At 41.0% G+C, this 63,088-nt stretch overlaps 3 protein-coding genes across 3 annotated transcripts; all 3 read right to left on the reverse strand.

The window, feature by feature from the left end:
• Positions 1 to 898: 898 nt before the first annotated feature.
• LOC119736267 (neurotrimin-like) lies at positions 899 to 25,973 on the reverse strand. Its single transcript, XM_038210310.1, has 11 exons — positions 25,214 to 25,973; positions 19,618 to 19,776; positions 17,923 to 18,057; positions 14,446 to 14,622; positions 13,474 to 13,788; positions 10,466 to 10,640; positions 8,696 to 8,796; positions 5,641 to 5,798; positions 3,981 to 4,179; positions 1,809 to 1,871; positions 899 to 1,138 (listed from the first exon to the last, which is right to left on the reverse strand). Exons 1-11 carry the CDS (start codon positions 25,272 to 25,274, stop codon positions 1,035 to 1,037), a joined length of 1,647 nt encoding a protein of 548 aa, XP_038066238.1. The 5' UTR covers positions 25,275 to 25,973; the 3' UTR covers positions 899 to 1,034.
• Positions 25,974 to 28,757: 2,784 nt separating this feature from the next.
• Positions 28,758 to 31,144, reverse strand: LOC119736268. Its single transcript, XM_038210312.1, has 2 exons — positions 30,864 to 31,144; positions 28,758 to 30,277 (listed from the first exon to the last, which is right to left on the reverse strand). The coding sequence occupies exons 1-2, from the start codon at positions 31,071 to 31,073 to the stop codon at positions 30,092 to 30,094; spliced, it is 396 nt and encodes a 131-aa protein (XP_038066240.1). The 5' UTR covers positions 31,074 to 31,144; the 3' UTR covers positions 28,758 to 30,091.
• A 12,470-nt stretch (positions 31,145 to 43,614) lies between these two features.
• On the reverse strand, positions 43,615 to 58,160 carry LOC119735391 (fibroblast growth factor receptor 3-like). The gene is made up of 14 exons (XM_038209088.1): positions 57,837 to 58,160; positions 56,276 to 56,575; positions 54,876 to 55,103; positions 53,321 to 53,422; positions 52,202 to 52,337; positions 51,274 to 51,362; positions 49,575 to 49,811; positions 48,535 to 48,645; positions 47,883 to 48,070; positions 46,801 to 46,923; positions 45,611 to 45,722; positions 45,326 to 45,425; positions 44,911 to 45,010; positions 43,615 to 43,739 (listed from the first exon to the last, which is right to left on the reverse strand). Exons 1-14 carry the CDS (start codon positions 57,946 to 57,948, stop codon positions 43,662 to 43,664), a joined length of 2,016 nt encoding a protein of 671 aa, XP_038065016.1. The 5' UTR covers positions 57,949 to 58,160; the 3' UTR covers positions 43,615 to 43,661.
• Positions 58,161 to 63,088: the final 4,928 nt, after the last annotated feature.

Below are 63,088 nucleotides of genomic sequence, written 5' to 3' on the forward strand. Positions count from 1 at the left end.
AGCATTTGTTAATACATTATGATACATGTATACACATTATATTGAATTGGTGATAAAAAAACCTACAAGCTATGTTAGGGTAACTTTTTTTTACAGTTCCGGATAACGAAATTGATTTTATTATGTAGAAGAACAAATCAATGGGAAATAGGAAAAGACGTCATCATCGTGATCAGATGTAACTTGAATGCGACAATCGACATTATAGGCTATGCCATTAAACAAGTGATTAGGAAGGACAATCAAGGGCGGATCCAGGAATTAGGGCATGGGGGGGGTTATCGGCAAATAATTACTGAAATGCAGACTGTTTTTTTGTCCTTAACTGTGGCCTCCGTAAACTCACAAGGTGTGTGGTGGGGGGTGGGGGGGGGGGGGGCTCGAGCCATACTTTCAATGGGGGCGCTGTTCAAATCCGAACATTTTAAACACTATATTACAGAATAGTGTACAAATGCCCCATAATCAAACTGGCTCCGTTCGTATTTTGTGCACAGGTGGACATTATTACCAGTTTCCTTTTTGTTGCAGGTGTTAGAGCAGGGGGGAGGTTTGCATTATTTTTAATAAAGTTCTATGAAAAAAAAATGTCGAAGATGTTTCTTGAACCCCCTCCCCCACACCCTTGATCCACGCCTGATAATTCCCCCAATGTCCTAATTAATGAGTGCTTTCGAAATCCTTTTTCCCCAACTCTTCTCTGTGGCTCATGGTCTCTTAAAGCAGTCCGTCATTCATTAAAAAAAACTAAATCTATACTCCATTAAACTCACTGCCACACACCGTCAAGACACTTTCGTCCACTTCACCACCCGACTATTCATGTTGAATTAAATAAATTATAAATTTGTGTTTTGTTTATACCCCAAGTAGTTTTAGGCGGCATCTTCTGGTCTCCTGATGAAACCACAGCAGATTTCAAGCATGCCTCACTATTCAAACTCAACATCAGTTTCATGGACGAACACATAGTGCCCACTTCTTCGGTCTCCTTATGCCTCCTTACGTAGTTTCATAAAGCGAAGACCTTAACCTCACGTGCAAGATTGTACAGCAAGGAATGCGAGGACGGCAAAGGCTGGGATGCTTGACGCCCGGACACCCGTGGCACCAGACAACACCGCTTTAGGAGTTACCCCTGCAAATATGTAATGGCAACAGAATATGTTGCGTGTTAAGTTCATTGTTTAAGATGCTCAAAGAGGGGAAGCTGGCACTCCTGACGTGTTTCAAGCCCCCTTCCCTCCCAGGGCCATTGTGCTCAAGCAGTCGCTAAACCAACAAATCTACCCAAACTCTCAAATGATGTCACTTTCTAAAAGTCGGGGGGAAAGCAGACATGTTTTTTTCAGTAAGGTAAGTGGGACGATAATGTCATTTCAGTCGACTCTCGCTAACACAAACTCAGCCAGACCTAGCCAAAATTTGGTTAAATCAAACAGTATTCAGTGCAAGTGGCAGTCTCATTAACTGTGCACATTAATGCAAAGTCGGGACCAAGGCGTAATGTTTGCTATAACCAGATTGCTTTTTTTATTAACAGTGCATTGACAAGGGTAGACCTTTTTTTAAAGCAGAGTTTCAGAACCATAGAGAAACAACTTTCTCCCTGATTTTCCCGTAAATACGTGTAAATGCAAATGTTTGGCCAACTGTTTTTCCTAGTCTAAACAATGTGATCCGTGGACTGTTTCTATAATGCAGCAGTAAACCTAGCGTCACTATTTATAAAAACAAAAACAAACGTTTTATGCGTCAGATTCCGTAGCAAAACCTGTACATTTAAAACAACCACCTGTTTGGCTTACTTTGTGCAGCTGTAACCTTGGCAACCGTCGTTGTTGTCAATAGTGGCATAGATGGAGCATTTTCTAATAATAAGAATGAAAAGTCCAAAAAGGTTATCTTCAGTGATCGCAGCTGCACGTTTAGCTTGGCAACACACACTCAATATGTGACTTGTTGAGAGTTATTTATTCAGTATCATTCAACCCCCAAAAAAGAGCTTTCTAGATTTTGTTCGAGGCTTCACCAGCTTACTTGAAAGAGTAAAGTGTTTAGACTGTCAAAAATGGATCAGAATTACGATACCCAGGCCAGTGGCTAGGACATGAACATACAAATAAGCTGGACTATGATTATAGAGTACACTTATAACCCTTTCATGCCCACATTGTTTATTGACTAGGCTATCCCCAGGACCAAATTGTTTGCTCAGTCATGCGGAAATCACTAGAGCGTGAACAAAATGAGCACGAGTCAAAAACTAACTTTTTTTTCAACCCAGATTTTCATTACCAAGGAGTGATTAAAATCATCAACGTTGTGTGTAAAGTTTGTTCCTTGAACCTTACTCTTTTATGTGATGTAAACATGAAGTCCATACGTGCAAATATAAGGAAGTTATGCCTTTTTGTTCATCTGGTCTCAATTATCAAACTGCAAGCCATTTCACCACATGACCAAATGGCACTCCATACCCCCAATTGTGCGTGGATACTTCTGAAGCACTTTTCTCGTTTTTTTTTTATATGGTAACACTTTAAATAAACCACACCAATAGAAAGATCCGAAAACACTCTTTTAGCTGGTATATAGTTGATGTATGGGCAGCCAAACATATCAACATGCCGCCTTTCTGAAAAGTAGTGAATATATCTGTGTTGAGGGTGTTTTGTGTGTGGTTTCCTGGTCGACTAAAGTCGCCCATGGGAACCAGCAGGGGGCTACTTCTTGTCGACAAAAGTCGCCCATTACTACTTAACTCTGTCATCAAAATGCCTATTAATTAAGGAACAATTGCGGCAATGTGTCTTGCCCAAGGGCAGACACTCTCGCAGTGCTCAGCAATCAGAGACCTTTCCCAGCGTTTCACTTGGCGAAATCACACCTACTTGACCGCGAGGCTTTATGCATAATTAATGCTCAAATAACGGTTAATGGATTACGTATATCAATATAAACCTCAGGTGATGTATTACTGGTTCCCATGGTATTTTTTTCATGGTCATAATATTTTAACACGTCTCACTTCTTAAGTCCCTGTGAAATCCATTCTTGTTTTTAGCAGATATAAAACGCGACGGTTATAGAGGCCAAACATTTCGTTGGTCTACCCTTATATTGGACGTACGTCATGCATTAAGACATTTTGATACATTGTCCTCGACTATAATTGTATTCTAAGACACAGTGATCGCGGAGTTTGAAAGCTAAATTGGGGAAGGGGAAGTTGATCCATAATATATACTTGGCTACAGCTGGTAATTCTATGGTTCTATGAGAAGTTCCTTCCATCACAGCCGTAGCGGGATGATGCGGCCCCTTACTGTGTCGGTGACTGCTCTATGTTCCGACACCCCTATGTTCCAAAAACACCTATGTTCCGACACTCCTATATTGCGACTGCTCAACCTATGTTCCACAAAACTAATATTCCGACACACCTATGTTCCGATATCCCTATATTCCCACACCTCAGGTGCGTTGGGCCCAGAGAACAGCATGGTTACGCTTGCAGGTGTCAACCATAGATGTGTCATAACATTGGGGTTTTGGGACATAGGTTGAGCAGTCTGAATAAAGGGGTGTAGGAACATAGGATAGGGCGCTGGAACATACCACTTGGTCACTAGAGGACACGCTAAAAAAAAAAACGTTCGGTCAATTTCCAATTTGGAATTGTTAAAATTTAGATTTGTTAAAATGTTTTTTTTTTTATTCCATTGAACACAACAGATTGAGAAGCACTGTTTTCTGTTAGACATTATTTTCATTCATACACAGAGGGAGTGTATTGATTGAGGAATCACATATTGTACATTGTACACTACAAAAACTGTAGTGTTAATAATTTAACACCATTCGGTATCTATATAGGACAACACCAGTCAAGTTTAACACCAGATGGTCCTATTAAAGATACCAATGGTGTAAATTTAACACTGCAGTTTTTGCAGTGATGCCTGTCTTACTCTTACCGCTTGCCGTGTAAAACGCGAATGCCGTCAGGTCTCCGTTCCCGTACTGGTTTCGCCCATAGATCGTCATCTCGTAGGTCGTGTTGGGCCGGAGATCCCGGATGACGTAATCGTACGTTTGTTGACCCTCAACGGCCGGGACCACTTCCCTCAAAGGGTTGTCGTGCGTGTACACAACTCTTCGCAACGCACCGATTTTCTGCAAAAGAAAGCCATAATCGATAGGAGTTAGAGGGCAATGGTTCTGTATCACTGGGATAAGAATGATTGAACCTTTTGTTTGTTCATTTTAACTAAGTTAAAATAATGTTACCATGCAGCCCTTCATTCATTGATTGTGTGATTAATGTATTTCTTTATGCCTGTGGCCTTGCAAGAAGATAGAGGGTGCTGTTCTGGTGACCTCATTGACATATCAATTACAGTCAATGTGTGTTTAGAGAATAAGACAAAGGTCCCTAAAAAGTCTTCCCTTTTCATCTCACAGGAATGTAATTTCCTTGATCTGTTATAAAATAAGTATTCTTGATATTCTTCAGTTTATTTATTGGTTATTATTCAGTTTGTAGATGATTTGTATTTTAAGGATTACAATGGATTATTTGGGGAGTGAAAGATCATTTATCAGACCATGTGACACGGCAGCAGACTGTATGTTTTGCATACAGACAATGCATTTTTTTAGTGAAGGCACAATATGAATGAGTTGTTATATCTAGATGCACAGGGATATTCCAGGAGATTAAGTGTTACATGTATTTAGAAATTGTAGAAATTACAGAGATTTTGGGACTTATGAATGATTAATTAGCTAGCTTCTAATGATTTAATGTTTTAATGTAAATGTGCATTGTTAAAGACGTTGAGACAGTTTAGAGACCTTCGAGGAAAAGAGACAGAACACCATACATTCTATGTAGTATTTTGCAGATGGAGTGTACTGTTTTCCCACATGAGAATATTGACTTTAGGGAAACTGAGAACTGGATCTAATTCTAGAAGCTTTTCATATGGTAAAAGATCATTCATCTGTCTATAAAGACTGCATGCTTAATAACATTTTAGAATACATGAGGTGGATGTTTATAAAGTAATTGACTAGTGTATTGCAGTTTACTAAGAGTTGACACAAATGCAGTGTAGAAATCCTTTATTTCAATTTACAGTCATGACCAAGTGAGTAATTGTGCATTATAAGAACAGACATTAAGAATGTATGTATGTAGAACACTTATAGGCTATTGTAGGTCTAAAGTAATAATGTCTGTTGGGTCACGGAGAATAATCACTGCACATGTAAATATTCTTGTATTTCGTATTCATGCTATTTTATATTAGTTTCAGGCTATTTAGTTTATTGACACATCAATTACAATCAATATGTGTTTAGAGAATAAAACAAAGGTCCTTAAAAGTCTTCCTTTTTCATCTCACAGCTCCTTACCTGGTATCAATAACAAAGAACACGTAACCTTCAAGACACCTGCAATGTATGCCAATTGTTATAACGAGTGAGGGCGCTCCTACAAACTTTAGAAACGTCACGTTAATTCTACTGAAACTATATTTCGAAACTTTACTTCGATTTCAGACTGAATGAAACTTTGGAAAGAAGTACATGGCTTGTTTTTCATTTTCAAGTGTAGCATATATCACTTACTTGTATCCACCAGCCGCGAAACTGTATAACGTAGCTGCTGACAGCAATCTCTGGAGGGCGCCTTTCGTTCACAGGTTTCCCAGGTTCCCACGTCAAGGGGTATGCACGGCGCCTTCTCGACCGAGGTGCACTAGTCACTCTTGGCGGTAATGGACGCCCTATACAAATAAATATATAACTTGTTTTGAGGAATGGAAATTATTCTTGGACGAATGAGGGCGCTGTAACGACACGTGGCACTGTAACACTGCGACGTCGTACACTAACACACGTGCCAAAGTGGTGACACCAGATGGAGAAACGGAGGAATTTGAAATCATGGCAGGAGTTCTGCAAGGTGACACCCTTGCACCCTTCCTCTTCATTATTGTACTTGACTACGCCCTGCGTCAAGCCACGAGTGGACTAGAGAATGAACTTGGCTTCACAAACACACCAAGGAGGTCAAGGTAAATACCGGCTGTGACCCTGACAGACCTGGACTTTGCAGATAATAATGTACGCTAAGCGACAAGATCGAACAGGCACAGGTGCTGCTCACACTGGTGGAAAGAGAGTGCCGCAAAGTCGGGATATTCTGTAATGCCAAAAAGACAATTCCACAGGGCATGCCCCCTTACCGCAGAGGGAAGGGCTCTCGAGGAATGAACAGACTTGAAATATCTAGGCTCTTGGGTGAACTCCATTGAGGGTTATATCAAGACCAGGAAGGCCCTAGCCTGGACAACCCTCAACAAAATGAAAAGAATGTGGAACGCCAACATAACAAGACAGGTAAAGCTGAGCTTTTTCCTAGCCACAGTTTAATTGCTGCTGCTCTATGGGTGCGAAACATGGACTTTAACATCTTTCCTGAAGAAGTCACTCAACGGCACCCATACTCGTATGCTGAGAGCTGTACGCAACATCAACTGGAGAGAACATATTAATAACACTGATCTGTATGGGGAGCTCCCTATTAGGTTGAGAACAAAATTGCCTTCGGAAGGATGGAATTAGCAGGACATTGCCACCGTCATCCTGAGCTACCCACGAGCCAGTTAATACTCTGTGAGCCGACCCATAGGAAAAAAAGACACAGAGGCAGACAAAAGGCATCGTACATCAATGTACTGAAGAGGGACAGAGGTGTGGAAAAGACAAAATGAGCTAGATGCATGCATGAGGAATCGTGACGAATGGAGGATCCGTGCAAGGGCTCGGGTGTGGCCGATCGACTTAGTGAGTGAGTGAGTGTGTGTGTACTGTTGTCGAAATGGATGTGTCAGTCAGGAGAGTGAAAACAAAATGGTGTTTTTCGAGTTTTGGTAATAATATCTTCACGTGTATTTACGATTATTGATGCACGTAAGCCGAAACTTACATGTTAATTACTACCATTTTCAAATAGTTTTTTACGATCTTTAATTTGGATTGAAGTAAAGGTACTAACTGCTTTAATGAATGTGATTTTTCTAGCATTCTACGCAGAAGTAGCGTATTAATGAGGTTATGTGTCGCTTTGTGTGGAGGAGAGCCAGAAGGAACGATACAGAATGTTTATAGTGTCAATCGTTTGGTAAATAACATGGTTAATAGCCCAAGCGATTAATCATCGATCAGCGAATTTTTGAAATATGGCAGCAACTTTGTGATAAAGGTAACTTAGCACAGTCTTCCTTTGCTGTAAAAGGTAGTTTTGGTGAAGACTAGCCACCCTACCAAATGAACCCATTTATGTAATGGGTAAACCGTTGGTAGAGCGCAGGCATATGGTCACGGAAATCGCCAGACCAAGTTAAATTTGGGTGGGGATAGGGTGACAGCTAAATCATCAACTGACCACCCCCTGCCTGACAGTAGCTAGCAATAATAACCCGGTAACGCACGGGCCGAGGCAAACAGTCGGTTCCTTTCCTGATAATTTGACGGCTAAAACAAATAAGACAATGTCACAGTAATTACGAATTGCCCTAGATAATTATGCGGTGAATACTAACAGCCATGTAACCTGTTACTTTATTCACCTGGTTAAACTGACCACCTGCCAATGTCTGACGCTCTGTTTGGTTCGACGACAACACCGCATAATCGTAACTACACTAGAAGACTTTTGGTCACCTATGCTTTCATTTGAAATGTCATCTTTATCCATTTTGTCATAGACCCCTCTTTTTGGGGATAATTTAGATGGTCACCGTTTGAATATTTGCAATCATGTTTACTGCATGAAAAAAGTGGACACGTGCTTAAAATTCGGGCGGCTAAGGAAATATCGATATTATTACAAGGTGACTGCAAAACAAAATATTTTGAATCTTAAACTTTCGCTTTGTTCATCTGCTCGCTCAAAATTATTAATGGACATAGAGATTCGCATAAATTATTCATGAAAATATTACAGCAGAAGCTTTCTAATACAATTAATTCAATTTATTTCATTAGAAGTTGAACAGAGAAATTGAATGGAGTGAGTTTGAAAATGCGACCACCGGATTGTCCTATTTTGGGGGTTCTTCCCCCAATGCACATATACTCAGTTTCCCTTTGGGGTTTATTTGAAAGAAATTCAAGGTATACGGCTTAGATGAAACTTTTCTAAAATAATTTATATTTAAAGCAGTGAAAGTTTGCTTGATCATTTTACTGGTATAAACGTAATTAAGAAGCATACATTTTGCGGTTCCTCGGCTCATGAAACCATGGCCCATTTCTGTGAAGCTAATCATGAACAAATGTCGCGAGTTTAATATACTCAAATAATTATGAAAATAATTTTAAAAAAATATAAATAGCCCATTGACTGTTAGTAGTGAAATCTCGGTCCGCCACATAACCACTCCCATAACAATGGAATTGTAAACATATCTATCACAATTTAATGCAATCTTTACCTATTTATTAAATGTATTCATGTTTTAAATTATAAAAAGTATTTTGTGACTGAACACTTTTTATATTTAATTCTGTTGAGATAAAAAATTGTCTAATATGCTTTAATTGTTTTGCATATTTTTTTTGTTTAATCCAAAATGTACGATGCGAGTGGTTACACTGGTTCCCCTACTAATCTTACCGTGCAACTCTATGGACACTAGCGATGACCCCATCATGTTGTCCGCCAGACATTTATAGGTACCGTAATCCTCGTCAGGGGTCACACTTACGATGATATATCTGATACATTCAAAAGTAAACATTTGTTTTGCAAGAAATTGAACAGAACACCTATCGAGGTAAACATTAAGTATCTTATTACCATTCATACATACTAAGACAGTTTACCTATTTCTATTGGTCGACAGTCCGTCACGTGGGAGCCTCAAACCGCCGGTAAAACAACACAGTGTTCTGCGCAGGCGCAGTTCCACTTGGGGGGGGGGGGCTATAAGGAGAGTTTTAGCACTTCACGCGCGAGGCACATACCAGACATGGCCAGACAGGTGTTTTACAAAACAAGAAGTAACAATTTTTGAACAAAACGGCGAGGGACGTACACCACTGACTAGTCTGCTCGCATAATTAACACAGACTAGCCGCTAGCCGGTTTTACTAACGTACTAGTTTGAAACAAGTGATGGGCTTGGAACGATTGCATGATGTATCAATGCAACGCCATGCATGAATCAAGTCTAATGAGTTCATAATACACCCCTCCCCCGCCCCAAAAAGTTAATTAGGTCTACATCATGACTTTGTTAGTTTATTTTTTAATTACACCGTCATTTATCTAAATTCAAAACGGACGCCGTTTTCATGTTTGTGGAGGGGGTGTCCTTAAGGCCAAAAAAGTCTCCGGTTTCTGTTATGCGCGTCGGCAAAATGATTTTTTTTTTCCAATGAAAGATGATGTCTTAAAACCGCCAAACTCACTGGTTCGACTGGAATCCTGCTGCTGCACAATTTTAACGTGTTTTTGGATGGGGTTATGATCGAGAATAAGCTTTATGTGGCCTCTCTGGACTCCCATATATTTGCACTAAGTTTAGTCGGGCACCATTTGCAGTCATCAGCCGACATTTGAGGCAAAAACATCAGGAAAAAAAATCCGCGTCGCCGCACCCATTTTTGGGCAAGCTCCATACCAGAAACCGGAAACCTTTTTGGCCTAATGAACGCAGATGAACATCTGAGACATGATTCATGCATGGCGTTGCATATGATACATCATGTAATCATTCCTAGACCCATTTACTTGTCAACGATGATAATTTAGTGTCTTTCATTTGAAGGATTGTATTACCATTTGACACCCACGAGGCTTGGTGACATAGAACATGAACGGGCAAAGGCATCATATTGATTCAATAATATATGAATGCATGCTGAAGTAGATCTTACGAGTCAAGGCGGATTTATGTTCGTATCGCTGAGACAGAGAGCAAACCCTTGGGACATTTATTAAATAAGGGAATAAATGTGTGCTTGGCCAGTTTTAAGCGCTATGTTCAATACCAGTTGGAGTTTGGATGCTGATAATACCCGAACCGAAATAGGCACCGAATTTCATGAGACACTGGGAAAAGTGTCTTCATTAACCTTGATTTCCTCTCAATGGCTGCAAGCCAGATGGAATAATTTCACGGGGGTGTTTGTTAGTGCAACAATCCTTAAAAACTTAAAATACCCTAACAAGTGAACGAACAGTGTAACAATACAATGAAAGGCGAAAATGGTACTGATGAACAATTAGAATGAAATGAGACAAGTCTATTTTCGAAACCGATGGTTTTAGCTTTACTGATTAATGGGGTTTGAATGGAAAACTAGATATACATGAATACCGATCACACGGACAAACGGAACCCACAAGAAACAGACGGACGGACGCGCATGCGTGACTCACGAGGTGTACTGTTTTCCGTTCCTGTATGACCCTTGACCCGCTGTCTGTATGGTGACCTGGTTCCGTTGCCAGACTATTTCAGCTTTAGGCACGGCGCTGACCTCACATTCCATGGTCACGTACTTGGCGCGACCGGCCCGGATGCTCGGAGCTGGTGAGCTCACGATCGGTTTATCTGCGGGGGAAAACCGGTTTCACTAAATTAGTTTTCCCATTCAGAAAACAAAACACAAATGTATTCTCAATTTTCAATTTGCCATTTTGAAGTGTATTTTGGTACCCTTTTTTTATACTGCAAATGTCCATATTCATAATAATAATAAAAATAATAATAATGAGTAAAAAGTGTAAAATTCATCAGTAAAAGTGTGATGTCATTTAGGCAGAAATATCAGTGTTACAGCTGTTTCAGCACCAACAATTGTCATAATGTTTGATATTTTGTAATAAAGCTTCTGCTTTTGGATATTTGATGTTTCGATACGTGACAGTAAGTCAAGGGGCAATATTCTTTCTCGCAGTGTTTTCAATGAGCACATTTTCGAGTTCAAATTCGAACAGAAAACCCCAAAACTGAAAAGTGTGTTCCTAAAAATGGCATCACGGCAAGAGCGCTTTAGTTTCCTAAAAAAGTATGAAACATTTTAAAAGTTTAAGAAGTGCACTCTCAAAAAGGTATTCAAAAAGTGTTCATACCTTTAAAAGGAATGGACAGTTGCACAAAATATGTTCACAAGTACAATTCATTACATAATCACTTTAAATTCATCTTTATAGGGGTCAAAATCAGTCCTTGGCGAACCGTAATAATAATTATCATCTAGCCTAAAATTCGGTTCGTTAGTAAATACGTCATTTACGCGTGCCCATTATTGATTACTTGTGCCTATGCTGCAAACACTCGAGCTGCGTTAACTTCCGGTGCCAACCGTGCAGAAAGTGCTGGAAGTGACGTCACACTAACAAACCGGATAGCAATTAGGACCAACAGTCATGATCTCTCAAAAGTTCATTCATAAGGGGTTATATTTCCTTATCTGTTAATGTTAACATACTACCATATAGTTCACTACTTTGAAGACTTGAGTAGATGATGCATTGTATTAAGGTTACGCACAGGACCAACTACTGCTTTAACCTCAAAGGGCTGGGGGCGAAATCCGCCCCCACGACTTTTTCCGCGATGGCCTTTAAAAAAAATTTCGCGACCCGAGCTGTTATGACTTTTTAGCCTCAAGCCTTGCGCATCTTTTGACACCAGAAATATAAAAATCGGACAAGGGTTTGTTGCGCAGCAATTTTTTTCCGGCGCTACGCGCCGTGAAGACTGAATTTTCCCATATGCGTGGTGTACACAATCCAGAATTACCATTCGTACATATGAATAATTAATTAGCCATAATTCCAAACCCCTTTGACCTATAGTCATGAAATTTCTCGGATATGTTCATGAAGAGTTGCTCTATGCATGTACAGAGTTTCAAAAAAATGTGTCCCTCGATGGCCGAGATCTTATGGGAGGGGGGGGGGGCGGAATCCATCCCGCCCCCCTCCGCCCCCCGGCTGAGAGATGGTCAAAATAAGCCGGTACTTTTAGGGTTAACAATGGGAGACTTTTGAGACGTTGGTGGCAGCAAACACACCGGTCCTTTTTTCAGTTGTTTACGTCATGTTTAAGTTGAAACGCGCAAACAATAGGAAAAACGTTCGTGCCCCCCCCCCCCCGCCACTAACGTCTCAAAAGTTTCCCATCAACATTACGTGTGACTACTCTAGTATTTAAAAACCTAATTAGAAAGGAAGTATAGAATTGTTGCTTGTGTACTAAGTGGCCTTCAATGCTTTTTGCAATCGCCAGAGGGCGCCCACACGGAAAAGAACCGTTGTGCATTTTAACCACAGTCGGATGAGGCATACTTATGTCATGTGTATTCTCTGCGTCCAGCCATCGCGATTTGCAATTCACGCCCCCGGTGTGGAGGTGTAAACTCGTCCGGGTCTATAGGCGTTGCTGGCCGGCGGTCGTTACTTGTTTCGCTATCACATCACACGGCGAGGGAAGCGATGGGGAAAACATAAGTCATCATTTGTGTTTACTGGGTCAACCGTTTCGACGTGGCTAGACTAGCCGTTCATAATGATCTTTGTGTTTTTTGATCGATTTGATACGCTTAAATTGTCACAATTGGCACGGTGCAATTGACCACCGTACACTTGCACATTTATTACAATCGTTGCATCCGCTCCACTTTCTTCTACTTCCGGACCTAAACGCTAGGAACTGTACCTATCTACACTCGTATTGTTTATACCTGAGCGCTTCAAAGGTTGCATATATTCAACACCATGTTCGTCTGTTTATACCTAAACGCTTCGAAAGTTTCATATACGTGACACACTTAACACTTGCTTTGTGTTTATAGCCTACGTGAACGATAAGCACGTCGCATACTCTCAACCATAATACAAACACGTACACTGCATACTGAACACCGTCTCCGTCTGTTAACACCTAAACGCTACTAACGTCTTCGTGTCTATGCTGAAAAGTGTTTATAGTTTAAATTAAACGATAAAAACATCGTGTTCTCACTCCATTCTTCACTACCGCAAAGACCACAAGGGAAATCAAATACAACCACAAATGCCATTTACAGATATTAGAAATCCACTCGTCTTGTAACATTTCCATTTTTCCAAACGTTACGGTTCCTTCAAAGCAAATTTGAGTTGCGGCATATTTCTTTACGGCTCAATCATACAACTTGTATGCAATTAACCGGAATAACATATACATAAACGTAATAGTTAACATATGAGACATTAAGACATAAGATACTTGAAGTTCAGTATGTCAAAGGTCATGCTCAGGCTACATTAATAAAAATGAATAAAACTTGGTTCGTATTAAGTCAAAGACAAGTCTCTGTCCTTTCTTAATGCTACAAAGGAGCATAACAGTCGGTGGTTTTTTTTTAGGAATTGAATTTCTAATGCCAATGACTCACACTGAACCACCACCTCGACGGATCGCTCGATACTTCCTACCCCGTTTGAGGCGGTGCAGTTATATACCCCGGCGTCCCGTTGGCTGATATTCTTGAGCAACGCGGTGTTCCCCCACGACGTTACCCCGGTCAGGGGATCTACCCCGCTCGGGGCATTTATCCCGACTCGTTCCCACGTCACGGTGGGTTCGGGGGAGCCGCTGGCGTTACAGTACAAAGTGACGTCCGTGGTGCGGTTGAAATACCGCCGATCGGGGTCGGATTGGTCGTAAAATGGGGAAGCGGTGGGCTCCAACGATATGATGTTTGGTAAACCTGTCCACAAAAGAAGATAAAGATCAGTCAGTTAAATATGGCAAAGACTAGCCAATTTTGAAAAAGATATATATTTGAAACATTCTTTTATATCGAAAACTAATTAAGGAGAGTTTGATGAAAGGCCAATTCATTTAGCCCAAGTGTATTTTTTTACCACTCACAGCCGTGGTAGGCAATTCAAATGCTTGACACGTGTTCTCTTACGTTTGTCGCGCGCGGTTTAGTGCGGCATTGGAGATTAGCCCAATTTTTGACCAATTATCCGGTTCGTAAGTGTGACGTCGTGTCAACTTAAACCACGCCCACTGCACACGGAGTACTAATGGACCATAGGAACCGAAAGTAGTACAGAGTTGTTTAGCCACTGGGTGCTAGTAATCAGTGGTACTTTGCGCATGTACGACGCAGTGACTTACGAACTGGATACAGCCATGACGGCATGCTTGCACAAAGGTCTGACATGCGTACACGCGCGTATGACGCGCAGGGCTGGAACATTAAGATCAAAACGGCATGTATGTAATAAAAGGTAAATCATCATATGAACACAGCAAACACCCCGTGGCAAGACAAGATTAAGAACAAAGTGTAATAAAATAAAGTTTCTGAATATTTTGGAGTGTTGACAAATAGATGGCCTGAAATTAACCTTACTTGGTACCTCCAACTCCACGATCCGCTCCGTCTGAAATCTCCTAGCGCGGATCTCGCACTTGTACTTCCCCGCATCTGACTTCTTGACCCGCTGGATGCGAAGGTTGAAGGTCGAGTTGAACACGTCCAGCTTGATTCGCCGATCGTCTGCGTACAGAGTGCTCATAAAACTCAACCCTGTCAAAGGAGAGAGAGAGAAACGGATTGGAAGATTAGGGATAATTTTATAGAGCAGAAAAAATGATGGGATGGTCGATGCCTCCTCCGCTTAAAATCTACAAAACAAATACACACATGGCGGCCAAAATGTCGTACTAGTCATTCATAATACTTAAGACATAGTTTACCCATTCCTATTGGTCGAGAGCTGTAAAGTGGGTGGTTTTAAACGATTGATAAAACATGGCTGGCTGGTCTTAAACACTTTTCCAGTGTCACTTAAAATTTGACTCATATAGAGCCAGCCCCGTTTCATTGGATTAACGTTCACAATCCTCACGTAAGCATGGGTAATACTACCTGTGAGTCAGTATTCCATAGCCCTAAATTCACACTTCAACGGCACATCTGCGTTGTGCACCTCAGCTCATCACGCAGTACGCCTGACGCGCGCGTCGATCTCATTATAAGAAGTTGATTACTGTAGAGCCTTACCGTTGTATAGTCAGAGGGGTGTTTTGTTGATCGAACTCGTTGGGAATTTTTGACTTTTGTTGACTTTTGGACGAAAACGTTTTTATTTGTTTTGACCGAAGGGTAATTATCGGCATCCAGATTCCAACCGGTCTTAAACGCAGTGTTTAAAACCTCCGAGGCACACATTTTTCCCCTTATTAATAAGGCAAAGTGACACTGAACGAGAACGCCCGTTTAATCCTTTCTCATGTTTTGTCCAAAGTACTACAATCGGAAGGACACTTCCCGGGGCACATAATGCACGTTTAATGATCGACATTTATTAGCCGTCACTTGCCAATTCATTCGTCGCCGCATAATAACCGCACACGGCCTTGTTGCAGACACTCGTTTCAGTAGAGTGAGTCAGAATGCATTACGGATAGCTCACTCCTAACACTCCTCGACGGAGGGACATGAGTAGATTCCATCTGAAACTGTCTCCAAATGCTTGAAATGGATTGCAGTCTCCTGTCGTTTTGGTGAGATGTGTCCGCCATCTGCCCCATTCGTTTTGTTGTATAGCCTAGAATGCTGCAGCGGGCAGGCGTGAAATTTGACGGCTTTTCCTGGAATACAATCAGTCGGCTTGGCAAAGGTTCATCGTATATGCGGCATGTTGGCAACCCTTGAAGAAACTTAGCAGGCGGATATCAGTTATTCGATACAACTAAGGCACACTCAGGAAGACTAAAAACACATGCGTGTGTTATGACTAAACACAACAAACAATTAAAGGATCCAAACAATGAACAGGCGCGGATTTTGCTAGCAGGGGTGGATCAAAAAAAAATTTGCAGCGAGGCGCGCCTTTTTTTCTCCCGACACTTATCAACTTAGGCCCCATAAACTCAATATGTGTGTGTGTGTGTGTGGGGGGGGGGGGGGGGGGGGGGGGGGTTGGGGGGGGGGAGGGGGGGGGCTCGTACCATTTTTTCTACGGGGGACGCTGATAAAATCCTACAATCAAGCACACTATAATAGTTTACAAACCCTTCTCAAGACTATTTTGAAAGGGGCGGAGACTGTTCGCACGTGACGTCACCCTCTAACAGTTCCTACTGCCATTTTGTATGGGTTTTATTTTTGAGGGGCTAGACAAGAAAATTGGTAGGGCATAAGCCTCCTCCACCCCCCCCCCCCCCCTCGCAGATCGCGCTTACATCTTGGAGAGTAGAATACAGTTCACCTGATTTCAGCATAATATAAAAAAAAAATATTTTTTCCTGGAGTATCGTTATCTTATGTAAATTACTTTCGCCCCACTAATGACAGACAGATGTGGGAATCTCAGTATAAAGTTTCTTGTCAACGAGTGCTTGCTTAACTATGAGCAAGTTCGATCAAGGATAGTTTGGGGTGAATGTAGATTTGGCTCGAGACGTACCTTGCGCCTGCGCACATATATAGAATGTGCACGACCCTATAAGCGAACTATACGGTTGGACATCATCAGGAAACCTGACTGCCCCAGCATGGAACGCCAAAGCAGCCTGCCGTAGTTCATGCCATTCAAAACAGTCTCATTCCATTCAAACAATTCATCATTCCGTTTATTATTATTTTATTTGGCAAAATTATCATTCTATTTCGCAAATGTATCATTCCATTCGGCAAATTCGTCATTCCGTTCGGCAAGTTCATCTTTCCGTTCGGACAGTTCATCATCTCACTAAGCAAAACCACCATTTGGCAAACGCTGACCGTCAGCTGCATTTACTTGGCAAATCTGCAGAATGGAATGTGTATTCGCCAAATGCGAATGCGAATGTGTATTCGCCGTTTATTATTATTTTATTTGGCAAAATTATCATTCTATTTCGCAAATGTATCATTCCATTCCGCACATTCGTCATTCCGTTCGGCAAGTTAATCCTTCCGTTCGGACAGTTCATCATCTCATTAAGCAAAACAACCATTTGGCAAACGCTGACCGTCAGCTGCATTTACTTGGCAAATCTGCAGAATGGAATGTGTATTCGCCGAATGCAATTATGGAATGGTGACTCTATGCTCTGACGAAAAAGTAATATGAATTATTGAAGGCGGGACTGTTTAGGTGTTGCATATTACCCTGGCTCCCTGAGCCTGCTGAGCATTGAGCTAGATTGGGGTGGCTGTTGTTAACCAGCGGAACAAGTCAGGTGGGGTACTCCAACCAGTACTGCCTAGCATGCGTTCAACACAGATTGGTCGAACTATGGGCATTTGGAAACCTCGGCATCGTCCTGGGTTCGGTTTCAATCCGGCTTCTGAATAATTCAGAATCCTTCATCCCAACCAATAAAGTACATGTACCCGAACAACGGCCTCGTATTACAGTAATTGATCTTTTCATTAAGAAGAACCGAGCTGATGTTTCTTAACGGCAAGAGACTGACACGAAACCGTGGTTTCGAATTCGGGCGATTCACAATGAAGAGCGCCACCAATAGTTTGACACGGAGAGTTCATTTTTCCCAGTGCAGTGTGGGAGATGGTCGACAAATTCGCAGTGCGGGACATTTGAAACTGTTCGGTTTTTTTTTCCGGTCAGTAGTTTCGTAAGCGTACGATTCGAGTATGTGTTTGCCCTTTTCTTCTTTGTATCAATATGGTGATTTTTGGTAAGGCCGCAGAACGCTATGCCCCAATCTATAACAAATTAGCTCAAGTGTCTACTGACACTCATTCAAATGGGCCATATTTTGTCGACCGTAAACTTGAAAAGTTGACTCTCCATGGCAAACTCTTGGTGGCGCACTGCATTGTGAATCGCCCGAATTGTGCAGTTATTTTGATTTACTCCACACGTATACTCACTAGTATCACGACCCCGCACCCAGGACACGTGTTTATTTCCCAGGTTGATGATGTCACAGCGTAGTAGGGCTGTGCTTCCTTCCTCAGCAACCAATAACTCGCTTTCCTGGTTGGCGAAATATGTCTCATTGGGAGCTGGTCATTAAAACAAACAGTGAGAAATTAATTGGTCATACTTTAAACAACCAGTGTACTGTGTGTAATGACGCTATTTTTTTTAGATGTAAACAATTCAAATATCACTTCCATGTGATTGGAAAGCTTTACTTTCAAAACATCATCAACTGCTCAGATACAATGTGTGAATTATTTTCACATGTAAACTGATGGCAATAACATTGGATGCATATCTGTTACTAAATATGACGTAGTTACAGCGCCCTCATTCGCTCGAAAATGTAGACCACGAGTGTACAAAACTGGTTGTTATAGACACGTATTAGTGATGTCAACTTCCAACAATGGTTCTCTTCTGCACTGCATGTTTATCTCTTGAAATACGAATGTTTAAAAGTGTTGACCTAAAAGTGTTTTAATGTGGGCCAACTACTATGCAAAACAATGCTTAACTGTTTGGGTTGCCCAGGCGGGTTCCTGTCGGCATGACGTCACGCGGCACGTGGTCTACACTCGCCAGATTCGGTTCTACATGTCCTAGGTCAGATTCGACCATGTATAATGGTCAAAATTGACCTGACTCTTTTCATGGTCAAATTTACACTTTCCGGGGCAAATTGGCACTTCGCTGGGTCAGCTTCTGGGTCATTTCTGTACCTTTTCAAAAGTGGTTCAATCTAGAAGGGGATAAGATCAGATTTGACTTGGAATCCGGGTCAAATGTGACCCGGGAGAACTACAGAAGGAGTTATCAAATCTGGTTTGCCTATCTTTAGGAGCATCTCACTTCACGAAATGTATGTCCACAATCTGCCACGGTGTACTCTTTGATATACAAAGTCGCCAAAACGCACGGATTATATGTTAGAAGTTGAACATAAAGTTGTTGTAGACACCATCACAAGTCCATCACAGTTTCGGTCACTAGTAACAGTGGATGAACAGCAACACTGGAATGCCCTTTGTCACATCTCAAATGAGTAGCTTGTGACACGATTAGAAGACTTGTGATGGATATGTGAGGACTTCAGATGGACATGTGATAACTTGTGATGGACATGTAATAACTTGTTATGGACATGTGAGGATTTGTGATATGACACGATTTGATGACTTGTGATGGACATGTGAGGACTTGTGATAGACATGTGAGGATTTGTGATATGACACGATTTGATGACTTGTGATGGACATGTGAGGACTTGTGATAGACATGTGAGGATTTGTGATGTGACACGATTTGATGACTTGTGATGGACATGTGATGACTTGATATGGACATGTGATAACTTGTGATGGACATGTAATAACTTGTTATGGACATGTGAGGATTTGTGATGTGACACGATTTGTGACTTGTGATGGACATGTGAGGACTTGTGATAGACATGTGAGGATTTGTGATGTGACACGATTGGATGACCTGTGATGGACATGTGAGGACTTGATATGGACATGTAATAACTTGTAATGGACACGTGAGGACTAGTGATGTCACTGATGTAACAGGATTGGATGAACTGTTGTGCAGGACATGTGAGGACTTGTGTCGGACTCGACTTTAACACTGGTTCTTACCGCGTGTCGTGGTCCTCATTTGCCGCAGACACTTCCTCATATCACCGCCTGGGTTGGTGCTGTTGCTGTTCCCGAGCCCCAACGACTCCATGCATTTCTGAACTTTGTCTGTCAGTGTGAAAGTTGTCGAGCCAATCACGATGTTAGGAGGACCGGCTTCTGTTGAAAGAGTTAGGAGAGTAACAATGAAAAGCTTCTATTTTCAATACAGTTCTTAACGTTATAGAGACATTGAGGCATAATGGACACAGTAGCGGGGTGCTTTTTGAAGCAGAATAGTTTACCAATTCGAAATAGTGTCCACCACTTCGTCTTCTTCTTATTGTCTCCACACATAGGCTAAACATAGTTCTGCTGAAGCTGAACGCATTGCTTAGCACTATCATTACATAATTGCAAAGTATTCAGCTGTGCACGGTTGCTCCAGTTGAGGACTGCTAGGCAATTTTCCATAGTCTGTGGCTTAGTGCCAAATTCACATGTTACATCTCCGCTGATATCCCCACCTGCAAAGGGTTACCTTAGAACGTCCAGTACTAGTACTCAACCTGTTCATGTATTTCATTCAGTCAAACTCGTGTCAGCTCCAGCTCAAAAAGACTGATTAAAATGTCTTACTGTAAAACAAAATTCTTCAAAATTTACACTCGGCAGACTGAGAGAGGCGCCTTGACCTGATTCTTAGATTCATGCAGCTTTTAACAAATACCCTTGAACCACAGAAAACATAATACCGCAATATGGGTTATGTTTTTCTTGGGGCGGGGAAGGGGGTTAAGGGGTTAAATCTGCCGGTCAGGGTCTGCTTCTTCACCCCTCCGTCCCCGCCCCTCTCATACCCACCTAAACCCACTGAGAACCGTGAACCTGGCCAGAACACGATTACCCCAAGTACCCCAAGTGCCCCGTATTTGACACCAGTTACCTCACTGATCCGGATCCGGAACAACCTAGTGCCGAGTATAAGCATTGAGCACGGACAGTTTTAACAACCTTGCCCCGCCGATGGGAGCGGGTCCCACCTTTCTGAACCCCCGTCTTCTCCCCCTCCACAAACCTGTCCAAAAGACGCTGATGTATTCCCACCGCGCTCCCCGACACCGATCACCTCTTGCTACGTGGTGACGCGCCGTAGCTACCCGGCCGTGTCATTGGCCAGGGGCATGCTACAGCCCCGGTGCACCCATGCGGACCGTGATTTAAGGGGTGTGAAAATCTATTTGATTTATCTAGATCGCTCGATTTCACCTGCTTATATTTTTCTTGGCCACGGCGTGTTAAGGACACCCCAGAAGATTAAAGATGCATACAGGCCGTTATGCATTATTCACGAACTCGTTCACAGTCCGGGAAGAGCACTGTACACAGCGATGCAGTTTCACAGGTGATGTGGATGTTCTTAAAAAATTCTCATGAAAAATTTATCTTGGAGCTTTTGAGTGTAACATTAAAAATGAACGCATGGTAGTTACTTTGTATTATTTACACATGCCTATTCACAACGCATATAATATGGATCTTATTACGTATGTACAGTTTGTTAAATAATTATTTTTAGGTCCTGGTGCTCAGTGGATTTTAAAAAGAGCAAGTGTCTGACAGCTATTAACATTATCAATTCCTCATTATAGCAAATCATTCATTACTAGGTCAGCTCTCAGCATCCAAGTCTTTAGACTGCTTTCCAGTTGTAAATTACAGCAACTTAGTCAAGAGATGCAGTACCAACGAATACTAAAATCAAACTTACGTTCAAGGGCATAAAACATGTTCATTTATTTATTTATTTATTTATTGATTTATTGATTTATTATCGGGCAACAACATACAAATTTTAAAAACAAACAGGCCCGAGGATTTCCCAAAAGCGAAACAAAGCACTATTTAAAGGGATCTCCAGACAACAGATAAAATACAAACAGTAAACAAATATACTCACATATACATAAATAGACCAAACAAAACATTGACATAGGACAATTTTAAAACAGCATCCAGTCATTAGACGCATAAAAAAAAATAATGAAAAACAAATATATGTATAAAAATTCATGTATTACTGCTTGGAATGTATATATATAAAAGTTCTAAATTTCACGAGAGGAGGGCGCCCCACAATTAAAAAAAAATAGATACATGTATTTAAAAATACAGGATAAAATTTCATGGATAAAAAACACACAAAAAAACAGAGCCCCAAAGACCAAAATCATGCGGCCACCCTGTCTTCATCCAACCCAATTCAACACAAGCAAAAATGAGGCAGGAAGGAAAAACAGACCGGTTCTCCTTTGCACAAAAAACATGAACTCAGCACCGTCACCAGACACAGAGAACACGACTGAAATGGTGGCAGCATGACAAAGGTCAATATTACAGTCGTGGACAAACCTTATTACTTACATGTATTAAAAACAAAAATTTAAAATTGGTCAAATTGCTTGGAGGGCATATTTTGTCACTGTTAAAATTTTCCCAGACTGTTTCCCGGCCCCCTAAAAACACGGGGACTGGTGGCTGGCTCCCATTTAAAGCCACTCATTGGATCACCTCTGTGCACGCATCATGATTGTTAACTTTTGAATCACTGCTTAGCTTTTTTGCATGGACTGTGATTGAACACGATTATCAAAAACAAAAACTCACTCTAGTCTTACCACAGAAACTACGCAAATTGGCTAGTGTCTCTGAGGGCAACTTTAAAGTATTTCAACCGCATAGGTTTTATATACTGAGCACTAATTTCTCTCTCTTTATTGCTATTTGCCAGCGACACTTTCGAATTCAGCAAAACTCAAAACTCATCACCTCTGAAACTGCACATTTGTGGCGTGGCCATTTGCCATTTTAAAGATATAGTCCATCATTTGTAATTTGTGCATTTTGTTCGTTTGAAGCAACAAAAGTGTTGAACAACTAACCTGATGAAGTTTCAGCTCAGCTTCAGCTGTATATTCCGAGAAAAACAGCATTATAGGATCTCAATTTCAAATCAAAATTTGCTAAATCAGGTTTTGAATTGGGCCTGAATTCAGCGTCCGAGACGCGTTCTCACTGAGCCGATCGCAGCTATACGCGATGTCGCGCACTGATCCGACGAATTATAGCAACCGCGTGCGCGTGTGCGTCGTGACAATGCTTGCGTGCGCTTCGCCAAATAACAAAACGAACTACTAATTTAAATTTTCCTACGGTGCATCTTAAGACGCACCGTTGGAAAGGCCTTCTTTCGTTGATAACTTCAAAATAACAGCTTGCCAGAAAGAACAATTTCACAGGGAGTTTAGTCCTCTTCCTATCTTTCAACCAAGTATGTTTTTCAACAATAGCTGCAAATGATGGACTATAGCTTTAACATAGGCTGGTTGCGCGCAACCACTACCGTTGTGATTTTGAATTCACGAGGCGAGATTCAGACCTTTACACGTCATGCATATAATTTGCATTCATCAGGAGGAATGAATCACTGCTAGCTATCTTTCCCCATATTTGAAGTCCAATGGACAATGGTGACAGGGAACCAGACTAACAATGTCCAAACTATTTCACAACAATTGAGGGTGCTATAACTGTGAGGTCACTTCAGACACGTCTTTGGACAGCAGACCAGTAAATCGGTCCCTTAAAGCTCAGTGATAATTACGCGCACTCCAAAAAACGTATATTTACTAATCTCCAAGGTATTTGAAAAATCCATCATTTTAAAGGTTCTCTCATCATCTTTTCTTTTCTTTTCAATTTTGTGGAGCTAATTCCATGGCTTTGTGGAGAAAATTTCATTCAAAGATAACTGATCACCACTTAAGGTAGTCATGTGGCCAATCGCCATTTCGAAAAAAAAGCGATGCTTGCGCTTGTTGCAAAATAGAGGCCCAAATTTCAAACGGATTTCACAGAAATACGAGCTCGAAGTCATAGGCACGGTTTCCACTTCTATATTTTGCAAACCTTCAAGTTCATTGCCAACAAAATGCTCTCAATAGTAAAAAATAACAGTAAGGCATACAATTAAATCTTGATTTGGCCACCGTAGGTAATTTTGAGCCTATTCAAGCTGGTCTGCATCCTTTGGGGTGTACCGTGAACGAATAAATGTTCCTCATTTTGTTGGATGCAAATTAGTTTCATCAATAGGGTGACACCAAGGGCGGATTCAGGGGGGGGGGCCAAACCCCCCTCCCCCAAAATAAACGTAACCAATTTTTTTTTTTTAATGTGACATCGCAATAAAGGCAGGCAATGAGTACACCACCATCTTTTCCTCAAAAAACATTGGTTAAAGTGGTCAGAAATTGCCTCAGATCGCCCCACAGAGCATCTAGAATCCCAAAAAAAATGGGGGGGGGGGACTAAAAAATTTTTGGCCCCCCAAAAAAATTGTGTTCTGGATCCACCCTTGGCTGACACGATGTACTGTATTCACTGGAGAAACACTAATGAAAAGTGGATGACCCCCGCTCACAAAAGGGCCTACTGAAATACTGAGGTTTCTGTCTTAGGTGGCACATTCACGAGAAAACAAGACACTGCTGCACCCTTTCAAATGGCAAAACGAAGAATGAAAGTCAAAAAGTACATTCAAGGATACTTTGTGAATAAACATCAACTAGGCGTAAACTCTATAGAGGAGCCGTACAACAAATGAAGTCTATTCAGATTGACCGCCACTTGTAATGTCTAGGGACAAGATCGATAACGAACACAATTTTTAGCAGACCAAAATATTGCTAGCAACCAAGCTGTGGGAGGGGTCCAAAGGTTCTTAACCGTCAACTACATGTTGCATTTGCCCACACGTTGCAGAAGGTTTTTTTTCGAACAAATAAATTCAACAAATCTAACAACTTGCTTGAGTCGAAATAGATACAGATATTAGCTACAGTTATTTAAACATTACTAAAACAGGGGGAGTCAAAAAAGCGGAACCCAAAACCCCAAAATGATATTCCATATTTTAAAAAAAATGTCAAATGTAGAACAACAAATAATATTGACTGGAAAGCCAGTCATTATTATTATTTTTTTTGTGCTGCATATTTTTTTTAAATATGAAAAATAATCTTTTGGGTTTGGATTGCGCCTTTTTTTGACTCACCCTGTACCTCGTCACATTATATAAAGAGCTTATTTGCAAAGGACTAATGCGCCATATGACAAATTCAGAGAAATTAGAACAAAAACACTGTCCCGTATAAATGTATGTACTCTTTTGCGCGGTACTTCCACTTTTCAATTGGCTTTTATATTCGGGATGTTATCATTTTTGATAACTAAAATACCAATATTTTACCTGATAGCTTTAGTCAAACACTAAACATTGCCGGTTCAAACTCATTTTTGATAAAAATGGATATGACCCCTTTTGCAACACAGCTCTTCATAATGTCAGAATTATTTGCCTCGTAAACAGAGTGAAAACAGTAGACATAAATTCCCAATGAAACACGTACATAAATATAGTTGCCTCAAACATCTTTCCTTTCAACACGGTAAAATATCGCTTACACAACGGCCCACTGGACCAATCGACAACAGATGGACTCCATACCGCTCAAAAGAGATTAAAACGTGTGACATTCAGTATTACGACACTCACCAATGGCTAGGCATGTAAGCATAGCCACAGCCGCAGCTGCAAGCACCGACCGGCCGTCCATGCAGAAACAGAGAAATGTCTACGGTGCTGCAGGAGGCGAAGAGCTGTTACGAGACTGGTTAACTCGACAATGTGCGCTGACATCAAAGTAGCAGGTGAAAGGTAAATTCAGACGGCGTTTCACAGCGCGGTCGACCTGGCAGAGATAATGATAGGCCTGACCAGACAGGTTATAGCTACTGATCACAGTGCTAACGTAATGCAAACCGGGGGCGAGTTCCTACCGCGGCTTCCTAACTCGTGATAATCACCGGAGGAAGACGGTGTTCCGTCTTAGATGTCCGTGTTTAGCGAGTCATGGGAGCGGGCCCCTTTCGGCTGATGTGACGGTTGATGTCGAGGGTGTTAACCGGCCTTGTAACGCACTCCATCATGTCAACCGATTCAAGCCGAACTGCCCCCGGGGCCGGTATTTAATTCATAAGACATTGCTGCAGACAATCTATCACAACACGTACTGACAAGAGAAGTACGGAATCTCTATATTTTTCCCCCGCACTTTGAAGGCATGGCTAGATGAAAACACGCAGGGAAATATGGAGGAATATCATACGCTGCATGTGCCTCGTCTTTCGGTCCTGAGTACGGAAGACAAGATTAGTACACATCAACTCTAACAACATCACAACTTTGAAGATCCATCTAATTGAATGGAATCAAAACCACACAAGGTCTAGTACTGCGAACTGAGAACATGTGTTTTAAGACGAGTGGATATCTTATACTTAATATCACCCAGTGCCCTGGGCACTAGTAAAGGCCAATTATAGAGCGCCCTCAATGAACTTTTGGAGTGCAAAGACATCCAGGCAAATAAGAACAAGTCAGTCTAAAATTCTAACTGCACATTGAACACATCACTAATTTCATATTGTCACATCGAGCTTAACACAGCTGGTAAATGTTTGTATTTTTTAGGGGGGGGGGCAATATATGTGATGCGATCAAGCTACATGAGTCGTGTGTCAACCCTGGTAATTTTTTTGTTTTACAGATTTGAAAAGAGCACGATCTTAGCAATATCAGGCGCGGTTCTAGAACCAATATTTTGGGGGGCTAGCACGGTGGATCCAGAATTTTTTTTCAGGGAGGCGTGCTGAAATGTTGACCGGTTATTTTTTTTCCAGACACTTAGGCCTCCGAAAATCAATAGGTGGGGGGTGGGGGGGGGGGGGGGGGCTCATGCCATATTTTTCATGGGGAGCGCCAATAAAATCCTAAAATCATTCACACTATAGCAAGGGCGAATCCAGAACAGAATTTGTTTTTGGGGGGCCAAAAAAAAATTTGGTCCCCAAAAAAGTGGGTCCAAAACATTACGGCGTGGGGTTCGGGGCACGCTTAAGGGCCCCGAACAATTTTGGGATTCTAGATGATCTGTGGTGCGATCTGAGGCAATTTCTGACCACTTTAACCAATTGTTTTTGAGGAAAAGATGGTGGTGTACTCATTGCCTGCCTTTATTGCGATGTCACATAAAACAAAAAAAATGGTTTCGTTTTGGGGGCCATGGTCCCCTTTGCCCCCCCCCCCCTCCTAGATCCGCCCTTGCACTATATTAACTAATGCACCCTTGTCACGGCTATTTCTTCTTTAGGGGGAGACCGTTCGCATGAACATCACAATCCTCCTTTTTGTTAATGCAATTTTTTTTGTTTACGAAATTTATTTTGGGGGGGGGCTAGACAATTTTTTGGGGGGGGTTACAGCCCCCCCCCCAGCCCCCCCCCCCCCCCCCCCGTAGAGCCGCGCCTGCTTAGCATTACTGCTGTGAAAACCGTATGCTGGTACCATCTTTACTTCAAACATTATGAAAGTCGGAACACCAAGAAATGCGATGAAGTGACAGTGATGAAGTGGCCCCATTTTGGCCTGAATCTCCAAATGAAAATTCCCGACAAACGACTGATTTAGCCTGATTGCTTCACATATCATTCACAAAATGTATTAACAATTCCAAAATGCTTGAATCTGTATAAGACACTGTACAACACGGTTGTCCTAACTTATAAGCAATTAATAAAATTAACCACTCATGCTATATTCTCGCCGTTGGTTCCCTGTATTTGCAACTAGCTGGTACCCCAAACCTTCCTTTTTTCTGGCCTCTATAAAGGCATAATGTTATTCATAGACAACTGGTATTCATACAACCGTCGCTGTGTTTCTAAATTTTACATCGTCACCGTTTGCATAATTAACCATGCACGCGCAGTGTTACAACGTGCGAGCGAATACAACTTTCATTATACATTCTTTTTAGAGCTGTCAGAACGCGTGTTCGTGGTTTCGCGCCAACACTTTTCGCGCTTTTTCTTGTCCAGACCCCGGCCATCAATTACGTCAACCCGACGGGAAGACGACGTCATCAATCACGTGATAGTCATCGTGATGATCTCAGACGGTTTGGAAGGTGAGCGACCGCAGATTGCGACACCTTTGAGATAATGAGGCCCGTTGGTAAGGAGGTCATGCCATTATCAATCACAGATGCAAATGATTATGGAATGTTTTGTGTAATGGCATGCCTGATACAAGCTACGCTTTTAAGGTTTTGCCACCTCTAGTGGCCTTTATATTTTTTTCAATACCTGTACTTACATTATGTGTTCATTTCTGTCATGAAGAGGAAATAAATGTGATTTGAATTGAATTGAATAACATATTATCATAGGATATAGGCAATTATAGGATTAACCTCTTCATTAACCAGGGGCGGATCCAGGATTTTTTTGCAGGGGGGGGGGGGTGTTTCAACAGCACAAAAGTCTGAAATGTAGATTTGTTTCTCTGGACACTTTGCCTCCGGGTGGGATAGGGCACTTGTACCGTACTTCAAATTGGGACTCTGTTCAAATCCGACTATTATTAACACTATATTTTACAACAGTGTACAAATGCCCGTTAACTTAGCTGACTCTTTCCGTATTTGGTGCGCTGACGGATGTTATTACCAGAATAATTTTTCAGGTGTCACAGCGCAGGGGGGGGGGGGGGGGGGGAGGAGGAAATTAGCATTATTTTTAATGAATTTCTACGACAATAAAGAAAAGTGTTTAACAGGCGCAGATCCGTGGGGAGAGGGGGGGGGTCATTGTTTAATATGGACAGAAAAGAACAAGTGCTACTAAACGATAGGGTCAACATTAAACAACTGTAATATGTTTTATTTCAACGCTGAAATCGTTTTACACAATGAAGGTATTTAATCGTTAACTCCTCAGTCAATGTTATTGTGACTATCGTTCTTCATGTATTCTCAAGTAAGCAAGCAGTGCCAAGTAAATCATAAACATGTAAGAAGCAAAATAATTAATTTATTGGCCAAAATGACGTTTAGTGAGCAGAGAATTGTTGGCGAATTTAATTATGCATAAACAAAACCTCACGTGATGCTGACAGTTAGCCGTCTATAAACCATTTCCACGAGGAAGCCATTTCGATCGTGTTCCATGAATCTTTTTTTTATTGATTTGATGGTGTCAAGCTTTTTTTTTTAGTGATGTGGTTTAAAACATTAATAGGGTGTTTATCACACACGTTTTAATTATTCATTAGAGCAGACTGGTGTTAATTTGTGATTTACTTTTATTTCGTTGCTTTCATTTCTACTCACAAGTTCAAAAAATAACGAGTTCGCGTCACTTTCGATTTAATATGGCCGAGTTGGCACATGCGTGACTCAGCGTAAACGATACATGTAAGGCGCTTTCAAAATAGAACAAGTAATACACTATACTACGCTGGCAAAACAAATAAATGGAGAAAATCAGACAACTGTTATATTGTCAAGAACTATTATGTTTTACCAGTTTCTGGCATGGCACAATTATTATATATGCAGGCCTATATTCTTGTCTACAGTTCGTAACACTATTATATCGAGTTTTCCAACATCCATGGATTTACAATTGAAACAAAATGCCAAACTCTGAAAACATATTATCATGAACTACATGTTACTTTTGTACCATAGGCATCCTGGTCCTAACAAAAACATCTTGAGTTTTGAAGGCCTCACTTTTTTTTTGGGGGGGGGGAGGACTCAAAATCAATTATTTTGTTTATGTTCTTCTAATTTTGTAATATGAGATGTCAGAGTTCGGAGAATGTCCGTTTACTTTGGCAATAAACACTGAAACGTTTGTTGAGCAGCAACAAGAAACAAGGCGAAGCCATGACGAAGTGCAGTTATATGCAAAGCAAGATCATGAAATAAAGTTATCAAGACATATGTCAAAAGGTCCATTTCAATTAGCATCATCTTGAAATTAAAGTAAGCATTAGAAATCATATTAGTCTTTCCTACTTAATGATTATTGATTTTAATACATGTAATAAAAAGGGTCCATACAGGAAAGCTTCAAAGGCCATGAAATTTCTTCCAAATCATGAAAAAAAATCTGTGAGTTTTTTAAAGGTCGTTAAATTGGAGCATGCAATTATCACTTGAAATCTTTTATTGGCTATCGTCAATATAGTAAACATTTTTTTAATGTTTTTGTGAATTATTTAAACTTTGTTCTATGCTCTGCAATTTTCCACTCTGATTATGCATAAGGGATCTATGTTTAGCGATATAACAGACTTAAAAAAAACCACAAGATTTCTATCTCCAAACTCAAGGTCCAAGACGTTTGAGATCGATAATGGACTATCGCTGCATGCACGAATGATTATCATATTAGTGCGCCCTCCTGTGACGATTTTGACGATTCTATTTTCAAATATGTCGATTGCAGGCGGACCCCGGCGAGAGGTGATCCACTATCGATTACATCGTCTGAAACCATGGTAACTGAAATGGTTGTCGTATTTTTAGACCATGGTCGCGTACGCGCTGAACTGAAAATGACCAATGAACGTTCCGGTTTTCGGGTCCATAGGTCCACCCCAGCAGACGATGTCGGCGTACATCTGTTCCCAAAGACCCCCTTTAGTCACCACTGTGTTGCTTGGTAGTTCTCTCCCGTTGCCAATAACAATGTTTTCACGATGACTCAGCTATGAATATAAAAAAAAATAGGCGAAGTAATAACCCGTATTCTACAAAAGGGTACTTTGTCACAAGATTTTCTGCTATGCTTGTTTCATTATTATACTTCTTTTTGTAGAAATTACACAGATAAAAACATGCCTCTGTTGCTATTGTCAGTATACACTTAAGGAATGTTTGTGACTGCCATTGTTAAAATACATGCACAAGGTGACATTCCATCTGTCACAATTGAAGGCCTTCGGGCCACAGTTTTTAGGTAAATTCTTTTAATTCCGGGTATATGCCCCTGGCTTTCGTCATGTTCGTTTTTGTTTTCTTGGTTTTTGGTTTTCTCTATATGTGAATGTTTGTTGTTTGTGTTTTTAATGCCGAATAAATAATAATAATAATAATAATAAATTAAACAACCTTGTCCCCAGTGCTAACGATATTTCCATCCTCGTTTGAAAAAGTAAGAGCATGTAGTTGTGGCGCGTACTGCTCAGCACCCTGGAGACGAGGTTGGAAATTATTAAGCTAGTGCGTGGAAACCTCCAGGTGGCGCGCTGTATCATCATGTCATATATCTGAAAGAAGTAATTGCAAGCTTACATCACACGGTAATTTGTTGCAGAGATACTGAGCCCATGCACTTTCGCCGTCCGTCCCGAACACGGTGCCGGTGATAGTGTATTGTGAACAGGTGTCCGGTTTCTTGCAGAAGTTGAAGCTGAGATGAGCCTCCTGGAGCCGCGGTAAGGCGTGAGAGGCCGTCAGTGTGATGAACTCAGTCAGGATGATGTTGTTATCAGTGTCATGCATGGGTTTCTGACCGGGGAGTCGACGGGGAAGAGGCTCGACAGCCGACTGCTTCACTGAGAGTTTTCGTGAACCTCCCTGCCGTAAAAGAACACCACAACATTGTCATGATCTCCTAATATTGCAATTACATAAATAAAACGAACAACAACGGAAACAATGGGTTTTTTTTTTATTTGTCAGCAGTGCGTTGTTGCATGTGCCGTTTTGAGCCGTCCGTTAGTACGATGAGGTATGGTGAACACCACTGGATCATGGAGGGAGCTTTTTTGGTTTTGAAATCTCCTTTGTATAATCCGAACTTACCCACTAAAAATAGCGTCGTCCTACTTTGTCCGGCAGCAATCATTTTTCCTCACCGAGCAAAGGTTAGTTACCGCGGTTCAATCAAAGACTGGACAAACTGTTTACTCTCCGACTCACGACGACTGCTTTCCTCCAAACTGCTGGTTCTCTTCGCGCCTGGTTTATTTATACGCTTTAAAGGCTGTCACGAGACATATCCCACCCCAAACTTTGGTCGATTGAAGTGTTTTGTTTTCAAGACGGATCGTTGTCCCCACCTATTTTGTAAATACGAGATAACTTAAGTGGGTCTGTCATCATAAACTAAAACTAGACAATGAAGCTAAACCATGAAGTTCATTCATTTCGCAATCCAAGCCTGGGGATTTACCGTACATGCCACATTTAGGCAATTACAAATCATCACGAGTTTCCACCTCGCCCCTCCCTCCCCCCCTCCCCCGTTGGTCCTGACGCCGCTCAATATTAACTGCGGGAGAGAATTAATTGGTAACCAGATTCTTCACAATGAGTTCAAGACTTAGTTTCACCCTTCTTGACATCAAAAAGAGCACGAAGCTGTTATAACTCAGTTTGATATCGTGATATAAATGCCCAAATATGTAGGCGAAAACGACGATGGAACCCTCGGATTTGCGAGATTTGTCCTATTATGGAAATAAGGAACATCTTGAAAAATAGAGGTTTTGGCTTAGCCCCGCCCTATTGTGTCTCTCTAGTGAACCCGCCTATAACCTGCACCCTATGATGAATGCTCTCTTCATTTTCATAGAAGGGATTGCATTATTATGGATTACATGCACCCCTATGCTGTGTCACGCTGCTTCTTCACTTGTTTACTCCGTCCCTTGAAGTGTTTGTTGACATACGATTTTATAATTAGCTGAATGGGTTGAGTGGTATCAGTGCGCATGGCTGTTGTACTATTTTAAAGTGGATTCCAGGAAACCTCTTGTGACTTTGCAAATAGGTTCGAAGTTTACTGTAGCCAAAGGGTAGTGGGTTTCTTCGCTATTCATCACAGACTCTTGCCTACTACCTACTGTGCGTTGCGCTGTACCATCTTTGCCTACTACAGTTGGGACACTGACTTTATTATACCCAGATGTAGGCCGAGTAACGTGGGTCATTTTTTTTCCAACTTTTTTTTCTTCAAATGTTTGCTAATGCTGCCGGTGACGATTCGTTTCCCTTAAAACCTTTACAAATATCCATCAGAGTTGAGCTTGAGGTGACCTCAGTAAGGCCAGATGGCTTGAGAATTCTGCACCCACTTACGATCTCGTCGACACGAAACGATTCTTTGGGAATTGTGGATATTCAAGAGAAAAATCAGAGAAAAAGGTACCGTCAAACCATACGGCGACATCGACATCGTGCATAATTATGCTGCCAGGCCGGTCATTTCTTTACACATTACAGGTTCCAGATACAAGACCGTCCCTCCCTCAGTCTGGCTTCCAGACGCACAATTACAAAATTTGTAAATACGAGATAGCTTAAGTTGGTCTGTCATCATAAACTAAAACTAGACAATGAAGCTAAACCATAAAGTTCATTCATTTCGCAATCCAAGCCTGTGGATTTACCGTATATGCCACATTTAGGCAATTACAAATCATCACGAGTTTCCACTTAATTTGTAAAGAAAATCGCACTGTACACCAATGACAAGTTAGTTATTTTAAAAAAGTTAGGCGCATACTGAAGTTTGGGAGATCATAAAAAAGCGGGCTGGGGCGGACATAAGTTGATGGTTGGAGCCAGGGGGAGCAAAATCGGTATTTTTTTTCAATTTGGGGGACATTGGTGTACTCGCCTTCCCCCCCCCCCCTCCCCCGTTGGTCCTGACGCCGCTCAATATGAACTGCGGGAGAGAATTAATTGGTAACCAGATTCTTCACAATGAGTTCAAGACTTAGTTTCACCCTTCTTGACATCAAAAAGAGCACGAAGCTGTTATAACTCAGTTTGATATCGTGATATAAATGCCCAAATATGTAGGCGAAAACGACGATGGAACCCTCGGATTTGCAAGATTTGTCCTATTATGGAAATAAGGAACATCTTGAAAAATAGAGGTTTTGGCTTAGCCCCGCCCTATTGTGTCTCTCTAGTGAACCCGCCTATAACCTGCACCCTATGATGAATGCTCTCTTCATTTTCATAGAACGGATTGCATTATTATGGATAACCTGCACCCCTATGCTGTGTCACACTGCCTCTTCACTTGTTTACAGGTGGTGTAGAGCTCGCAGTACATCCATTATGCTTTAGTTCGTTGGGGTTGTACTCTGCCATGCATACCAGTTTTGTACACACACACAGTTATGCACGTGATTTGCAACAGAGCCTGAAAGTTGAACTTTACTGGCACGCTTCCGGAACCCTCGAATAAAAATATATAGCCTGTAAAAGTCGAAGTGTTTAACATTGTATTGATTTCTTGAAAAAATCCGTCGGTAAAGGCCTCTATAAATGTTTTACTAGCACCTAAGTTAATTGAAAGTGACACATCGCATGACGTTAGCTCGGAAGCGTATTTAGGACATGACCCCAAAAATGTCCCTGCCCCCTGTAAAACTAATAAATCGAGAACTTGTTGGGAAACACAATAATTTTTTAGGGAAAACATGTTTTGCCCCCCTCAAGAAAAAAATCCTGGCGACGCCCATGGCCTGGGCGGAATAGTAATCCGCCCGGGCGAAATAGTAATCCGCCCGGGCGGAATAGTAATCCGCCCCAGTGGCGGAATAGTTACCCGCACGGGCGAAATAGTGCTTCGCAAAGGCGGAAAAGTAATCCGCCCCGGCAAAATAATAATCCGTCCGGGCAAAATAGTAGGCCAGAATTTTTTCTTCGGTCATGTCCTTAATACGCTTCTGTACGTTAAAGACAAATATCGTGCCCGATTAATGACCTTAGTAGTTGTCACACAGTCACTTTTGGTGACTCCATCGGACAAATAGAATTTAGGAAATATGCCATACACTCCTATGAAATGAATGAAAACCAACTAGACACTTCTCAATATTCTATATACAATATACAAGCAAATTTATTTACACAAAATCCCCAAGTTTCACAAAATTATAAATTCACAAGTCCAAAACCATTTCTATGACTTGACTTATTCAAATCAGGTACAGATTTCCAATAAATTCTCAATCTGCAAACTTCTTCAAATTTGGTATTTCTCAACGCTTCAATGAATTAATACTCTCAAAAACAAATCACTTCCAAATTCAACTACGAGAATTTTAAATATCAATCAATTCGCACTAATTCTCAATCTTCAAACTTCAGGTCTCAAACCATTAATCAATAACCAATCTCCAAGAACAAAATTGTCTCGAAATGTGATCAATAACCTTAAATTTCAAATTTCACTCGAGTTTCAAGATCTATACTTCTCACACTTACGAAACTCACTTAAACTTCCAGAAAATGTTCTGTCTTCAAAATCACTTCCAAAATACAGTCTCCAGACTTCTACTGACTTCAAGAGTTTCCAAATTCACCTTCAATAATAATCTCAAAATCCAATAACCTTCAACTCCAATATCTATGTGAATTAAATTTCTGTTTTCAACTTCCAGATTTCACATCAAATTTCAAGCCAAAATTTGGAATCGGTTTTCAATTCAGAAAAACCTTTTTCACATCAAAATTTTAATTTAACCTTTTTACAATCCACTGAAATCTTCAATGCCAACCGGCCTTAATCAATATTAATTTTAACCTCAATCCGCTATCGTCAACCTCGAAACTAACTCTTCTGAAAACCTTCAACTTCAGTTATATATGCCATAAACCTTCTCCTGTTTTTTTTTTTTTTTTTTTTTTTAAGTTTTACTTTTCTACAAGTATTTTCAATATCTCCGGACCTCTAGATCAGGAAATCTTAATATTTACAAAATTGTTCCCGACACATGATATGTAATCAGTCCTAAACGTTCCGGGGACGTCACAGTTTATAAGGGTAGGTGATGAAGTTGGCGATGCTAAGCTTGGTGATCCCAGTCTATATGCGCAGTGCCACACCCCGATTCCCGTCCAACAGATCAGATATAGGTGGTACGTCACTTCTAACCGGTGCGGTAGGGGAAGTACAGGTAGCTCTCGGCACAACAGAGATGGTGTTAAAGTAGCTCAACTTCATACCCCGGAATTACGTGTCATCTAAAGAATTGATATTATACCAAAATCCGATTCACTAAATTGAAACCTTATATTTTTAGTCCTAAAGAAAAACAGAATTATTTTATCTTCATGTTTTCGCAAAGTACCTTAATTTTACACTGTCTTGATGAACGATTTTGAGATTTAATACAACCACATAAAAGATAAATCAACTTGAAAATGGTCATGAATAATAAAACCAAAATTTATGTAAACTTACGGTTAGGAGTTTCTTCACTCGAATAAATCAGAGAATCTGCTTGGCACACAAGGCTGTTCAAATATTCAGCACTTTTTAGGCAATGACACACTGGATATGTTTGGCAAAGCAAAATTCAAGAGTCCTGCAAAATACTGACTCTTCGGCTATCGGTCTCTGGTCTCAACTGACTAGGCCGCACCCCAAGAAAAACTGACAAAAATTCCAAGCTCCACTAACCATGGCACTCAACAAAAGGCACATTCCAGCAACACTCATACAATCAACCATACACCACATATCTGTCCTTATAAGGTACATTCACTCAACTGAGAAAAAGAAAAGTATGTGAGAACAAGACGTGATTAAATATTCATTAGGCCTAAACTATTAGCCAATCAAGGTATTGGGGAAATAAATAGACACTTAATAAGGAACTTTATTCAGTTAAAGGAACAACATGTACAAACTTACTGGTAAAATGAGAAAATTACACATCAAAATAAGAAAATTTCAGATAAAATGTGACAGTAGTAGACCTGCACCTTCTGATGAATGCTTTCGGTCTGTTTTACGTCAAGACCAAATAATGTACTGTATAATATTGTAGTTTTGCAATTCTCTTACTGTATTTTTTTTTTGGGGGGGGGGGGGGGGTGGGGGGGTTTGGTGGGGGGGGGGTCAATTTTTGACTCTTGTCTGCTGTAAAAAGCCCGGTTCATACTCGGCGCGAAAGCGAGAGCGAACGCGAATTTGTGACGACATTTCAAGTATTCGCGCTGCGAATTCGCAAAAGTTGAACACATTTCAACTCGGACGAATTTCACAGCGAATGTTTCATGACTTCAACTTCGCTTAGCATTCGCTTTCGCATGAAGTATGAACCGGGCTTAAGGTCGTTCTTTATATACAAGTCATGTTGTTGTGCATCATAAGATGTCGGCTTTTTTATTTCCATAAGCATATGTGTGGGCTTTTGACATGTAAACTAATGCTTCTGGTAATTTGTTTTGGCGGGTTAATATGTGCATAAACATTTTTAAAGACTTTTTCATTACATTCTTATCCATATTTGTGTTTTGTTAATATACAAATTAATGTAAATGCTTCTAATTGCTTTGGGATGGTCCTTGTTTTCTTATGTTTGATGACTTTTAAAATTAATGTGACTTTGTGTCATTGTGTAATTTTAATGTTATTTGTTGCTAATTGTATTTTATGTATGCTGGCACCCATGGGAGTGGATTCCACTGAATGGGCCACCCAGTTGAAATGAGAAAAAAAGTAGATAAATAAATGCTCTCTTCATTTTCATAGAACGGCCCCCTTTATTTGCAAAATCATCGTGCCAGATAATCCGTCATGGGGCAGTTTCTTTGTACATTAACTGGCATAATTATTTCGCCATAAGAGGAGACCTCTTGCAAGTGTACAACGGTAACGTGCAGGAAATGATCGATATGAAAAGGTATTCCAAGTTATTGAAAGCGACATAAGAACATGGAGAGATCATTCATTATGGGTACACCTTGCGTACGTACGTTCCCATGGTTTTCCAACTTGATTATGACAAATGAAAAACTTTCAGTTACGATTGCCATGGAAGTTGAACAAGACAAGACAGGCCGGTATAGCAGGTCCCAGAAAGCACACAAGTTTTAGCGATTTAGATCAAGCATATTGCAGGAATCTCGTATACACAATGGGAAGATTTTAGCTAATTACGCGACGGTGTACCCTATGCACTGCCTGTCACTTCACCAGGCATTAACCAGGCTAACTCCCCAGGGGCAGTCAGTCAGTCAGTCAGTCAGTCAGTCAGTCAGCGAGATGAATGAATCATGTAGGATTGCCCTCTGGTACCAGCGAAACACACTGGTGCGCTGAATAAAGGTATGGCAGGAAAATACGGCATGTTAAATTAAACTACGCCCCGGCTTGTAAGTATTATGTGCGCAGACCTGTAAATCGACTCCCATAGACCTCAGTGATAATTACGCGTCCTTACAAATATTAAAATGCTTACAACTCTCCAAGTTGTTTGAAACACCCATCAAATTAAAGCTGTTGTCATCATCTTTCATTTTCTTTTAATTTTCAAGTGGTTATATCCTGACTTTGGGGAGAAAATTGCTTTCAAAGATAATCTCCCCTAAATGAAGTCCTGTGGCACATTGCAGTTTTGAAAAAAAAATACCTTTGCAGAATAGAGTAAATACGTAATCGCACTCCTGCTCACGGCTTCCACCCATCGTTTTTATTTTTACAAACCTTCAAGTTCATTGCCCACAAAATACTCTAATAGAAAGATATCAGGGCATACAAATCGTGTAATATCAGAGCATACAAATCACTGTTTACTCTGCCCCTTGAAGTGTTTGTTGACATACGTTTATAAAGTCACCTGAATGAGTGAAGGGTTGATTGGTATCAGTGCACATGGCTGTTGTACTATTTTTAATCGGATTCTATGAAACCTCTTCAGAATTTACAAATAGGTTCGAAGTTTACTGTAGCCAAAGGGTAGTAAGCTGTACGGTGCGTGGGTTTTGCTTGTTTCAGATGATGTTTTCCTTTCAAATTATTAAATGCAAAGAACCCCCTAATGTTGTGTCACTGTCAGCTCAGTTATTCACAGTCATCATGATCATTATCTACAGACAATGCCTTACATTACATGAGTGATCATTTCGCTGGTATCCTTCTTGTCCTAAACCACCAGAAACAAAATCCAAATGGGCAGTTCGGTATTTCAACTACGCCTTTGCATCAACATTCCGTATTAAACATGCAGACATCCAAAGTTTTGGGATTTTATTCCCGAAGCATACACTTCTACGGTTTTTTGCGATCTTATCCTCTCTTTTCTGAATATCCCATCAGCGAACAGTTCCGAAGATGTTCCGCTCCATATAACCATTTTGGCACTGTAGAAAACTTTCGGTTTGCGGCACATATCCTGCTGTCCCCGCGGTGCATCTTGGAAAAAAGTTGGCATTTTTTTGAATATGCATATCCAAACGGAACATAGTGTTTTTTGAAAGACATTTGGGGTATGGGGAGTTAGGTTGGCGTAGAGGTACTTTGCTCGCCCTCCACCGCTGTGACCCGGGTTAGAATCCCGCCCGGGCCAATATGTGGATGGGGTTTTCGGTCCCTATCTGATTCCGTGTGTTTTCCTTAGAATTTTCCTCTGGGCTTTTCCTCCCATCTTTAAAACTGTAATTTCTTCTCATTGTCTTCCCTCTACATGTTTCCTCAGGCTTGCGATCTACAGTGCTGAAAGCACTTTTGTGGAATCCTTGGTTTCATTTGAACCAGAAAGAAATACAATTAAAAAAATATAATAATTCACGATACAGCCCTTGTATAGCGTGCAGCAGCATTTTCCCAGCCCAATCGGGTTACAAGCAAGTGTCACGTAGTCATTTGATGTTTCTGTAATTGTGCCACACCAGCCGCAGCATGTAGTTTCCGCGTTTTCTCGCTATCCGTCACAGAGGCTAGCCCACTACCTACTGTGCAGTGCGCTATGCCATCTTTGCCTACTACAATGTAGATTTGATAAACTTCAGTTTAACTCCATCGGCGCAGCTGGTATAAGACTAGTAGGTTATCGGCCGGGTTACAACAAATCTAAGGGCCCTGCCACACTTCTGCGTATCCTAATTCCTTATGAGTTGCGCATTGACATTTTTTTCATACGCAGTCGTACGCACAATACGCACCTCATATGCATCTCTATCGATTTGTGTAGGTTTTATGTACGCAGATGTACGCATGGTACGACCCAGTACGCAGGATAGTTTTGGGCATGCACAAAACTACGCTGCGTACGCTGTTACGCAGGTCATAATGTATAAGTACGCAGCGCATCGGTCCCGCATCGGTCGAGTGCGTTACGAGTACGCTATGTGTTCGTGACGCACCCCGTCAGCATATGAGCCGCCTGTATTGGACGTATACATAGCGTACTTGCAGCGCAGATGCAACGCACGCTGAACGGCGAGCGGCAGAAATGCGGCTGGAATACGCTCAGAAGTGCGTCAAGCATGCGGTTGGCATAAGTCGGGTGCGTCCGGAATACCTTCTGCATGCGCACTGCATACTGACCTATTCGCAGCCCAAAAAATAATGTTGTGCACTGCATATATACGCAACTCATACGCATCTCATACGCAATGGATGCGCTGAATTCGTTACTTGTACGCTTGATGTGCGTCGCACATAAGTCAAAGTGATCAAAACATTTCGACGTTAATTGAGCGTACGGCTGCGTATTGAACATTTTTGGAACTCATAAGGAATTAGGATACGCAAAGGTGTGACAGGGGCTTAACGACCTGACCGTTCGCGCACCGTCATTCATATATGCAAGCAGCGCAATATATAGGCAGTGCATTTTTGCGGTTAGATGCAATCGCACACCGCAATGCAAATGAGAACTCATTCTTTCCATTACATTGGGAGTTCCTTTCAATACTTCAGGGACATGTTTGTAGATCTGGCAACGTTTCATCAATTGCGTATAGAAATACAGTGTATCATTGTGATATACTTGATTTATTTGAGTCTTGTTTGCCCTATAATGAATTGTGTAACGTTACACAACACAAAGTACATGTACAAAATCTCGAAGTTATGAGAAAGATCTACCCATCTCCAACTAATTTGTCGTCCATTTCTTTTCCTGTGGAATGCCGCGATAAAATTCCAATATGAATGTTTCTTGTGGTGATATCGGTTAGAAATCATTATGTCAAAACGTATAAAAAGAGAAAGGGCAACCCCGTTTAAAATGCCCATAGAAGGGTCACGGAGGGGTCCGGAAGCTCAAAGACAAAATGGCGTACTTTCGAACTCTATTCCCGCCCGCTCCGCCAACGACGCCTGACGCCCGTGCGAACATCCTACTTGTGATATGTTTCACGAATGCGCAGTATCGTCATGCACTAAAGTTGGTTGCATTAAAATCATTGCGTCCCGTCAACGGGGCTCTCAATGGACCGATCCAGTAAGCACCGCCCCATGGTATTCTGACCAATCACAGCCGTGATTTATGTCCGACATGCGTGCACAAAAGCCCGACATGCGTGCGTGCGCGTGCACGCGCGTATGATGCGCGCGACAGGAAAATGCAGTGTGGCATTGGAGAGGAGCACGTGTTAATAGACCGCTTGCAGACGCGTTCGATAATTGACGCGCTAAGGTGAGCGACGCCATGTTATGGGACAAAATGTGCGTGAATTGATATACGCCTGTCCCACAACATGGCGTCGCGCGCCTTCGCGCGTCGATTATCGAACGCGTCTGCAAGCGGTCTATTTGCCAACGTGCGCAGGTGGGGCTTACTGGATCGGTCCTTTGACCTATTGCTGGAGAATCGCGTCAACGACGCTTGTGAAATGTTGTCCAATTACATGATATACAAATGGACGCAGAACGCGCAAAATCCGAGACAAACAAAACTCAACGCACACAAGTTCCATAGGGTTGTCTAAGGGGCGTGGCTAACTTGCGAACGGCTATAGGTCAATAGTGTAAGTATAAAGCATCCTCTATTATTTGCGCACGGAGCCGATAACACAAAAAAAAGCTTTCAGCGTGTGTAATAATTTAGACCTTTGGAATATATCTGTATTAAACGCTGCCTTTGGCTGAAACCGCTCAATCAATATATAGTTTACGCTAAGGTTCCTTGCGTGCATGTAAACATGTCTCTATATAGTATCAGACGCACGTATGCAGTTCAGTGATTTTTTTGCAAGATAGATGAAGTGGTTTTTGATATGTGAAACCAATGGGTACTTCCTTCCTCGTTTCTGCACGTCATCTCATTTGCCCGAACCCCCATCTGCCGGTCTCAACCACAAACTTCCTGAAGGAAACACACACTTCGCAAAGCATACTGGTTAATGTTGACCTCCTTCGAGCCGCTAAAGCTTTTTTTTAATTCCAAATTAAGTGCGATGTTAAAACCAAGTCCAGTAGAATGTAATTAAATATCAAACTAGTTAAGCAGATGGTTTTACTTACTAAAGTCTAGCCATGACAGGTTATATCACTAAAATTTGCTGAATGATACACAATGTACAACTAGTTAACCAGATGGTTTCACTGAATAAAATCTAGTTCATTAATTTCAGACTATATCAAGCTACTTTGCAGAGTGTTACTCAATATCAAACTTGTTAATAAGCAAATGTTTTCACGAACTAAAATGTAATTAGGCAGTGGCAGACTGTATCAATCTACTTTACTTTGCAGAAAGCTACTCAGTATTAAACTAGATAAACAGATGTTTTTACTAAATAAAATCTAGTCAGCCATGGCAAACTATATCCATATACTTAGCAGAATTGTATACTCAATATCAAACGACTTAAAATCAAGCTTATATAGAAAATTGGTAAACTTATACCGTTCCTTTTACTCACAAAACTAGTCCTTCGTTAATCTAATTAATATGAGTAAAGATACACATTATTAATCTAATTGGATGAACGATTATAGTATTTTTTTTATATATATTATTTAGAGAGGCTTCAGTAGTATTTGGAAGTTATTTAAGATGATTATAAGCTATTAGTATACTATTATTAATATCGGCTATTGTAAGAATGCTCGCTCTCACTACGTTACATAAGTCATACAAGCGAGTCTTGTTTAACTTTGGGCTTCAAAAGCAAGCTCTGCAATTGATTAATTCGTCACCGACACCGTGAGCTGACACCCGGTGGTCAGCGTTGCAGAAATACAAATCGGAGAATAACGGTTTTAAAAGTTCGACACGAATTTACTCAGTAAAATTATCCATCTATCTTAGAGATTTTAGTATCACTTAACGTGAAAATGCTTAAACTACTCAATTATAAACGTTATATTGTGAAAATCTCCTTACTTTATTAGCAATTAAATGATTAAGATGGGTGTCAGTTCGTGAAAACTAAAATTTATGTGTTTTTGGAGAGTGCGCACATGCAATAGCGTTAGTGAGTGTCAGTTCGTGAAAACCACAAAATTGACGCGTTTTCGGGAAAGTGCGCGCACACACTGCGCATGCGTGCGCGCACTCTCCAAAAACGCGTCAATTTTCGTTTTCACGAACTGACACTCCCTAACGCTATTGCTTGCGCGCACTCTCCGAAAACACGCAATTTTTTGTTTTCACGAACCGACACCCTGTGCAGGGTCACTTCGTGGTAACAAAAAATACCAGAATTGACCAATTTCTTGAAAATTCATTAGTAAAATTTGCTTATTTTAGATGATTTCAGCAATTTTAACTTTGTTATTTTTAACTTAATGATACAAACTGCTAATATGTGCAAAAAAGAAATTTTAAATTAAAAAAAAAATTGTACACATGTGATACAGAGGGTGTCAGTTCGTGGTGTCGGTGACGAATTGTTTACTCTCTCAGTAACAAATAAACCCAGCCACACGTCCATGTGATCAAACAACATCACGTCATGAATATTCACGAAATGAATGCTTATTACAAAGCACATCAACCAACAATTTCGCGCCATAAAACCTTACGCATTTGCAGTACAAAACATCGGTAACATTCATATTGTCACAACTTGACAATTTTTGTTTATTATGTTATGGTTTAATTCATACAGGTTTCTTTTTTTTTCTTTTTTGAATTAGGTTTTTATTTTAAATTGCGCCGAGGCCTCTTTTTCATTGAAACTGTGCAATGCGATATGTTTGCGTTTTACTTAATTAACATTTGTTAACATGAGTCTTTTCATACATAAAACACATTCCAAATCTGTATTGACTCAAGTATATGCAACCTGTATTGACTCAAGTATATGCAATCTGTATTGACTCAAGTTGAAACCAGCTCCTTTTTTAATTCCCAGAATATTACACACATCCCTCAGTTTCTTGTTTCACAGTTTCTCGTTGTCTTCCAGGATACTTGGGACCTCGTAGATACCTTTGTCAATGTTTCCAACAGTTATGCACTCCTGTTTAAAGTAAATGCAAAATCAACAATTCTGAAATAATTAGACAAGTAGGCCGACGTGTTGGTTCTCGAAAAAACTCGTAAAGTTGTATTAAATTTAAAGCTATAGTCAATCATTTGCAGCTATCCAAAAAAGTAAATGACGTAATTATTGTTGAAAAACATACTTGGTTGAAAGATAGTAAGAAGACTAAACTCCCTGTGAAATTATTCTTTCTGGCATGCTGTCATTTTGAAGAAATAAACGAAAGGAGGCCTTTCCTACAGTGCTTCTTAAGACGCACCGTTGGAAATTTCCGTTAGTAGTTCGGTTTTTTTTATTCAGCGAAGCGCGCACAAGCGTTGACACGACGCACACGCGCGCGCGCCATCTATATTTCGTCGGATCAGTGCGCGACATCGCGTAGCTGCATTCAGCTCAGTAAGAACCATAGAGCTATATAAAATTACTAGAGCGCTAACTCGTCATTCTGCGCGCGGAGACGCTTTGAAGCCGTCCTGAGCGCAGACATTTTGAATTCACGTGCGTGTCTGTAGAACATAATGAAATTTGATGGATTGAATTTTGAAAGTGTACTCTACATGCAACGCGCAAGTAGACCATACGCAAACAACTTAAGCGCGTCATTGACGGTTCAAAGAAAACGTGACGGCAAAAAGCATCTGCAGCGAATACGCGCACGCGTTGCGCTGTTTGTGTAAAGCAAAATGATACGCTGGCTTGCTGGTCGTGCGTTTCGGTTTTGGGCGTATTGGCTTCGATAACGCACCGGTATGGCATACAAACGCAGATATGCAAAAAGCCGTACAAAATTTCTAGGTCTCCATAGGTTTGTGCACAAACATGGATGCGCCCAGCAGGCATTACTTTGTACACGAAGTTATCGCTCTAGTAATTTAATATAGCTCTATGGTAAGAACGTGTCTTGGACGCTGATTTCAGGCCCAATTCGAAACATGATTTAGCAACTTTTGATCTGCAATCGAGATCATAGAATGCTGTTTTTCTCGAAATATACAGCTGAAGCTGAGCTGAAACTTCATCAGGTTAGTTGCTCAGCACCCTTCTTTAGATTTGTAGCACGTTTGTTGCTTCAAACGAACAAAATGCACAAATTACAAATGATGGACTATACCTGTAAGATTTGCTAATATTTTTTTTAATCGTTTACCATTTCCTGACTGAGCAAAGCCTCCAGATTCTCGACAACATTTTGGAACGTTGGTCTTTCCTTCGGATTCTTATGCCAGCAACTACGCATGATGGAATATCTGAAACAAAATTAATTCTGGTAGATGAAAACAGGTGCATGCGAAATATACACTCTTGTCAAGTTTCTTAATCTACTACAAGTTAACAGAGGCGCCATGTTTGTTTTAATCAAAGTATCCAGTAGAGGGTGCCAGTCTATTTGACATCTTTCTGACCTTCATAATGATTTTACATGCCACCATGTTTAACTGTTAAGGCTTTTGTTATTTTGCAACTAATGCCTGACACTTGTTTGCACACAACGTGACTGGAATGGTTAATTTGTCATGATAATACTTACTACGTACAGTTACTACTTACTACTTAATACTTACAGTTGTTTCTTGCAGTTTGTTGGTCTGGACATGCGATAGCCTCTACTCAACTGGTTCAGCATTGCTTTGCTAGTCCTGATGTGTGGGTATGGCCGGGCACCTGTCAAGATTGTTAAAGGTAAATAACCAGCATTTTATAAAATATTTATCGGTGGGTATTATAACGTTTTTGTCATTTAACATTAACCGCTGAGAACTATTATTTAAATCAAACTGTACATATACTACGGTACCCTCAGCAAGTCTGATGAAAAACATAAATGGAGTTTCAATGAAATATCTTACCAAGTGTTGCGATCTCCCACATCAGAATCCCGAAAGACCATACGTCACTCTCTATTGTGTATACGTCATCAACTAAGGACTCCAGTGCCATCCAGCGAATGGGTAGTGGATTCTGTCGGGAAAATATTGGTCAAACTTTTTAAGGCGAGTGAATATGTCCCAGATCTGTTTTTTCCGTGTTAGTGAGTTTTGCCCTTCAATTTACATTTACTCCGAAGCAGAGTTTCGAGTCATTCAGGTCGAGTCCGAGTCACAAGGTTCGAGTCCGAGTCCGAGTTACTATAAAGGCTATTGCAAATATTTTTGCCCATTTTGTTCACAGCTTTCCTCTAATTTAATGAACTGCAAACTCATATATAACCATTATTAGGCAAATCACCATTGTCTGGAAAAGATAATCTGGTACCTTACACTTTCAAGCTTGCTTTTCGCAACATCAAGTGTGGACGCTAGGCGGGTACATGTTTCGATTCATTGATTCCCACAAGAATATATCGGAATAAGCCAGCAACATGCGCTTTTTATGTAGAGTATCTAGATGGTTTTTTTTCTGCCTCGCAAAAAAGGCAGCTACTGCGTACACCACCATATTTTCCTTAAATGGTTAAAGTTGTCAAAAAATTTCCTCAGATCGCACCACAGAGCATCTAGTATGAAAAAAAATTACGAATCCGGGGACCCACTTTTGTGTTTGTGGATCTGCCCTTGCATGCACCCCCCAAATATACCGCTTTCTTAGGAGAGGAAACCCTCAAAATAATTTGAAATTATATGGTTGACAAAACAAGAACTGATTCGTGGTAATTTTGGACGAGTCCCGAATCACGCAGGTCGAGTTCGAGTCCAAATCCGAGTCCGTAGGGTCGAGTCCGAATCCAAGTCATTGTGACTCGAGTCCGAGTCACTGTGACTCGAGTCCGAGTCATTGTGACTTGAGTTCGAGTCATTGTGACTCGAGTCCGAGTCCGAGTCCTTGTGGCTCGAGTCCGAGTCCGAGTCACGGAAAATAGGACCCGAGTCCGAGTCATGAGTCTTACAAGTCTGCCTGATGCAAAAGCAAAATGCATCATTTAAACGTAGTTTCCTCGTGTTGCTTTCATATGTATAAGTGGATATATTTTAAGAATATCAAGCCGACACCCGTGCAGGATATCCTATTGAACAGTATTCTACAGATACACATACAGTACCTTGGATTCTCGGTGGTAGACTCTAATATTCATGACGTCACGAGCGAGTCCAAAGTCAGATACCTTGCAGACCATGTCTTCACCAACCAGTACGTTACGGGCTGCCAGGTCACGGTGAATGCACTGCAATGAGTCGGCAAGATTTATAAATGGTGGATTGTTGGTGGTGGATTCTGGTCAGCTAGGGGCGACTTTTGACATTTAAAGTGAGAACAATAACAGAGGGGCTATTCTTGTTTGTTAATTGGTGTAATTTGACAGTCTGAAGTGTTTGAAGTGTTCAAGTAGGAGAAACTGCAAACCACACGTTGTGCATTTGGAATATGACATTCCGTCGGATGTCATTCAAGATACAAATAGAGCGATTTTTTTTTCTCACGGAATTCAGCAGGCTTGCGTATTGTTAAGCGAATGAGGGCGCGATATTTTTGGGATGCAGTCAGCGTTCATTTAAGTTCAGTGATAGAAATTTCATATGTCGCGAGAAAAAAAATTGTATTTAATTTTAAATAGTTTAAGAATGGTTATGGACTTAATTTGAAACTCATATTTCTACCATCAGTATCCCAAAAGTGTTTTCGTTAAAGCGCCCTCACTCGCTCAAAATGTGCTACATGTATATGGTATATATCTTCACCGACACCACGAACTGACACCCTCTGCATCACATGTGCACATATAAGCAGTTTGTATCATGAAGTTTACCATGACGAAGCTAAAATTGCTGAAATCATCTAAAATAAGCAAATTTTACTAGTGAATTTTCAAGAAATTGGTCAATTCTGGCATTTTTTGTTACCACGAAGTGACCCTGCACAGGGTGTCGGTTCGTGAAAACCAAAATTTACGTGTTTTTACAGATTTTCATAATATAACGTTCATAATTGAGTAGTTTAAGCACTTTCAAGTTAAGTGATACCAAAACCTCTAAGATAGATGGAATATTTTACTGAGTTAATTCGTGTCAAACCTTTAAAAGCGTTTTTCTCCGATTTGTATTTCTTCAACGCTGATCACTGGGTGTCAGTTCATGGTGTGGGTAACGATATTTACCCCCTAAAGTCTAGCATAGAGACTCCTACCTTTTGCGAGGCCAAGAATGCCATTCCATTGGCTACGTCCCTGGCGAATTTGACCAAGGTCAACGAGAGTGATTGACTCGGACCAGAAATGTTGGCATAGCCGGTCCCAGGATCCGTGACTCTGTATCCCATCAGGACTTTCTTGAGGTCGCCCTTACTCAGGTACTCCACGATGAGATAGATGGGATCTTTAATGAATTGAACTTTTAAAGTTACTACCAGTCATACATATCCAAATGGCTGACCAATCCCAGGAGATGAGCCTTTAGAAATTTTTTTAACAATGTTTGCTTTTTGTATTCATTGGAGAATGAGGATCTCAGCCCTTCATTTTGTGTTTAACATTTAAATATATATACATTTTTTCCATTGAGTAATAATGATGGCTGTTTTGACTCATTCAGGTGAGTGTAGTCAAAATTACCTTTATCTACATACCAGTATATTGCGCAAAAAACACGTTCTTATAAATATGAAGGGAATATCTGCAAATAGAAAACAAAATAATCCCTTCAGAATAATACAGTATGCTTTTAATAAAACAAGAAAATGCTCGTTATTAGCTATTCCAAGAGTAACGCCCAGATTTGTTGTCCGTACACCGTTATACGGAACAAAAGAAACACAAATTGTCTATTGCACGGAGTCCTACCTGTCTCTATGCAATAGCCGAGTAATCTGACGACGTTTGGGTGAGAACCAATCTTTTTCATGACGTGCAACTCCTCCAGCATCTCAAGCTTCGCCTGTCGGTCGGCGCCCTCTATTGGTACGAAAGGAATTCACTCGTATAAAAATAAATGTTCATGTTACTCGACATTGACGTAGGTTCCAATCGTCTAAAGAAACCTTTTATTTTGTCAGAAGAATCACTTATTTAATTAGCTTTGCAAATCATTGTTCATAAATTTCGGGAAATTACTAAATACTCATTTGACTTTTTGAGATCACAAAAAGAGGGGTAACTGGGTTCATGCAAAAATGCCAGCTAGTGGACAAAACAACACATCTACCCAAACGGAATAGCGCCCTCCTGTTGTGGCTGCCATAGGCCTTTCTTTGTTTTTAAACATTGGCGCCATTTTGTAAGGGCTGCCGTATGCACATAAATTGAAGCCGTGGTTGGCAACATATTTTTTCAAAAAAAAGTCCTCATAAAGCCATCAACACATAGTAAAAAGGCATATGTGGGAATTATTTTGTAGTTTTATTGAAATGTTGTATTTTCAGGTATCAAATAGTATTTTGGTGATTTGTAATAAATCTTCTTCATTTTTGCAGTGTTGGACCTTCCATAGTTTTGCAGGCCGTGATTGGCAAAAATGCAGTTTGCCAACCAAGCGCAGAAAGGTCTATACTAGTCTGTAGTTTGGTCATTGCATGGGGGTCCGCTCATAAGTCCGACGCCTCATAGGTCCGACGCCTCATAAGTCCGACGCCTGGTAGGTCCGACGCCTCGTAGGTCCGACGCCTCGTTTTTTTTCCGTTGTCGGACTTATGAGGCGTCGGACTTCCGAGGCGTCGGACCTATGAGGTGGAATAAATAAATTTTATGCCTCATAAGTCCGACGCCTCATAAGTCCGAAATTTCGGACTTATGAGGCGTCGGACGTATGAGGCGTCGGACTTATGACACGGCCCCATTGCATGCACCGCTCACACCCGCGACTATTCTAATACCACTGAGTTTACCTTTGATTGTTTTTATTGCAACTTTGGTTCTTTTGCCAGCTTCCTTGATCCCGAGTGCGGTGCCCAGCAGCACTCTCCCAAAGGCACCTCGACCAATCTCTTTCTCGATTTTTACGAGTTTTCGTGGGAACGAGAGATTGGGGCCTACGTTGCGGTAGACAGCATGCGCAGTTTGGATCTCGTGTCCAGGGGGGTTTTCATTCGCAGTCGATGTTGGCAAAATACCCAAAGACACATCTGTTTGAAAATCAAGAGTGATGTTCAAATAAAATTGTGGATAGATATTTCTTTTCCATTTTTGTTTTGGTAATCAGACAACAAAGTTTCAATCAACTCAATGTCATGTCAATCACATATGTCAATCAGAAGTGATCGTAAGACATCATTAGTCATTATATGCATGGTGGGCGATTGCTCTCTCCCCCTGGAAAAGCAAAAACAAAACAAGAGGAGAAAAGGAAAGGAGAAGAGTCAAAGCGGTGTGAATTTGCTATTCATTTGATACACATTTAACAATATGGCGTCTGCAGGGGTGTCAACGGGGTGGGCGGGCAAATGTCCCCCGCTCACCCTAAAAAAATTGATCAGTTGAAAATATGCCAGAGAAAGAATACAACGATTTAGAGGTGGGGAACATTCGCTTCCCCCCCAAAAAAAAAAAAATCCTGGCAACGCCCATGATTGTACATTAGTCAATAACAAGACAACTACATTGTAAAAACACGGGATGCAATATTCATCAATCAGTCATGTTAGGTCTAAAGTAAAGTTCAATTACAATTCAATCAACAAGTCATCACAATTCAAGTGCCAGTCATATTTCAAGTTGAAGGAAATCGTTTTTACAATGAACTGAAATATGCGTTACTTGTGGTCCAACGCGTGAATTGGCATGTCAGTGATTTAATCTCATGGTTACCTGTGACAGATGTGTGATTGTCTATGATTGCTTTGCGAGTGAATTGTAATTTACATGCGAATTCCTTGTGATTTATTTCTTTTCGACTTGTGACTGATCTCCAGATGACCAGTGTTTCACTGGCTATTAATTCATGACAAAGTCATGACTGACTTTTGATTGAATTGTGGTTAACTTCGGCTAGACTCAAACTCTGGCAATGGAAGTTGGAGTTTTTACATAGTCCATGGTTAACATCTCTTGGATGCCCACTTTACACGAACGACGATTTACTGAATCTCGGACAACTACCCTTCGAGCTTCAACATGTCCAAGCCCAAAAATTTTACGCGGTGGAACCACCATGAGAATTTTATCACATTTCGTGTTTCTAGGTCGATAACCCTGGCATGCCTGTACATACACAAGATATAGGTCATGCACATTGCAAGGAATTGTTTACAATCTGTCTGGGCTCTTGGCGGCACGAGTGGTTGACACAAAGGGATCAGCGGCACTTGAGAGTTGGCCACTAAGATCTCCAATTACTGCACAAAGGCATTATTTTTTAGCCGCCATCTTGGCTTCTGTCTTTCAATACTCCTTACTCCGGAGTGGCTAGGGTCTGGCCGATGGGAGTCTACAGGCTCGTGGTGTATGGTAGGGGTGAGGATTACATGGAAGCCTGGCCTTATTGGCCCATTGAAAAAAAATATGACCATATTTGGAAAACAATGAGATTTGTTTCACTGCGCCACTGCTCGAAGGGTTAAAAACACATCACCTTTCCGTTTGACTCACCTGGAAGTTGTTCATCTCTCTGTATTGTACAAACTTGTTCCTGTGTTTCCGAACGCAGAGATTGCGAAAGATGGCTTGGTGGCGTGTGACTGAAAAAGAAGAGCAGAAGTAAAATGTATCTTTGTACAACCTCATTTTTGCCAATATGCAAACAGATTTCTTAAAACATCCCGGGAATGTTAAAGGAAACATAACATAGGATCAGGAATAGAATTTTATGACTTGAACACATTTGAAACAGCTTTTTTGCCATGTAACTATGACTTTCCACCTCCTTTGTAGGGAATATAAGAGAGAAATTTTAACATTTTAGTTTTTATGCTAATGAAATTGTTCAAATTTATGATCAAAATTACGTCATTCAAGGCACAACAGAAGTGTCTTTATAGGGTTGTGAACATCAAAATTTTCTTCATTTTCCTGGAGCAAGTTCCCCTTTTTATTTGTTTATCATGTTAAGCAGCTTGTTTGGATAGTAGTAGTCGCCTCTTTTTCTTCGAACTTTTTTGTGGGTAATTTTGAAGATCTATTTTTTGGAGTGTTCATATGCACTTTTTACAAGGAGAACCTTGTGTGACAAAAGCAAAATAGCGCCCTCTTACATGTATTGATGAAAGGATTTGCTAATAATTGAAAACCCACCACTTTCTTGTCACTTCCAATGAAAACAAGTATTACATTCTTGTACGTATTGTTGCAACACATAATAATGTGCATGAAAACTAAATGAGCTCAATTTCCACTGCATGTTTCCTTTAAGATTAAACGAAAGTCTTGTTGTTCGTCTAGAAAATATTCTGTGTTCTGCATCTGATACTGATCATAATCGAGTTGTTGAGCAACTATTGTTGGCCAAACTAGTACACTGAGAACTGTTTTCTGTCGATGTAAAGGAAACTTATCTCTGGGCGATGACTCTGTCTCTTACCTTTCATTACTAACCAGGTGGTTGTACACTCCTTTTTTAAGCCGCCTAATACAAACTATCAATAGTGCAAGAGCTGCCGATACAACGATGAAGCCCGCCACCAACGGTCCCACTACGACTCCAACATCCAACGGCTCTGCACGGAATCAAAAGCCAGCGTCACTCATTCATAACCTTTTTCAATATATCTATTGAATCGTTGTTCTATATTTAATACTATTCAATTTGGTCCACCCTTATTGCTGGCGCCATTGACTTTATTTGTGGTTTCAGAATCGTTATGAACCTTTTCATGCCTAAACAATGAGGACATATTTACGGGTTTTCCCACATGTTACGGAATGTATTGTTCAAAATACATGTTTACTCTGCCGGTGTTATAATGGAAATCCGACTCCTATGAAAATCTGACCCCTTTTCCCTATTATTGGTTAGGCCTAATCCCTTACGCGTGACAAGTCACTCTCCTATACATAGTCCTATAAATAGGATGGCATCTTACTAACGCATGCGCAATACTACAAATTAATGACTCCATATCCACGCTACACCGGAGTCTCCGGTTTTCCAATATCCTGTAACCGAACATCAGGGTGACCACAAGGTCATGCCCAAATTCTGCTAAATGCACTCCGAAAATCTGTCAGATTGATCAAAAATCTGCCAATTTCCCGTAAATTACTCAAAATACACTATTAAACACTTGAAATCACATGCAGATGTTGTGATATTGCCTTAATTAAGGTTCAATTTACATTATAAACAGTTTTTATTCATATAAAGGTGTTATGAAATTACGTACAATTCAGTCAAAACGAGGTTGCGTCGTCATGACGAAATCTGATTCCCAGTGAACCTCAGCACATATACAAGACAACCTGTCCTTTTTCTGTTAAGTAACCATTTTTGCAGAATTCTGCCAGAAATCTGCCATAAAAATCCATTCTGTCAAATTTTCTGTTTAAACTCATTTTTGAACAAAAATTCTGTCAAAGTTAGCCGAAAATCGGCTAAAACGGTCACCATGCCGAACATGGCTATACGGGACTAAGGTTTGGAACCCAACCCCCGTTGCGTGAGAAGTGTACATTATGGCGGAGACAACAGGCACTGACTTACCGTTGCTTCTAAATGCCCCCTCGGTCACCACATCAGCTGTTATCGTGGGCCTAGTACTAGTAGGCTTCGTATTTCCAACGGAAGGCACTACTGTCGTTGGTTCTGCATAGTAAGAGGATAATTGTGATTTGTGTAGGATTAAGGAAGTAGGATAATATTCCATGCCCATTGTTGTCTCCTGTTGCAGGTTTGCAAAATTTCTTTCTGTGCACCGGGTACTTTTCTCTTAACCTCCTAAAGTTGGATAAAGCGCATGACTGGCACAAGTCTATTTATGTGTATTTATGTGGACACAACTATCATTTGTAAGGTATGCAACGTACATCATTATGTGTTCAGCCTCCCAAAAGGAACTGACGATGTTAATAAATAAATCACTCCGTGTTTAAGCCTTTATTTTATTTCTTCAACGGTTGTTTTCTTGTCAGTAATACCACACTAAGGTATAGCAGTATTAGCTTTGGCACATGTGTCGGACGTCTTCGTGACCCGAACTTCGTCATTGCTCGGGAACCGAATTGGCTTAACCTGGAGCGCGCACCTTTAATGTTTACTATCCAATGACTGTATGGAATGTGGTTACTACACAATGTAATTTGAGCCACCCGACCCTCACAACCAGCCCATTCACCCCTGATTAACCTCTGGCATGTCTGGAGTATCTCTCAGGCCCCAAACAGCCGTTAAAACCACAGACATAACCCCATTTGACATTCCATTTTGGTCACAGGGGTGATCGAATAATCCCAATGTATATAGTGCATTTGTACACAAGCCTATGTAAATGTGCACAAGCACACAGGGTTTTGCCGCCAATTTTCAACCCCTCCAGTAGGATCACAAGACTGACACCCCCTCTGAAGGAGGTACTATGGTCCATACTACGATCTGGTGAGAGATGGCCCCGGGTGTGTTTACCACGTGGCCAGGACAATATAAAACATAAAAATGTGAAGCAACGATCTTCCATTCTAAAACCGGGTAAGGAATGCGCAACATTTGCTTTTGCTGCAATTTTCAGAAATAAATGGATTTGGAGGATAAGTATGCTATAGAAAATATTGTGAAACTGACTTGTTTCACGTTTTGGGCTTGTAGATGCTGGAAAAACCAAGAAAACCTATCATGTTCTTGTAGTCTGGTTCCCTGACCCCACTTAAGATGAAACGGAGCAATTAATACACTTTGGGGAATTGTAAGGTCGGAGAATCAGTCTAGCAGGCTTGTACCCCTTCACAGGTGTGTAATCAATTGCAAAGAAAAGTCAGAATAACTAAATATGAAAAATTAGGAACAGTTTTTGAAAAAGGCCAGTTTTCTCCAACGCTGGTCGGCCGACCAGCGTTGGAAAAATACACTTTTTCTTCAAAATGTCAGCACACCAGAAGCCACGATTTTAAAGGATGTTTTAGACTATCAGTCCCTAACAATTCAGTGGGGTATTTCGTGATAATTTGATCATTTTGTTTTTTGATGTTTGTAAATGTTGTATCTTCCCTTTAACAATACAGAGACATTTTATGAAACAGCTTTTGAATCAGTTAACTTTACCAACCTTCGCAGGTGGGTACCGAGTCACTCCAAGTGACGTTGTTGTAGCCAGTCTCAATGCATTCAATGCTGGATGCTCCATGGAGGGTATATCCGGGGTCACAGGAGAAATCTACACGAGTCCCGAAGAACTTGAAGTTGTTGAGATTAAAGGACAGTGAACGCGGGTTGGTGATGTCGTTGGCTCCGTTGGTGGGTGGTCCTATGTCATTACTACACACTCCTTGCAATACTGTTATTAAAGATATGTTTTCATTGGTCAATAAAATGGCATAATTACATTGGAATACATTTCTGAAAATGATTCTTCAGTCAGTTTGAAACACTTCAGACTGACCATTAAGACACTGAACATTCAGAACATCACAATTACAATTCACAAGTTGCAATTCCCTTTTTGTTAGTCTTACGTATTGTTAGCCCAATCGGGCTACATTGCAATATAAACAAATGAATATATTGGAAAGCGCATTTAAAAGTACAATATAAACGTCCACACAAGCATCCTTTAAACATTTGCCGTTTTCGTGTTATTCTTGCGGGAACAAATTTCGGGGGTCAAATTGTTGACTCTTTAAAAAATGGAGATTGGTCGTCCAAGTCAGGTTTTGAGTCGGGTTTCCGTAGCGGTTCTTATACCGTTGTGGCGTGGGTTCGCTTCCTGCCTGGCCCAATATGTGGATTGGGTTGTCTGTCCTACCAGAGTAGTAAGTTTTCCAATTATTTAAGGGTTTTAATGCCATATCAAAATCTATTCACATTGTCTTCCCTCACTGGACCCATGGGAGATCAATGGGTTCCACTTAATGAGATACCCGAGAAATAAATAAATAAGTAATACATCAATAAGTCGTGATTCCCTTGCACGTGTCCCACCAGTGCATCTCATGCCGCGGACGTGAAGGAAACAACTTGTTAACACATCCTTGACACGACACGTACTGTACATTGAATCGTCTGACATCAGGAACAAATTAAAGAAGCTGGGGCAACGTCCAAGATAGCTACTTATTCACGGTTAGAAATGCGTATGTGTTTGCCACAAAATTCTCATCACGTCAGAAGTAAAAAACCTGGGTTTTTTTGTCTTTCCTTAGGAACAGTGCTACATTAGGTTAGTCGCGTTTCAATCAGGCCTTTGAAATAGGATAAGACTTAGTAATCATGAAGCATGACATGTCGACGATATCAGGACGAAGTGCCCCTTTACGTCTTGCTATTTTTAGACATCTTTAAGAATCATAACGCTAATATTTTATTGCCTGAGGCCTTTTGTCTTTGTATGGAAAATCATGAACTTCTCAGCGCCCATCCCACCCCCTTGTGGAATAAACAACAATCATTGACCTGCCACTGGTAATGTATAATAACAGCGCATGTTTAAATGTATTATTGAAGCCTTACTTTCGTATATTGAGATCCGCCTGATGCCTCCACAGATCTGGTTGTTGTTTCCTCTGCACCGATCGTGACACTGAGATCCATCCACTTTGCCTAGTCTGTCGTAGTCTTCGTTATTTCCACAGAAGCATTCATCTCCGACTTGGAGACCTGCGTACCTGTAGCTCGATGCGCGCCTATCTAGGCAATGCTGAAAGCACCACTCCACAGATTGAGAGTTGCTCCGTACAGGTCCGAAAGGTAGAACACGAGCACATGTGAGAAGACCTTCACAGTCTCTGTAGCATCCCAAATGACCAGGGGCTGTAATCAAAACGTGGTGAGATCAGATTTATATAAACCTTACAAAAATGCATAAGTAATAATTGTAATGCATATTTATAAAGCGCACGTTTCCACCCTTATTGGTGCTCAAGAAGCTACATCACAACGCTGCTCATTGGGCCAACGAATCATTCCAAAAACCATCTCAGCTCCTTGAGGAGTATACAGCTGGATGCTGCCAATTTAGTGCATAGCAGCTAAAATCAACCAGAATAACCATCTCTGCCCTCACAGGTACCCATTTACTCCTGGGTGGAGACAAGCAATGAGTGACAAAGTGCCTTGCCCAAGGGCACATGCACCATGACCCCGCCAGGACTCAAACCCACAACCTGTAGAATGACCCGCAAATGCTAAAAAGCAAAAAAATTTCCCATATGTTAGATTTTTGAACAAAATGAGGTCAACATGTGCAGGGCCCTCACCCGTTTTTTAACCATTACAAATAAAATCGATACATTTTTCCACATATAAGGGAAGTATAAACCCCGATGGTGCTTTTGTGGACGAAAATCGGTAAGTGAAATACGATAACAATCACTGTCCTTGCTGTTGCTCTGTTTTCCCCCAATAATTCTGGAAAAGACATAGAGCAACTTAAATAGCTCGAATTAGTTTTTGCCCTTCACCGACGTTAAAACACTGTATGCTCAGTGTGTTACCTCCCGAATGAAAGTTGGAAAAATCATTCGGGTGGGACTCGAACCCACAGCCTCCTGCTTTCTAGTGCAGATGTCTTACCACTCGACCACCGAGCTAAAGTCATTTTTCCAACTTTCGTTAGTGAGGTAACACACTAAGTATACAGTGTTTAAACGACGGTGAAGGGCAAAACTTAATTTGATTTATATCCCCCGGCGCAAAAATCTATCTTGTAATATCTTAAATAACGATAAAAATAAATAATGATTCGCAAATCTGGACGCGTGCCATTGAAATGGAAACATAGTAAGTGCATTGTTGAGGTACGAACTCAGGGTTATGCCTGTTGTCTTGTTGATTTTATGAGTCACTCCTGAGAGAAATTTTGTTTTCATTGAACAATGCGACCAAATACAAACGTTCGGGTTGCACTTATCCTCATTACGCTCCCTTTAATCACAAGACTTCCTCAAACATGAAGTCACTGACTGTTATTTTTCTGTATTAATTATAAAAGTCTCATTATGAAAAACTGAACAATTAACAATAAATGTGATCATAGATCAGCACGATCTCCAGAAAGAAATTGATGACTTACCATTCTGTGACAAGACTACTCCAGTTTGACAAGCTGTTGCGAACAGAGTGAATAATAACAGATGCTCGGAGACACATCCATCACTCCTACGTTTATACTTTTGAAGAAACATGACCAATGACGTCCCTGAAAATTACCCTAGTCCTAGTCCTAATTCATGTGCTGCAATTGTATTTGAGAATTAACGTTGATTCCTTCGCTAAAACTGTGTCAAACACCTGTCGCAGTGAGAGGCTGTTGAGTAATACTGTTTGGTTCTGGGTAGATTATTTTTCACTTGCTCAGAGGCGAGAACCAAAAGTGAAAGTAGCAGTTTGGCGGAAACTCCTTTTTTTGGGGCTTCTGACGACAACATCATGGGTCACGTGGCGTCACCTTAAAGATGCCTATTGTAGAGTCCCATATATAGAGAACCGTCCGTAGAATGGGTTCAAACTTGGTATTGTAAGTAGATCGGGATGTGTTATAAATAAACACTTAGATCACGTCATGATGGCGTCATCGTGTGATTCGTTATGGCATTTTAAGTTTTTAAGCCCTTAAGCCATATCTCATTAGCGGAACATGCTAATTTTAAGATTCTTTCGTTAATAGGTTTATTGGGTCATATAAATTTGACGTCTTGTTGGGGCATCATAAACGCGATTATTTAATGGCTTGAAGTATTTGCTCATTTGTGTGTGTATTTGTTTTGTTGGGGGGGGAATACCAGGATATAAAATCATCAGATAAAGTAATTCATTCTTAACTTTAAGTAAAGACTTTTTCTTGTGAAAGTCATGGTAGAATCTTTTTACGGACAGTGTTTTATAGAAGTGATTATGTTTCTAAACAGATTGAAAAAAAGGTGCATTTGTTATTCCCCAAAATGCCCTTGTCTTTCATCGCTGCTTATGTGTCTAGTGCTTTCTCAAAACATTATAAAATGATCATTTCCAAATAACTACCGGTAATTTTAAGAAGTTGAAGTGTCCCCTTAATTCAAGGAAGTAAACGAATGGCCAACCTATCAGGTTTATTGCACTCACAACATTGTTGAAAAAAAGGAAAGGCAGTTAAACATATTGTTCAATAGTCATCATGTGATAGAAAGCGTAATGTTAAAAATACTGCTCACATCACCGCCACATCCTGTGCGCGTTTCCTTTAGGTTTGAAATTACATGTCAACATTACACAGCAGAAATAGAGTTAAACAGATAACTTTATTTTGAGAAACAGATTTTTTTTTTTAAATTCGACCGTGTCTTTAAATGCAATGCACATTACATCTTAATGTATTTCGAAATATCGAACATGTAATTTTACTAGTACCCGAATGCATTTTCAAACCCGAATGAAGTTTTACATTTGCACTACTGCACGCTGTAGTACTTTCCCGAACAATTTATTGGGTTAAGTTTGTAAAATACCATTCGGTTTTGAGAAACACATCAAAATCGTAGAGATGTGTTCGGTTTGCACAAAGGCATTCATTTTTGAAAAATGCTGTCGGGAGATGAAATACATGTTCCTGTTTCGAAAAACATCTTGAATTCAAATGCATTATATTTCAATACGTTTTATGTTCCAATTTGTACGACTCTTACTCTGCTTTCATAAACTCTCACTTTATTCCTCGGGGCCCGAACACCTAACAATATTTCCTTTGTATTATGACGAGCGAACAAGTGGTAGGCTAGGTGCTGGCGCACTATGAATTGGGGAGGCCCTCCCCATGCATGCCGAGTCCTCTGTTAGCCATATACGGGTAGGCAGCCCGCTGGCTTCGCTGAAGAACCAGTTTCCTGTCTCAAGTCAAGCTGGACGCCTATATACACTTCAATGCAAAGTACAGCTATTTTAGGTCACAATTTCACAGAAATGCGAGCTCTCAGTCCTCTGCACGGCTTCAAACCTTCTATTTGTTTTAAATGCTCAAATTCACGGCCCTCAAAATGCTCTAATACCTGAAAATTTGTGGGCACACATATATTGTATTGAGATTTGGCCGCGTACCCCCTCGGCGGCAAAGAAAGTACAGTTGGGGGTGACCGACCGACGCCATCTTGCCTGACTGCAATTTTGCCGTACTACTGCGTGTACATAGTACAAATGCCCTTGTGTACGTGCCTCACGCACAAGGAACGGTGCGCGTCAACCAACTAAATGTCCCACCGTTGTTGGCGCACGAAGCCCATATAATAGAGCTATATACTTTAGCGCTAACTGGCGTGTACACAGTCATGCCTGCTGGGCGCATCCATATGTTTGTGCACAAACATATGGAAAACTCAAAATCGTTTTCGTATTTTGTCATGTTTTTGCATCTGCGTTTGTATTCCGTACCGGTGCGTCATCGAAGCCGATACGCCCGAAACTGAAACGCACGAGCAGCAAATGGGCATGTCATTTCGCTATGCACAAACAGTGCAACGCGTGCGTGTATCCGCTAGCTGCAGATGCTTTTTGAACCGTCATGACGCGCTTAAGTTGTCTTGTGTGTGTTTTACTTGCGCGTTGCATTTAGAGTACATTTTCAAATTCAATCCATCTATTTCGATTGTGTTCTATCAACACGCAGCTCTATGACCTATACACATATCCGGACCACTGGGGTTACTCTGCATGCAATGCCGGTGTAGTATGAATTTAGGTTTTAGTGAAATACGGACTCATTGGTGGTATTGCGCATGCTCATGCATAGATAATTAGGAGAGGGACCGGTCACGTGAGATGATTTAACCAATAAAAGGAAAAAAGAGTCCGATTTTCATACGAGTCCGATTTTCATATGACACCGTACATGCACTATCGGGGATTGGGATGGGGATTCCCGGCTAGCTCCAGGTTTGCAGATGTCACATGAATAGCGGGGAATCCCCGAAATTCTTTTGCGTTTTCTTTCAGCTGCGGGAATCGTCAGTAAACAAGCCTTTTTTGACCTCTCGATCCTGGGGTTATTTCCGTATTGGGTGTCAGTATTTCTGGCATGAAAATTAAAGAGAGTGTTTTCAAATAACATGTCACAAGGCAGTGTTGGAGTACTTGTACTCGTACTCGTACTCGAATACAGCTCGAGTACACCAAAGTTCTCGGCCCGAACTATCGACTATGCTCGAAATTATTTGGACTCTGCCCGTACTCGATTCTTTGCACTCGAATTTGGGCACGGACTCGTTGGTTCGGACTCGGTACTCGGTCCCAGTATAGTACTCGGGAGTGCAAATCGAGTACATTTCATTTTGTCGATTCCATTGCAAGCTAGAACTCACGTCGTTACCAGTTAGATCATTATGGGGATTTTTTCCAACTTAGGATTTTGCTCGGGAAAAATTCCGAAATGGTCTCACTGGTAACCCTGTAGCGCCGATCGAACATAAGAAGCAAGGACTTGGCTAGCTCCAGATTCACGAATCCTCAGTGCTACAAAAAGCGCATGTATTTTCCGTTACCTAGGGAAATCTTGGGTATTTTACACAAATCATTTGTACATGCTCGGAACGCCTTGGCTTTTCCGTACGTGTCATCTGTATCTGTACTCCTTTACATGTACGTCATTCTAGCTATATGGTCACTTTTGTGACTGCACGCCAAATGTGTGAACTGTGTTGTTGTTTTTTCCCCAAAATAGTATATTGTCGGTATGGTTAAACCATTAAAGAACGGTGTCGTTCCATTCACCCAAAGAAGTTGTTGGTGTTTCCATTTGGTAAAAAAAAAATGGATTGCTTGCTGTGTTAGTTTTATTTAATTAAATTTAATCAAGTTTTATTTTCCTGTATTTATTCTCTTGCTTATTTTTTTGGTCCTTTTTGGAATTGTACTCGGTCTCGTACTCGGACTCGGACTTCTAGTTACTCGGACTCGGCTCAGTACTCGGCCTTGAACTCGGCCTCTAAAGTACTCGGTGTATTCTGTACTCGGATTGAGGACTCGACTCTAATATTGCCACATTATGGTAATGAATTATCTTCTTTTGTAATTTAGCATTTTCACAAGTTGTGACCCCAATGTATCACATAACTGTCTACTGACTACCAGATTTTAAACTTCCAAGTTGAAATGACAATTAATGTATCTCCTGAGGTTACTCATCTATGTTCCGACACACCTATGTTCCGACACCCATTATGTTCCGAGACTCTGTTCCGACACCCGTATGTTTCGACACGGCTATGTGTTCCGACACCCTGTTGTTCCGACAACCCGTACAACAGATTCCTAACCCTAATCCTATAACCCTAACCCTAACCCTCTTTTCCTAAAGCTAACCCTAACCATCGCCGAAAGTAACACAATATTATGTGCTGGCTGACGGAACATGGGGATGTCGGAACATAAGTTGAGTAGTCGGAAGGTAGGGGTGTCGGAAGATAGGCGTGTCGGAAGATAGGGGTGTCAGAACTTAGGTTGAGTTGTCGGAACATTTGGCCGTCGGAACATAAGGGTGTCGGAACATAGAGCAGTCACCACTAAAATCAACCACCCTCACAGGTACCCATTTACTCCTGGGTGGAGAGAAGCAATGAGTGACAAAGTGCCTTGCCCAAGGGCACACGCACATGGTCCATAACCCACGGCTTGCCTAGGGCCCACGTAACATAGCCGCAGGCTAAACTCGAACCCACAACCTGCAGAATTGCCTGCAGACCACGCATTCAATGAACCAGACCGCAAGGCCACAGCACTACCAAAAATGTACTCCTTGCAGGCGCGGTTCTACGGGGGGGGGGGGGGGGGGGGGCTAGGGTGGGCTTTAGCCCCCCCCCCCCCCCCCCCCCATTGAGTCTAGCCCCTTAAAAATAAATTCCGTAAAAAGAAATTGCATTAGCAAAAAGAAGGATTGTGATGTACATGCGAACGGTCTCCCCCTAAAGAAATAGTCGTGACAAGGGTTTATTTGTAGTTAATATAGTGTGAATGATTTTAGGATTTTATCGGCGCTCCACATTGAAAATATGGCATGGCATGAGCTAAACCATATCAGGATCATTTATCACACCTGCCCAAACTTCTGAATCTGGGATCTACACTAGACAGTTTTTTGTAATGTTTCATTCACAGTCTATTGCTGTACTTTATGAAAACCTATGAAATGTGAAAAGCATCAGACTGCAACATAACGACGAGTCACAGACCTGTCTATAGTGTATGAGCACGCCCGAGCATGCTTCAACAATTGCCACCCCGAGCATTGACAACAACGATTCTTTTTTTTTAGCACAACATTAATAGAAACTGCAGAGCTGAGTGCCTTGCCGTCAAGCTACG

This window comes from Patiria miniata, unplaced genomic scaffold, assembly GCF_015706575.1.
Source record: "Patiria miniata isolate m_02_andy unplaced genomic scaffold, ASM1570657v1 HiC_scaffold_29, whole genome shotgun sequence".
NCBI classification, from domain to species: Eukaryota; Metazoa; Echinodermata; class Asteroidea; order Valvatida; family Asterinidae; genus Patiria; species Patiria miniata.

Excerpts from the sequence above, each read along its gene's own strand:
- LOC119736267 (XM_038210310.1), bottom strand. The coding sequence starts at position 25,274 with ATGGACGGCCGGTCGGTGCTTGCAGCTGCGGCTGTGGCTATGCTTACA. Across the intron at positions 14,623-17,922 it reads GGTGCGGGGTCGTGATACTA|GGTTGAGTTTTATGAGCACT; the intron begins GTGAGTATACGT and ends CTCCTTTGACAG. Across the intron at positions 1,139-1,808 it reads CAAGGTTACAGCTGCACAAA|GGGTAACTCCTAAAGCGGTG; the intron begins GTAAGCCAAACA and ends ACATATTTGCAG.
- LOC119736268 (XM_038210312.1), bottom strand. The coding sequence starts at position 31,073 with ATGCATGACACTGATAACAACATCATCCTGACTGAGTTCATCACACTG. Across the intron at positions 30,278-30,863 it reads GCAACAAATTACCGTGTGAT|CTGAGTCATCGTGAAAACAT; the intron begins GTAAGCTTGCAA and ends TTATATTCATAG.
- LOC119735391 (XM_038209088.1), bottom strand. The coding sequence starts at position 57,948 with ATGTTTCTTCAAAAGTATAAACGTAGGAGTGATGGATGTGTCTCCGAG. Across the intron at positions 55,104-56,275 it reads GCGGATCTCAATATACGAAA|TATTGCAAGGAGTGTGTAGT; the intron begins GTAAGGCTTCAA and ends CTTTAATAACAG. Across the intron at positions 49,812-51,273 it reads GAGAGATGAACAACTTCCAG|ATGTGTCTTTGGGTATTTTG; the intron begins GTGAGTCAAACG and ends ATTTTCAAACAG.